This window comes from Seriola dumerili, unplaced genomic scaffold (genome assembly GCF_002260705.1).
Source record: "Seriola dumerili isolate Sdu_G_001 unplaced genomic scaffold, Sdu_1.0 BDQW01000040.1, whole genome shotgun sequence".
Taxonomy (NCBI): Eukaryota; Metazoa; Chordata; class Actinopteri; order Carangiformes; family Carangidae; genus Seriola; species Seriola dumerili.
In genome coordinates this window covers 2,714,415-2,775,362 of record NW_019174295.1, presented here as the reverse complement: position 1 = coordinate 2,775,362, position 60,948 = coordinate 2,714,415, and the positions used below count along the sequence as shown (strand labels likewise).

General features: G+C 41.5%; 5 protein-coding genes across 8 annotated transcripts; 2 read left to right on the top strand and 3 right to left on the bottom strand.

The window, feature by feature from the left end:
* The first annotated feature begins 1,125 nt into the window (after positions 1–1,125).
* Positions 1,126–3,746, top strand: rfxap (regulatory factor X associated protein). The gene is made up of 4 exons (XM_022738856.1): positions 1,126–1,189; positions 1,284–1,841; positions 2,145–2,255; positions 2,742–3,746. The coding sequence occupies exons 2-4, from the start codon at positions 1,413–1,415 to the stop codon at positions 2,844–2,846; spliced, it is 645 nt and encodes a 214-aa protein (XP_022594577.1). The 5' UTR covers positions 1,126–1,189; positions 1,284–1,412; the 3' UTR covers positions 2,847–3,746.
* Positions 3,747–3,871: 125 nt separating this feature from the next.
* smad9 (SMAD family member 9) lies at positions 3,872–10,373 on the bottom strand. The gene is made up of 8 exons (XM_022738854.1): positions 10,278–10,373; positions 7,821–8,355; positions 6,801–7,016; positions 6,278–6,538; positions 5,981–6,091; positions 5,568–5,789; positions 4,717–4,973; positions 3,872–4,406 (listed from the first exon to the last, which is right to left on the bottom strand). Exons 2-8 carry the CDS (start codon positions 8,014–8,016, stop codon positions 4,263–4,265), a joined length of 1,407 nt encoding a protein of 468 aa, XP_022594575.1. The 5' UTR covers positions 8,017–8,355; positions 10,278–10,373; the 3' UTR covers positions 3,872–4,262.
* A 3,994-nt stretch (positions 10,374–14,367) lies between these two features.
* alg5 (ALG5, dolichyl-phosphate beta-glucosyltransferase) lies at positions 14,368–19,389 on the bottom strand. The gene is made up of 10 exons (XM_022738870.1): positions 19,058–19,389; positions 18,132–18,300; positions 17,817–17,863; positions 17,483–17,551; positions 17,249–17,341; positions 17,031–17,144; positions 16,870–16,929; positions 16,627–16,778; positions 15,447–15,532; positions 14,368–15,008 (listed from the first exon to the last, which is right to left on the bottom strand). The coding sequence occupies exons 1-10, from the start codon at positions 19,118–19,120 to the stop codon at positions 14,893–14,895; spliced, it is 969 nt and encodes a 322-aa protein (XP_022594591.1). The 5' UTR covers positions 19,121–19,389; the 3' UTR covers positions 14,368–14,892.
* A 154-nt stretch (positions 19,390–19,543) lies between these two features.
* On the top strand, positions 19,544–23,408 carry exosc8 (exosome component 8). The gene is made up of 11 exons (XM_022738935.1): positions 19,544–19,611; positions 19,999–20,035; positions 20,173–20,236; positions 20,324–20,397; positions 20,502–20,547; positions 20,993–21,098; positions 21,203–21,248; positions 21,341–21,437; positions 21,693–21,813; positions 21,901–22,007; positions 22,667–23,408. Exons 1-11 carry the CDS (start codon positions 19,595–19,597, stop codon positions 22,783–22,785), a joined length of 834 nt encoding a protein of 277 aa, XP_022594656.1. The 5' UTR covers positions 19,544–19,594; the 3' UTR covers positions 22,786–23,408.
* A 144-nt stretch (positions 23,409–23,552) lies between these two features.
* supt20h (SPT20 homolog, SAGA complex component) lies at positions 23,553–35,932 on the bottom strand. 4 transcript variants are annotated; one of them, XM_022738934.1, is made up of 24 exons: positions 35,874–35,932; positions 35,288–35,383; positions 35,067–35,102; positions 34,783–34,908; positions 33,963–34,089; positions 33,738–33,841; positions 33,450–33,566; positions 33,275–33,328; positions 32,765–32,904; positions 32,422–32,578; positions 32,005–32,061; positions 31,770–31,847; positions 30,840–31,009; positions 30,721–30,753; positions 30,498–30,609; positions 30,259–30,364; positions 29,837–29,992; positions 28,954–29,266; positions 28,750–28,865; positions 27,956–28,011; positions 27,219–27,329; positions 25,986–26,076; positions 25,118–25,206; positions 23,553–23,841 (listed from the first exon to the last, which is right to left on the bottom strand). In XM_022738934.1, exons 2-24 carry the CDS (start codon positions 35,288–35,290, stop codon positions 23,695–23,697), a joined length of 2,499 nt encoding a protein of 832 aa, XP_022594655.1. In that variant the 5' UTR covers positions 35,291–35,383; positions 35,874–35,932; the 3' UTR covers positions 23,553–23,694. The 4 variants fall into 4 exon arrangements, with proteins under 4 accessions (XP_022594655.1, XP_022594652.1, XP_022594653.1 ...); XM_022738931.1 differs by lacking the exon at positions 35,874–35,932 and adding an exon at positions 35,620–35,627; XM_022738932.1 differs by lacking the exon at positions 35,874–35,932 and adding an exon at positions 35,620–35,627 and having other exon boundaries at positions 28,750–28,862.
* Positions 35,933–60,948: the final 25,016 nt, after the last annotated feature.

Below are 60,948 nucleotides of genomic sequence, written 5' to 3'. Positions count from 1 at the left end.
AGTTGGTGGAAGATTTCAAAACCTCAGTCAAAAGACTTCAGTGGCTTTGCACCCGTCTTGCTGTATGACTGGATTAATGGCCAGATGTGCAGTACACAATCCCAAAATCTCCACTGCATACAGATTTATTTAAATGTAAATTTGTCCTATCAAACACATGCACATAATCCCACAGAGGCTTGTTTTTTAAACTGTTGTTAACTGTTATCTGCTGGGGTGGCACTTGACTAGAGGGGCAGGCCTACTTGTTATATTTTCATGAATCCCACAACAGTTGTGGCCAGAGATGTGGGATCCAAAATTGTCTGTACTTGACAGGGCAGGTGCTCAGCATACAGGTGGGATGATAGAGTAGAAACGGCTTCATCAGGCTTGTTTAGTCATGGAAATTTGTTGCACTACAAAAAAAAATCTACAGATATACAGTAAGGAATAACAGCATATGGTACAGCTCAGCTTCAAGCACAAAAATTGTCAGAGGTTGGCAGGTAACATTTGATGAATCAGGTCATGGCATCAACAATAGATAATAAATACATTTTTTTCCCCTGAAAGATCATCCAGTTTAATGAGAAGAGAATATAAGAAACTCTGACTGAAGATTCAGACAGCTGTGTCTGTGCCTTCCACTATAATCTTGCCAGCCATATTCCCACAACTTGACAGTTTATTTCTATTCTTACCTGCGAGAACACCAGACCAAGTTGTAAAGTATCTCTGCCTCTAGAATAACTGCTCACTTTCAAAACTTTCAGCTTTGTCAAATGTTAAACTTTTGAAAATGCAATCAGTTATTTTAGTGTCCTCTTTTCAGCAGTGGCCACTGCCTGAATAACCATTTATTAACAACTGCACAGCTTGGTATTGATTATCTGGGTTATAATTAGAGTTATTAAAACCCTTCAATATAAGGATTAATGCATAATTTCTTCTTTCATATGTAAATGTTTTACTTAAATTAAATTACGAATACAGGACTAAAAAAAAAATACTTCTCTTTATAAAAGATTTCATTACCCTCTTCTTCCACCAATGTGTAATACCATTAATACAAACCACTCATTGTGAGGAGGATTCATTTTTTTGTTTGACCACCAGGGGTCAGTCCCACACTTGGAACCAAAGCAGCGAAGAAGAAATCCGTGCTATTTTAAATGCAGCGAGAGCAGTAACCCCTGGAAGTGTGACGGTAGGCAGTTACAAATCATCAAATTTATTATCTATATCATAGTGTATTTATGATATACTGCCTTCATAAAGCAGCCGAACACCTACTGTTACAGGAACCCGGGTGGCGACATGTCAATGAATAGCTGTATCAGCTAACGTGAGCTGACTGCAAAGGGATGGTGGTTAGCTAGCTAACTAGCTAGCTTGCTGCAGCAGCTGCACTGTTTTCGTACACCGCAGTCATGAGCGAAGATGACACTTCAGCATCAGCAAATAAAGACAAAGACTCCACTCTCCTGCTCACGAAAGACGGACAGCGCTACTACGTGAGTAAGAGCGGAGTGGTCGACAGCAGAAATGTGATAACGCCGCACGAACCAGAAAACAACGTCTCCTCCTACGACATGGACGACCTGGACGAGGAGAGCGACGTCTTGGACACCTCTGATCCCAGAGACAGCGCCGCCAGCCCGGAAGAGCTCAACGACGAGGAGACCTCGGAGGGTGACAACGCTCCTAAACAGTGCACTTATGAAGGCTGCACGGAGACCACGACGCAGGTGGCCAAGCAGAGGAAACCGTGGATGTGCAAAAAACACCGCAACAAGATGTACAAAGACAAGTACAAGAAGAAGAAAAGTGATCAGGCCATGTCCAGTGGGAAACTTGATGTAAGGTTCAGCTTCATAGATAGTTTAATAGCTAGAAGCTTTAATTTGAACTTATCATGATGTGACGGGGACATCCCATATAGACCCTTGAGCACACTTTTAAGTCAACCCATAACAGATGACTGGAGGAGTAAGGAATTTAAGAGGTGTGACCTCAGTTTACAATTCAGTTTACACTCCCAGGGCTGACCTCACTGGCTCATGTGATTCCCTGGCTCTGTTTTTCCAGACTTTATCATGAAGCACAACAAACAAAACTCCCTCAGTGAGTTAATTACTTGTTTTTTTTTTCGTGGTAATCAGGAAAACTCAGAGGAGCGGCCTGTGTCTGTGAACAAACAACGTCTTGGTGCCATGGGGGACCGGCCAGCTAGACCATCCCTGATAGAGCAGGTCCTCAACCAGAAGAGACTGGTAGGTTACAGTTGGTCTGATTGGTCGATGATTTTCACAATGGTGACAAATTAAAGGAAAAACTGGCATGAAGCATTTACATTTCTTATTTTTCCTCCTATCCTTAATTCAGGTTTTTCCTTTAATATGTCACACGTATGTATGATTGTCCTTATTCTCACTGCTGCCTCTGACTTTTTCTCTTGTATGGGAACTTTTAATTGGTTGCCTTACTCAAGACTGCATGGTAGAGTTTGGCTGATCACTTTGTCCAAATGACTTGCACACATCAGCTAAGTACCTAAGTGAACAGGTTTGACAGCCACCGTGTTTCATTGTGTGTCCTTCCACCCACACTGGGAGTGGAATCTATGTGAATAGAAAATTTGGCTCAAGGCTTTCTCTTCCCTACAAAGGGAGGAAAAAGACAAGAAAGCTTTGGATCTACAGACATATTTGTTGTTGCGTTTTGCACTGAAATGTGTGTGTTTATGTGTGTCCTTTCAGTCACTGCTCAGGAGTCCAGAGGTGATCAGCTTCCTTCAGCAGCAGCAGCAGCTCCTGGCCACACAGAGCCGCAGCCAATCACAGCAACAGTTCCAGGGTTGCTGACACCGGCTGCTCAATGTTTTACCTTACTATTTGTAATGTATAACGAGCACTGCCACTTGATGCATAAATGTAGTAACCATACACTGTTAACATGAACTTCTGCAGACAGGCTGAAGGTGTGGTGAGACAGGTGGACTGAACTAGGCCCAGGCTGACCGTGTGAAAAAACATGTCTGGTGCTGTTTATGAAGTATAATTTCTTAAATACAAGACATTTCTTTTCATATTAACTTATTGTTAATTTACATTGTAGTTACACCATCAAATCCCACTCGTTCTGTTAGTTATTAGTTATAGGAAGGCACTGTATTATAATTGTCCAGTTGGAGTTGCTCAGATGTTGCAAAAATAATCATGAGCTCAGTTTCATCCTCCTGTCTTTTCCATTGCTTTAAAAAAAAAAACAACAACCCAAGACTAGTTAATTTCTTTGTTTTAGTGTCATTTGTTTGATACTTTTCAGACAGTTTCCTCTTCATTAATTATTCTTCATTGTGTTTTTAATGTTTTCTTTTGAACATAAAGTGTTGTTACATGTGACAATCAGTTTGTGTAAGGCATGTCTGTAGCCTCTTTACAGTCAAGTGGGGGTTTTCAGGATGTGTGTGTTTAACAAAATTTTTATATAATGCTTGTGGTGCTATTGCACAGACAGTGAATTGTAAGTGTATACAAAAAGGAATACAAAACGAAGTGGGATGGGACGTATATTGGTCATGTTGGCTCTGTTGTCTTTGTGGCAAGGAGATGCTGTGTATCTACTGTATGTTGTTCCTGTGTTTTTAAGATGAAGTGTGTATCCCCCCCTGCTGTGAGGATGAGACTAAAATTATGTTAACATTGAGAAATCTCTCGCTACGTGATGCTTTGTTTTTTAACATGAGAAAAATACCTGTGTAACTTCAAATCTTATATATTAAAAAAAAAAAAAGATTCTTAAAGAAAAGAACACTTTACTGGAATGAGGAAAAAGCAACCGGTACATGAAGTCAAACATTAGTCAACACTTGGAAATACGATACACACTACCATAATAACATTTATAACACATAATAACACAAGTCCGAGTACCTACAAATGTATCCCATCGTTTTCCTTGGCTTGGAGTGCAGTGAACGTCCCAATGGAAAGAGAGAGAGAAGATAAATACTTTTTCATACTGAAATTAATGAACACTTGATCATTTAACTACATGAGTTGTAAATTACCCAATGAAATTCAGTTACACCTGTCTTTCAGTTTTGCTGTGTAGTGTGACAAAGCTGCAACAGATAGTTTTGTAATTTTGTGTGAGATGTCAAGAAAGGGACCGTAGGACAGAAAACCTGGACGTGGACGAGCATACAGAATCTACGACTACCTGTGTGAAGAACCGAGGGCACACACTAAAAAAAAAAGTGTGTGTGTGTGTTCATGTTATGAGACCGAAGAAATAGGGTTGTGCGGGGAGCCCATCTGTGTAAGGACCTTGTCCAGCCACTGCAGGGGCCCGTGCAGATGTACCTCGATCCAGCAGGGGGTGCTGGTCACATCTTGACGGTGGTATTCGGCGCCCCAGCCCTGAGGAGTGGACACAACCATAAATCTCACTATGCAAGACGGCAGTTCAGTTAACTGTTAAAATTAATGGGTGCCAAGTGGACAAGTGCAATCCCTGCTTGTGTACAGTGGGCTTTGACAAGCTCAACATCACTAAAAGATCAAAATAACGGCATATAATGTTACAATGAGGGTGGATATCTAGCCCCTTCTTATTAAACCACACAGGTTTCAAGCAGAAATGTGGGTAAAAGGATGATCACTAACTACATTTCTGTCTCTACATGTTGTGTATCCCCCAAGTGTTTCATTTTACAAGGAAGCTCAGTACCTTGACAAAACTCATTCGGATGGTGCACATCTTCGTGAGCTCGTAGACGACCTCGAAGCCGTGGTTGACGGACTGGGCGAGGAGCTGAGCGAACAGCTGGTTGTTGAAGATCTTGAGGCTGCAGCCGCTGGGGATCTTACACACGGTGGTGGCGTGGAAGCCGTGCTGGAAATTACAGTTGCGGCTCTGGACGAAGATACTGCTGTCACTCAGACACTCTGCGTACACCTCGCCACCTACATAGTACAGGTGTAGACCTGAGGGGAAAATCAAATAGTCTTAAATGATAAAGTACAAGACCAAGGGAACCCTTGTCTTTTTGCCGTGACGCAAATGTAACACTTACACAACAACAAAATTTGTACAGCAAAAACATGATCGAAAATACACATATTCAGTCACTTCATTGTATATTCTGCCAGAGAAAAACCACAAGGGCATTTATGCTTGTAACTGACTGAGTTGTGTCAGTCGTGTCTGAACTGGGGATGAACTATCCTCAACTCTTTGTATCACCCCTATCATTCAAAACCACACATCCTCTCGTTGCACAGTTTACTGTAACCCGCAGACTCTTGATGTCTGTCCAACAAAGAAAGGCTTTCTTAACCCCTTTACCATGAAAAAAAAACAATATTTGGCCTGAATGATTCAGCACAAGGAGACGAGCCGAGTGATGTTTTCGTTTCAAAAAAGACAAATGGGCAACTATAAAAGGTTTTTGCAACAAGCTTCCATCCAGTTCTTGCTCTGATCTAATGTATGCTGGGTAATGTCTACAAAAAAAAAACCCATTAAGAAATCACAAGTGTCTTCTGATGTGAATTACCTGCATGAGTCGTCCAGCCTACCTTTGCCTATGTGCCTGCGCGTGTGTTCGATGGTGGAGTTGCGGTTGACGTTGGATAGCAGGCCGAGGCAGAAGCGGTTCTTGTTGTTGGAAGGGTCTGTGAAGCCGTCCACCAGCACGCTGCGGGATGACGCGTGGAAAGTCTCCCCCACCCGGTTGTTGAGCTCGTAGTACGCTATGGAACACCAGTACTCTGGTTCCTCGTAGCACACGGGCCGTAAATCTAAACAGGAAGACGAGGGACAGTTGACTCTTGATCTTATGGTGCATCAAGAAGCATCCTGCCCATTGATTTGCAACATTATCTGCAGTGCCTCATACAACCAGATATCCCATCATTGCTTATTGCTTCATATGCAGAAATACTAATATTGCATGCATCTCTACTTTCTGTGTATCTGCGGTTGCTGTTACCTGTGTGTGGAGCAGAAAATGTAAGTTTAGTGGTTCCTGTGGAGTTGCTGGGCTTCACATCCTCCTGAGGGCTCGTCTCCATCATGCTGTACGGAGGTGGGGGAGTCTCTGCTGGAAAAGCATGTCACGAATCACAGTGGGAGGATAAATGGAGAAACCAACTGATGCACACTCATCAGAAACTGAGGTCAGAATCTGCTACAGCCATGGTGAAACTGCAGCCTGCTCACATGACAGATGTTTGAATATTTCAGACTGTAGCACTTTAAGTGTCGGCTTGCTCCTTTTAATACCTACCTGTGATGTGATACGGACTGCCGGGCTCTGCAGAGCTGTTGGGGGAGTTGGGGTAACTCTGTGAGGTGGGAGACTGGGCGTGGGTGGAGGAAGGGGAGGAGGAGGAGAAGGAGGAGCAGGGCAGCGGAGGGAAGGAGTCCGGGTAAGTGGCGTTCTGGGGCATCAGAGGCTCGTTGTGCAGAGAGGCGTTCCTGAACTTTGCCAGTAAACTGTGTTGAGGGTTGAACTCGCTGTGGCGTGGGACCAGGACTGGTGGCAGCACTGAGCGGAGCCGAGGGAAAAGGAAGGAGGAAGGTGGGGAGGGAGGGAGCGAACAAAGACAAAGAGAGACAGAGCAAGAGCCAGATGCTGTTATAAAAGATTATATTACTGCAGATCCTTTTGGCTTGGGAACACTGTATTGGATCAGATGTCCTGCCTCTATTTGGGAACCCATAAAAGCCTTACAGTTACAATACTAAAACTCAACAATGACCTTATTTATAAAGCTAATTTATTAGATATTCTCTGCTAATGTGTGTACCTGGAGTCTCCACGCGCCTGTAATGGTAGGGGTTGACGCAGATGTCCTTCTGCTTTGAGCCGAAGGGGAACTCGCAGCACTCCAGGGCTTTCAGCTCGTGGTGGGACTGCAGGTCAGGCCAGCGCCACACCCTGCAGTAGATGACGTGGGGCAGACCCTTCCTGTGGGACACCTGCAGCCTCCCGTCCAGCGAGCGAGGGATCGTCACACACTTGCCTGAGGGGTTAACATGAAATCAAAAGAGCTCGACGAAACGGGCAAATCCTGTTGTTTGTTGTTTGTAAGCCTTGATCATGATGAGACACGTTTGTTACCATGGTGATTAGACAGAAATCTGCACTCGGCACTTTTTTCTAGTGTATGAAAAGTATTTCTAATTCGGTTAGTTAAAGGTGCACTTTTAAGAATCAACAGAAAGTTGGACTTACAAGCAAGTGACTTTCGTATTTTCTACTGTGTGTATGTTCAGCTAAGTAAGTGACTCTAGATAAGAGCTTTTGTCATGTTTTCAACATAATTGATAATGAGACTCGTATAATTTCACATTTCTGGCTTTTAATCGTTTTTCCAGACCGGTTCAAAACAGTCAGGGCAGGTTTCTGGGTCTTGCGCAAGAACACATTGACAAAAAGCATCTGTTGCAATCAAACCTGTGAGCTCACACAGCCCTTTACAGACCAGACCAGTGGCTCCCAACCTTTTTACCTTCTGACCCATAACATATAGAATTACTTTTGCCCCCTCCTCACGTGTTTCATAATATGTCAATTAGCTGTGGGTTATCCAAAGAGTGATTTTTCCTTCTCCAATCGTTTCATTTGAATCATTTTTATTGGTCCAGAAGGTAAAGCATCAAGTTTTTCGCAGGAAAAAAGTAAATATTAGTGTAAAGTTATAACATTTCCTATCCTGTAAATCATCTCAAGGCCCCTCAGGTTTATGGTGTCACCCCCTGACCCCCCGACCCTGCTCAGGTTCCGACCTCCAGACTGGAAACCACTGTACTCGACTGATACTTACTGGGCTGGCCAGGGCAGCTGAGGGCCCTCTCTAACTCCTCCATTGCCCCTTTCTTCTTCTTTAATTTCTTCACTAGAGAGTCCACAGCCTTTTCTGCCCACTTCTCCTCCTCATCCCCTTGTTTCCAGCCGAGCAGGCGCTTCACTGCCGGGCTGGTGAAGGAGAAAAGGGATGTAATGGAGGCTGAGGAGTTCATGATGAGATAAATAAATTGGAGGGGCGAGATGAGCTGATGTTTAGGGTTCCACTTGAGAGCAGGAGTGAGGAGCCAGGACAGAGGAGAAACAGAGGTATGGATAAAAGAGGTAGCGTGATGAGTCTGTGTAAACAGAGGCTGTTTTTTTTTTTTTGTATTCTGCTGTTACTTCCGAGCAGTGCTTGCTGGAGGAGGAGTTGGACTCCCGCCAGTGCAGCACAAACCCTAAATCTCCTCTCTGGGTTGGCACAGAAGGGATCCGGCAGCTCTGCGCTGGAAGCCTCCTGTAGGAAACGTTACTCCTCACACAGCCAGAAATCCGGGTCAAGTTTCAATCACCTGGAAAGAGAAGTGAGAGAAAGCATTAACTGCTAATTTAGCTCCAAAAGATGCACGGTTGGTGAAAGAGTTCAGAGGTTAGGTAGAAAAGAGACCTTGGGGTTTAATTGTAGGGGAGTTAAGCCAAAGTAATTAAGGTGATAAGCTTGGTCTGGAGTGATGACAATAACCAGAGTGAAATCTGAGACTGAGCACCACATTACCAAAGTCTACTCATATTCAATGATCTGGACATTGGAGAAGGATTTCTATGATAAGGAGGCTACACAGAGAGCATGATCTCCCACATGCTGAACAACAACAAGGTTATTATTCTTCTCTGCGGAGAAAATAAAACACGTACCAAAAACTGTATGAGAAAGAGCAGGGCAAGATGGCCGGGCTCTTTTCTAGATTCACCAACAATGAGGAATGTCCTTTCTGGCCTCTGTTTCTATGATCATGCCACTGACGCCCAGGAGCCATACTGTCTGGCCAGAACACATCACAGGACAGGAGGGGGAGAGGGAGAGAGACAGACAGAGAGAGAGAGGGAGAGGGAGGGAGACAGAGAGGGAGAGCTCCCTGTTTGTGTATTTCTCCCCATTGAAAAACTATTGAAAATTACAGAAATGCCAACAACAATGTAGAGAAGTGTAGATTCACTCTATTCCACTATATTCAGGTAGCATTCAGGTAGAGTCTTTTTTTAGTGCACATCACTCCAGCTGCAGCATCTTACTAATAAATCAACTTTTCTCAAATATTCATACAGTAACATCAGCACGTCAGAGATCCAGTAGTAAGTTTATGATGGTGATTTACTTGGTTTGTCTTCTGTGGCTGAACGTCCTGCAATGTGGAGTATCATATTTGACCCATGTGGCAGAAAAACACGTTTTTGTAGTACTACTGTTGTAAAGCATTCTTGCATGTCAGATACCTTCACTCGTTCTGCTCTGCTCTGCATGCACGTCTGATCCAGATAAAGAAAAAAATAAACATCTTGGCAGGCAAAGACTTTACAAAGGTGAAGTGGAAGCTCTTTTAACCACAGAGAACAAACTTCTGAAAAAGACACAACAGGACCAGATCGGTTTAGTGTTAAATCTGGGACTTTGTGGCTTTTCAATCAGATCGGATCTCAAAATACACACAGGTAATAAGCAGTGAGAACCAGCCTAACTACACCATGCCCTGCGCTTGTTGATAGAAATGTGACCAAAGCTGGTTTCCCGCAGACAGACAGTCAGACAGACAGCTGGGGTTTACAATGACAGCAAAAAAGCGCACGGGCTCAATGCGGCATCAGTCCGCCGCTGCTGCTTTATGGCGCCTGGCGTCTCTCAGTCTGCAGGCTCAGATAGGCTAATTACCTAATGCTTTATCACCAGGACCCCCCCCCCCCCCCCCCCCCTCCCAAAAAAAGTAAACACGCCGGCTTCCTTTACTACTACTACACCGAACCACTTAGCCGCTGCAGAACCCGGGTTCTGCCCTAATTAACCTCTTAACACACACCTTGACGGTACAATATGTGAGCTGAATGATTTGGCATCCTGGTTCATTCCTGTCATAGTTTGATAACATCACTAGAGACAAAACTTGAACCAGTCAATCAAGCACATTGTAGTCTATCAAAGAGAACCATACTTAGCCTGTGTGTTTTATTACTCCTGAATTTGTGCTCACATTGAATATAGGCTATTGATTTTTGATCTATACAGCTATAAAACCGTAATTAGAAAATCTCAATATCTGATAGAATATTTAATCTCTAAAAAGTTGCCCAAAAAGTGGCAGTGGGCACATTTAAAGGATTTTTAACAGCAACGCACACAAAAAATCAACACTTATTATATATTCAACAGGGCAACAAACCCACAACAACATATCAAAAAATTCACAATTTCTGGAAATATACAAAATGACTATTTTCTCACCTCTGTTGTGATAACAAGTGCGCCGCAGACAGCCCTGTGCGTGTGAAGGCTTCCCTGTCTGTCGTAGGTCAGACTGTAACATACTGTGGCAGCGAAGGTGTGTGTCTGTTTGTGTGTGTATGTGCGGATTGTGTCTACGAGCATGTGTGTTGATGTTGAAATGTCAAGCGAGCGTCATTATCAATTGCATCCAGCTGCAGGTTTCAAAATAAACGCATAGTTAACAAATAGTAAAAAGTAATGCAAGGCGGCAGCGGAAGAGAACATAAGTAACAGAAGCTCAGTTCATTTGTCATTAAAATTTAGTGTGGTACAAAATAAAATCGATAACTAGTGTGTGGAGTCCTAAGAATAATTGATAACCTATCAATTATCCTAATAACATTTTATATTTTAATATTAATTGTATGATTATTACTAATTACTTACCTTTCATATAAATTGTGTAATATATTCATTGCAAAAAAGGTAATAACCATCAACATTCCCCATAGTAATTGTGTTTTATATTCACATTTTGATTTATATTAATTTTAAATGGAATCAAAGTTATTTAAATAAAGGTTTCTGGTTTCTGTCTTGTAGCAAAAATGTATTTATTCATTATTTAAATCGATGTTTGATGATTGTCGATAAGTCAATTTATGAACAATAATTTGCATTTAAAAATCATTGCCCGTGGTGTGTTTATTTATTGAGCACCACTTAAGGATATATATATATAAATAAATTAACTATGGCAATTTTTGGCAATTTATGGCAATCGTCGCAAGCATTGCTCATAGCTCAACTAGGCTTACAAATGACTGAACATCCGCCTTTACTGTGAAAGTACAGTCACAGTAACTTCCGGTATTGCCCTAGTCCTCTGCGGAGTTATTGACGCAGGTTTGTAGAGCCCGGAGCCTCCACTCCTCCAACAGCCCCAGCCGAGCGCCACACAGCCACGGCGGCGTCAGCTTGGCTGGAACCGCAGCGCCTGCATGCGAGATCCCTCCGCCTCCCCCCCCCCCGTCTGGATTTCCGAGGCATCTCAGGGATTTCAGATTTAGGCCCCGCAGCTACATGCACGCGCACACAAGTGCGTGTGTGTGCGTGCCACCTGAGCTATGCCCAGTCTCGCAACTACGGGCAGGCCCACAACAGCTGGCTCTAACTAACGAAGGGCAGAGAGAAAAACATTTCACCTGTTCCCTTTCTCTGGATATTCTAATTAATGGATTGACTTCCCTAAAAATATTGTAGGCCTCGTCTAATAATTACTAGCTATAAACACACTGTTTCACTGTGTTTGTGTTGTCATTCATTAGGTTAAATGTATGTTTTAGGTACTTTGTCAGTAGCTATTCCCTCCTACTGTTCTTGTATAAATGTTTTTTGTTTTTTTTTCATATATATCTTTTTATAGGGTATAATAATAGGGATTAAGCAGGCGCATGTCAGTGCAGTGATGATGGAAGTGACATTAGTTCTCTCTTATTTACAGGAAGTTGCAACCTTGCCCGTGGTGTGTATTCTAGATTATAGGTGCTGGAAGCCTGATTGGTTTATAATGAATAATGGTTTACATAGTAGCCTATGTTAAGTTACAGAATAATTTCAACTGAGATCTAGTAAAATGATATTAAATAGTTAACTATTTATTCTATGTTAGGTATACGCGCGCACACGCACCCATCCTACACCTGTAGCCTAAACAATGTGAAAGTAGAAAGTCGCCCTGAGGAGGGAGTATGTCTATAGATATTCCGCCGTGTCTTTCACTCACGCTAAGAACATTTTTTCCTCTTAAAAATCGAAGTTGCTTCATTATCTACTGCTGAAAGCCACACAGAGGTCTTTCTCATTGCGGATGGATACGATCCTTTATTGGGAGTGCCGTGACTGGTCCAGTTAATGACGCAAGCCCGGCTGGCGACAGTGAGTCTACAAGTTTGACATTTTCACAGTTTACAGCAACTGCTGCGGAACGTAACAATACTCCCAACACGAAGTGAAACCACTCTGGGGATCATCTGTAAAACCTCATGATTTTTTTTTGTCCAACGACCAGGTGGATCATCAAAATGCACCACCGAAATAAACTGCCCCGGTGTGCCTCAAATAGGTGGTGGTCTATGAGAGCGAGGGATTTCCAAAATCTAGTCCCAGGTCCTCAGGGAAGCCGCGAGAAGGGTCCAAGGGCAAAACGATGAACACTATAAATGGTTCAAGTGTTTCTTCCTTCTCTTTGGAAATAAGTATAGGAAGAAATCAGCCTAATAATGACTGATTTATTCATTTGGCTTCAGCTGTCCTCCACCTCACCTGATGAAAGTCTGCCCACAGTCATATCTATCAATTCAAATTTAAGAAATTTGCCTATTTGTTTTGGCATCACATAGTTAAAGTTCAAGCTGATTTCCTGCAGAAAATCAGCAGGAATCAGACTTGGATCAATAAAATCCCTTCCTCATGTAAATCTTTAATGTGTCACCTTTTCACTCTCCTGCCAGATTATGACTCACAGCCGGTGTGTGTCTTGTCTAGCTGCTCAGGGCAGACAGGCAGGCAGGCAGACAGATAGACAGGGCACAAACAGGATGCTCTCCCCGGGGCTCCGGGAGGCCCCAGAGACATCCTCATCAACATGAACCGTAGACCTCAGGCTTGCATAAGAAAACGGCTCTATTGAGAAGTTCATTTACTGGGACCGCAAAAACGCTTGCTGGACATTTTCCAAGATGATGTCCACATGAGGGTTGGGAGACAGGAAAAAGGATGAGTTTGGCGACACATAATGTAATCCAGGTTTTCTGCACTTTGTTTCATGTCAAGGAAAAGCCCAACTCATGATAATGCAGCCCCATACTCATAAAACTTTATATTGCTGATACCGGCTAATTTCATTATAGGATTTTAGCTGTTAAATCTAATTTTATACAAAATTAAATAAACTGTAAGTAGAGTCAGATTCTGCAGATTTCTACTAATGATATTTAAGAGATATTTTCCTGACCCCAGTACTCTCTGAAGAACGCCTGATAGAAACCCTATAGCCCTCAATTTGAGAAACAGTGACCTGGGATGAAAGCCGTCATTCATTGTCGCACTGTGCACCCTCTGTGTTAAGATCCAATTAAGATAGTGCATCTGTTAAATTTTGCAGTGAAAAATTGCATTAGCAGGGTGAAGCTTTGTGTCAGAGGCAGGAAAGACACAAAGAGACGGGAAGCTGACTGATAGAAGATCAGGACACAACCTAACAAAGTTTCAAATGTTATCGAAATGTTAAACATGGCGTAAAAATTCTTGGGATTTTGTTTGACCCTGATACAAATTTTGAGCTTCATGAGAAATAAATGGTTCAGTAATGCTTTTTATATAAATATTTAACAACTCCTTTTGTTTAAAGTTTTGGAAAACATCATCAGATCTTAACAGAAGATCTTCTCTAGCTCAGCTCTGACTGGTCCATAAACACTGCAGCAAGGCTTTTAACAAAAACAAAATTTAGATCACACAGTTTACCAGTTTAAACTTGTCTAATATCATGATTGGTGTCAATATTAATGTACAAGGTATTAAATGGTCATGAATTGTGTCCTCTGACCTCAGATCTTTAGCGTTGAGATTTCTTTTGCTGTTTTTCCTTCTTCGACTCTCAAACATCCTCCCACAAACTCTCAGAGAAGCCAAAGAAGTGCATTTTTTGTAACCATCTTAAAAATCAATGGTTTACAATTAACAGTAGTGCTGCATCTATGATGATAATTTTGTTGCTGAAATCAATTCGTTTTTTGGTCTATAAAACATCAAAAAACTGAAAAATGCAGATTAAAAATATAAAGATCAAGGTGACACCAAATATCTTGTTTTGTATGACCAACAGTCCAAACCAAAATATATTACTTTTACAACAATGAAAGAATTCTAATACTTCAAATCAAATATTTGGCATTTTTACTATTTAAAAAAACAAAAAAAAACAAAAAACAAAAAATCACTTGAATGATTAATCGATTATCAAAATAGTTCACATTTCTGTTTATCAACTATATAAACTAATTGTTGCAGCACTACTTACGTCAATAATGATTTTCATAGCATAAACCATCAACTTTTTTTTATTTGGACTCAAGTCATCCATCCCATCAACCCGTGGCAATATTTCCTCAAAAATTCAGTCCCTCCCCCTGTGAAAATCTCATACAACATCATCCAGTCTACCCGTCAGCATCATGACACACAGATCTACACATCCTTCACATTTCCTACAAGTCTTTCTGACTTACAGCTGATTGGCCACAAAAATAAACATTAAGTAACTGAATACATGGACCAGTCATACAGACATTCTGTAAACCGCGGCAACAGAAATGTGCGTGTAACAGTGGCGATCACAAGCCAATATCCGATTTGAAAAAAAGAAAAAGAAAAAAAAAAAGGCAGGACCATGAGGAACCCACAACTGTGTCATTACTCCACCTCCAGTGATGTTCGGAAAGGAAAACAATGTGGCATACTGTACTCGGTTCTTTGCGACTGATGGACACAGTTGTTAATCCCACCTCAACCAAAGGTTTGATGGCCCTATCAGAGGCTGTCTCTAGGATACCAGGGCCTGTCTGCTTGGCTAGTCAGTCTTATGTGGCGACTCCAGTTTCCAGGCTCCGGTGATGTAGCGCAGGCGAATGAAAATCAGGTCTCGTCCCATCTGCAGCCAGCTCCAAAACGGGACCAGCTTGGACCCTGGCAGGGCAAACGCACAGGAACTTAATTCTCGAGTGATGCTTTTATGGGACAAATAATGGAAATATACCAGTATTCTGACTTTTACTGCTGACAGGCCATACAGTAACACCACCAGAAAAGACTTAATCACAGCAGTACTAAGAAGGCTTAGGAATGCAACAGTCTGTAAATGTGTCACAGTCAAAAACATGGAAAACAAAACAAACAAGGAAAAAAAACAACAAAATCTTTGGAGAGATCAAAACCCACCAGATCAACAGGTCTGAACACCTACAATATATAATTACTTTCAAAAAGTTAAATAAGGAATAACTACAAGTAATACAAATATATTAAATCAGCCAATCACAGAGTTGAAAACACAACAGAGATATTTATAGAAGATAGGTGGCACAGTGGGAGGACACATGTCCACATATTCCATGAAAAACCTACCTTCTATTTCAGTCCAGTTGACCGCCACCTCTGCTATGGGGATTTTAAAACACTGGGCAATATACAGGAGCTCCACATCAAAAGCCCTTTGAGAAAAAAGATACAAGTGAACAGATGTTCAGAAGTAAGATCAAAATTCAGGTTTAATTGCAGATTTTAAGAAACCCAAGCGGCCTAAACACTAGTGTTGCATGTGGAGCTTCAGAACCTTTTTGCTACTGACATGTGTGTCCACATTACTGATAACTGCAATGAACTGAAAACTAGCACTGAATGTCAGGTAAGATTTGTAGTATTCATGTTCAATTCTGATCAGATAGTTCCTGACTTCAATCAAAATGATGCTAAATGTTGAGGCGAGGCAAAAACTGCAAGATTGAATTTTATTTAGACAAAGTTATTGTGCAAGTGCTCCTGATTAGAAAACATTAAACATTTCAGAAGAACGCTTCTTTTGTACAGTTAAAAAAAAAAAAAACGGCTTAAAGATATTTTGAATCTGGGATATTATGCTAGAATTGTAAGAGTTGCAATGACCTTTATCAGAAAATATAAAAGTCCACCAACACAGGTGTCTTCACTCATGCTGCCTCATTACACCTCCTCTCAAAACTGTGTGTGTCAACTTGACTGACATCTTCCTTCACTCTTCTATTAGCTGTTGCTGGGCAGGAGAACTTACCCCATTATTATTCTAATTGGTCCATTGAGTTTGGTGACATTATGGCTTTCCAAGCATAGCTCCGCCTAGCTTCAACCTGACTGGAGGTCTAATTGACCGGATTCATTGGAAACACCTGTGTGAGGTTGCTGGTCACACCAGTGTGTCTGCTGATAAGACTAACGAGGCATTTCGTCAACAGATGAGGACTTCTGATAAGCATGTTTCTGCATTTAACATTAAACAGACCAATGCTTATTTCGTTTCTAAAATAAGTGACGGGTTGATTGTAACAGATTGAGTGCAACAGGTTGACTCTTTTCACACAACAATGGCACAAAACCACAACAATGTGTCTGTGTGTTGGTGCCACCATGACAGAGAAAAACATCTGGTCAGTTTCTCGTTATAAGGAGAAATTGAGGAAAATGAATGTTTGTCATGGCGGCAGACAATACAGCTGTCACTACATCATCCTACTAACTCATGATGTGTCCATGGTGGAGTGCGATTCCTTACCATCGCTCTACGTGGAGAGAGGAGAAGGTCTTGAGAGCAGCCTCACGTGTGAAAAGCTTGAAGCCGCACTGTGTGTCCTTGATCCCTCTCACGCAAAGGAACCACACCAGGAAGTGAAAGCCATACATTAGGAATGTACGAAAGACGGATCTCTGCGGCACAGACACAACAGCGGTTACTTAATGGTTAAACAGACATAGCCTACAATACTCTGGACTCCAAGCGGACAAGGAAGACAGATACCTGAGCTACTGACTCTTGCTCCAGGTGAGCTCTGGAACCACAGGAAATTCCCATGTTCTCCTAAATGTACGGACAGGGGTTTAAAGGATGGGCACACACTAACCGCCTTCAATTAACACATGTATGTAAGACAGAGCAACAAAAATTGAACACAGCCGCACCGGCTTAGGGTTGAGGTCTTTAAGTCCAGCCTCCACTTTGTCAAGGTCGGAAAACTTTGTGGCTCCGTCAGCATCGGCCATCAGAATGACTTTACCTCTGGAGCTCAGAGTTCCCTTTAAATGAGACAGAAAAAAACACATGTAAAATCAATACAAATTTAATTCCTTACTATTGCTTTTGTGGTGCATTGAGACACAATGTAGTTTGACAGTCTCACCATCCGCACCGCCCCTCCTTTCCCTCGGTTCTTGACCAGCGTCAGGACCCGCACTTTATCTGCACCATACTTCCTAGTGTACCGCGAAGCAACCTGGCAGGACAATCGCAACAGTGTTCACTCACAAACCAAATCTCTACTGGTATCACTTTCAAATGCTTAGCTAAGCAAGTGAGCTGAACAAAAATAAAATTCTTAGTAACATATCCCCCAAAAAAAGGTTTAAATTATTACCTCTGTGGTTTTGTCTTTGCTGCCATCATCTACCACAATGACCTCATAGGTAAAAGATGGGTTTTGTTTCTGCAGTAAGGAAATAACATGAGGGAATTATTTCACAACAGGCACTTTTTCCAGTTGAATGCTGCCACCTACTGGCCACTTTGAGAATAACTGATGTTTTCTTTGTTTCACCTTTCAGAAGATGATAAAACTGCTTCTCTCAGATCAGTGAAGATAATAAAATAAAAAATATTTCTTAGACTCTTTTAATTATTCCCATTTTAATCAAACTATAATTATCATTAAGATTTAATTTAACACTGCCCATATGAGGCTGAGCACTTACCTGTCTGTTTTCTAAGTAATCCATAGCTTCATCCAACATCACAGGCACTGTAATGACACAGTCACACACATATTAGTGTCCATAACCTATTGCAGGTGCAAGGTGAACTATGTCATTTAAACTGAACCAACATGCATGGTTACTGAATGTTTACTACCCAGTGGATGGTGCACAATTCATCATTCACCACAAAGTAAACTTTAAAGTGCAATTATTAGCATTAAACTGCTGGTGATGATTAGGTCCTTAAAACACAGACTAATGATGTATCCTATATCCTATGCATTCCATATGAATCCTGTAAATGTCACTCACTTCGGAGCTCCTCGTTGTAGGCTGGGATCACCACAGAGAGCTCCCTGGAGTGGGGATCGTGCAGGCTGGGGAACAGCTCCTTCTCTCCTGAGGCAGTGAGGAAGTATTTCTCCTTCTCGTGGCGGATCAGGTTCACCATGCCAGCAGTGACGTGTGCTACAACGAGCACCTGAAAAAGCCAAAATAGCACTCTTGTTACACTGGCCTTCAGGTATGTTTAGAGTTTTTCACCACAGCTGAGTGAATGTATTAAATACTTTAGAACATGTACTAATTGTTTCATGAGTGATGATTCTGTCAGAACCTCCACTAAAGTCTATAAAGTAGCAGAAGCACAACAAACTTTGTTGTTACCATGACTTTCAGTGTTTTATTCCTTAATCATGTTTCAATTTTATGCCTCACAGCTTCTTTTCGTTACCTGTTACTTACAGTTTGTTGGATTACATCCTTTTCTTGAATGTCAGATTTCTTCTTTTGTTTTTTGGAAGTGTGTTAAGTATATGTTGTTATAATACAGGCTCAAATCTAATAAAATGTTTGTAATTTTATCATTATGTAAGTCATGCTAGGTTTTATTACTTTTTAGAATTCTGTGTTCCACCTTAAAGTGGACTACTCCTGCTGCTGCTTTGGAGATAACTAAGGATTAACAACTAGATTTTAGTGTTTACAAACAGACGCAGAGAGAAAAGGGAGTGTCATAAAATTGAGGGGAAGTACAAGATAAAGCCTGAGCATAACACACTGCAAAAGGACTTCTTACATGAAAAAGTACAGAGAGACAGAAATCCACACTGCCGACCAGTGGGTGCAAAATGCTTTTGGACAGCTTCTGCCTCACATTACAGACATCAAACACCTGATAAACAAGCTACAACAGCTGTCTGCCAACACAATATGAACTCATTATTATAACTACTTACCACAATCAAAGCTAGAGCTGCTAATGCGACCAAGGCTTGAACTATTTCACAGAGGAAATCCATTTTCCATTAGTTATTCTGCAGCCACTAACAGACCAACACTCAGAGTGCCTAGCTATAAAGCTAGCTTGCCTTCTCCTCGCTTTGCTCCGTGTCTCGCCGCCCGTGCTCTAACTTCCCGGGGTACACAAGAAAATACAAGCTTAGACGACTGTTTAGAAGGTGGAAGCACTAAATAACAATCCTCGTATTTCCATTACTCTGCGGGCGGTTCAGTTTGACTCCACTTCCAATCACAACTGAACACAAGGGTGACAAGGAAGTGACAACTTTTTCTCGACACATCATCAGTTTGAGGCAAGAGAGCACCGAGCGGTCCTGCGGTGACACATTCACTGACACCTAGAGGACAGGGGTGGGAATGACCGCAGGAACAGTGGTGGTGGAGGGAGAGAACAAAATCGCATTTGTACTTGTACTTCCTCCTACCGGCTACCGTAGTGTGGACACCAAACCCACGTGGTTAATCAAAACATCATGGCGGCTGGTTTCAAGTAAGTTTGAACAGATTGCAGTTATTACATCTAAAATAATACTTTTAATGTGTTGTAATCTCAGTTATAAAACTAATTTATTATTAGAAGTGATCGTTGACTGCTGTCAGAAAAATAAAAATCTGCATGTGAATCCTGTTCCGCCGATGTGCTGTAGTGAATATATTTATAACGATATAATTTATCTGACTGGTGAATAGTTAGTTAATACACGATAAATAACCAGTAACCAGCCAGTCCTGGTGTCATTGATCTGATAAAAGGATTTGGCCGTCATCTAAGCGAGCTCTGAATTACAGGCGAATGAGCGGATCTGTCATTAAAGATGAATGTTAGTGATGTTTTCACTCTGTAAACCAACAACCGCTTTCTCCTTGTTCACTCCAGGACTGCTGAGCCTCTGGAGTACCACAGGAGTTTCCTGGTTAGTGAGAGTAAAAACACACATTCAGTCCATAGCTGACGTTCAGCTTGTCCCTCTGAGTGAATGGTTACACATTTCTATTTATTATTAATGGCAGTGTCAGCAGTCACATAACATCCAAACCTTCTCCTTTTTAGAAAGAGAACTGCCGGCCTGATGGACGGGAGCTGTCAGAATTCAGAACCACAACTCTAAACATAGGTGAGACACAGCGCTGAGTCTTATCCACACAAATCATCATATATATATTTTTTCCAAGTCTACATGGGATATTTTCTTTCTGTTCAGGGTCCATATCCACAGCAGACGGCTCAGCCCTGGTGAAGGTTGGAAACACCACCATCATCTGTGGGATCAAAGCGGTAAATAATCGTGAACACATAAACATAAAATAAAAATCTTATTTAAATGGTTTTGGACCAGATAAATATATGTTTACTCCTTTCTTGTGTTTCTTTGTGTGCAGGAGTTGGCAAACCCTACAGTTGAAGCACCTGGTAAAGGTTACATCGGTAAGTGCTGAATCAAGGCAGTGTACACCAGGTGGATATGGATTTTTTTCCTCCTCCTTTTGTTCCTAATATTATGTTATATAACTTTACATAATTAAAATATCATAAATTTAGTCAATTCAATTATGACATACTTGTGACATAATTGCGTGTTTCACTGTCAAATTGCCAGTTGTTTTCTTTATGAGATTTTTATAGTTGGCAATTTATAAGGTGTTTTGTCAGCTCTACAAGTCTTGTTTTATGACTGTATTAAAAAAATCACATAATTGACATTTCCTGGAATTCTCAGCTTATGTGCCACACAGCTTGAGTAGATGAGACTATTAATATTATTATAACATCTGTTATATGTCAGTTAACTATGTCTTAGGCGGTTTATATTGCTCAAAACTAGAACATGGTACAAATATACTGACTCCATTTCTCTCCCTGTCCTTGTTAGTGCCCAACGTGGACCTGCCGCCTCTGTGTTCGTCTCGGTTTCGACCGGGCCCGCCTGGAGAACAGGCCCAGGCTGCCAGCCAGTTTATCGCTGATGTAATTGAAAGGTGCGGCAGATTTTAATACAAATTTCTTACGTTTTTATCAGGTGTGTTAATTCTCTTCATGCCTGCCAATACTCTCACTAAGTTTTGTCATATGGGTTTTGCAGCTCTGAAGTGATACAAACAGAGGACTTGTGCATTGACAGAGGAAAGGTAAATGCAGTTTGACGCACATGCACTGGAGCCTGTTATACTGTTGTCAATGTCGAGATCATTGGTTCTGATTGTGCTGATTCTGGTTGCAGCTCTGCTGGGTGCTCTACTGCGACATGATGTGTCTGGACTACGATGGGAACGTGTTGGATGCTTGTATTGTTGCCCTGTTGGCTGCTCTGAAGAACAGTATGTGCTGTGCTGCTGCTGTAGCTGAAATGAAAAAAACAATTTGTTTTTGACTGTATATGTAGTCATTGTTGCACAGTCAGTGATCTGTGCCTGACATTAAGTGTCAATGCTGTATCTTGCAGCACATACTCAGGCTCATCCTCCCACTTTAAGTGAACTAATTCTTTTCGGCCTTGGCCACATAGGATCTGTCTGTTTTATAAGCTGCTTTTCATGAGTATGATAACGTCACATCTTCCCTGTTCTCCACAGCACAACTCCCGGAGATCACCATCAACAAAGAAACATGTTCACCAGAGCTGAATTTAGAAAAGAGACATGGGCTGCATATTCACAAACATCCAGTCGCTACCTCTTTTTGTATCTTCGATGAGTAAGTGGATGATTTTCGGTTTATCTAGCCAGAATAAAAACTACCTTCAGTGTTCACAAGTGTGATCCTCGCCTGCTGTCTGTGCAGCTCCATACTGATCGTAGACCCCACGTCCGAGGAGGAGAGTCTGGCGACCGCTGAGCTCACTGTGGTGACGGATGAGGAAGATCGACTCTGCTCTCTGCACAAACCAGGTCAGCGTAAAGTCTGTAGAGACCTGCCTCTCCCTGTGTTGCATATCCAATTTGTTATTGATTACAAAAAGGAAAACTCATTAGGAACGCCCCACTGTCAAATATGCAGGGCTGGAAAAGCTGATCTAAGAACACAAAGGTTACATTTAAACTATAAAATAATTTTATCCTGGGATATACTGTGCAATTTAGTAATGTTTTCAGTCAAAAGTTAAAAAATAAACGACTAAATCAGAGGATTTACTCTCCATTTTCAATAATCAGTATGAATTTAAAAATATAAAATGTATTGAAAACCTTTTTTTTATTTTTTATAAAGAATTGTATGAAGCAAATGCCACATTAAAATCCCACACTAAAGAATTCAGTCATTATCTGTTTCTGTGTTTATGCTGGTATCATATTTTGCACAAACCTAGCTTGGAATTTTGTGCAGTGAGTAAAGTCAGTCAGACAATCTACCTATACTGCTCCGATGTTAAGCCCTCTCTCTTGAAGAATGAGGACTGCCTCCCAGTTGCAACTGCAAACCCGCCAAACAAGTGTATAAACGGAGCTCCTGCAGTTTGCAGGCATTAAAACAAATCATACCGACTGTTCTCTGAGGTTGAATGGAAAGAAAAAAACATTGTTGCTAACAATCTTCCCCTCTGGCTCAGGTGGGTCGTCCCTGACGGGAGAGAAGCTGCAGGAGTGTATAAACCGAGCAACAGTGCGACAGAGAGAGATCCACAAACTCATCGACAAAGTCATATACAGTGTGAAGACAGCACAATAAGGAGCCGCAGACAATGCTTTTTATCTAAAAGCTGTATTTTCCACTGTCAATATATATTCTTTTTTTTTTTAATAACAATAAAACTGCTGACAAAGACTGCTTAAAAAATTATTTCTCAGTGTCCAGAAACGTCTCACACACACACACGCTCAGATGATGTCTTGTAAGAATACGCCCATGGCTCCTGAACTAATTAAAAGGAAATGCCTTTTCAAAATGTGCTGTACAAAAGCAGGTACACCGTCTTGCATGTTGATCTTGAGTCCTCGGTTGAGCCCTGTGCCGGGATTGCTAACAGAAGAAAGACTTCCAACAGACTGAGAGGTAGAGAGCTGCCCCCAGGCACTAAGCCAAGATCAGATTTGCATTTTCACATGTAATGGTTATATGGAGGATTTGGTGTCAATAAGCTCAGCTGGGATCTGTGCTTAAAGGGCAGTTTCTACCGGGGGTCAACCAAGCAGAGGCACGAGGATCAGGAAGGCTCATGAGGAATCCTCTGAGAATGTGCATTCATGATCCTCTCAGTCCACGGGGGTCTCCATAGAAAAAAAAACAACCAAATCTTCCTGAAGGGGCGATCTGTTATCGTGGAAGCCCAATACCTACAAGAACCATCTTTTTCTGTTTCATCTCAAAAAAATATCACTAAGGTTCTTAAAGCGTAGGGCTCCCTGTTCTAAAAACCCCATCCTCTATGGTGGACACAGTTTTGGTTCTCCAAAACCTCTGACAACCATTACATACAAATTTGTCAGCTAGAAAAAGACAAACAGAAACGGCAAAAAAAAAAAAAGTCTTTTTTTTTGTCTGCAGTCTCCACAGTGAGGCAGACAAAGAGCACAGTATGGATCATTCACGTCCTTGTGTAGCTGGGGGTGGGGTGGGGTTTAGTGTGATTTTAGTCTGTCATGACTTTGGGAGGGGCTGTGGCGTGCTCCTCTTCCTCTTACTTCTTGGTTGGCTGGCGGTATGTTGCCGTGGTGCTCCCCCCTGAGGAGCTGCTGCTCCCATAGCCATTTGCTGCTGCTGCATTTGGTGCTGCAAGAATTGCAACTGTCCAGTGCGGAGAGAAAGATGATATAGAAACAATATGAGAGGCAATTTCAGGATGTTAGCTTACTACAAGCATCACAATGCACGTTTCTGTCAGTAGGTCTAACGTATGTGTAAGCACCTGCAGCGCGGTTAAAAGAAACATTCACTGGCATCACTGTTGAGCAGACTCCCTCACTGAAACTGGAATCTTAGATAGTGTCATAGACATCTATATTAAGTGGCATTGATTAGTGAAGCTGAATTGAAGCCTGGTACAACATTCAAGAGGAGTGTGAAGAGAAACACAGAAGAGTGGTTAATGGGTTGCAGAGGGGTGGGAGGAGGAGGAAGAGGAGGAGGAGGAAGAGGAGGAGATACAGATTTGGGGGCAGGGCAGGGTGTGTTGGGGAGTGAGGCAGGATACAGTCAAGCAGCACCAGTGGCGTTCTGGAGACACAAATTATTGGCTGTGATCCTGGCAACGACAGACATGCAGCTTAGCAACCGTGCTTTCTGCTCAGAGTAAGTCAGCAACTTCAACTGGGCAAAAAAAAAAAAAAAAAAAAGGTCCGTAACACCTTAACACTTCATGCTTAAACATCTCTAATCTGTCGTGATACAGTCAGCAACATTTCAACAGATCCTGTTTCTAAAGTGCTTTGTAAGAACATGCCTCCCACTTCCACACGCTGTTAGTTGCTGCCATGGGAAGTGCCACAAGCTCTGGTGTGCGGGTCGCTTTAAGTACGGGCACTGCTGTCGTCTTAGTCAAACAACATATTAACCAAACATACAACACAAGATGGAGTGAATGGTGTGGATCTACAACAAAGAAAATAAATTATTCCACAAGGCAAGTGATGAAAATCAGACCTGGTGTGATACAGTTTTCATTACAACTGTTCATTAGAAGTAAATAAATAAAAAGACATAATTAAGAATATATTGAATATATTCTGAATAATTATTTACATTTTAATTTACTGTATATAAAAAGCAAATTTAAGAAAATGTTTAAGTGTTTTTAAAATCCATTCAAATTTGACCCAGGTCTGATGAAAATATCAAATTCGTAGGTAAAGAAAAATAAAGAAATCACTGTCTTTTTTTTTTAGACTTGAATACACAGCACAAAGTAAATTTACCTGATTCCCTGACAGTTTATAATGGAGCACAACATACACCTGCCTGCTAAATGAAGGCATGGAGAGTGCTGGTGAATCTAGACTCAGTGTTTGGCTCCTACAAAAAAAAAATGTATATGTGTATACAGATGTTAAAGTTGCTGTATTACTTGGATCTGTGGCTGGTGCTGCTGCTGAAGCCTTGGAGAAGGCAGTGGGGGCCCAGACCCGTCCAGCCCACAGCCCAACTGGGACAGCACTAAGGGGGGGGAGGAGGGAGAGAGGAAGCCCCAGGGGGAAGGGATGTGACGGCAAGAGGGAGAGAAGCAAAGCGATGGAGTAAAGTATGAAGAGAGAAAATGCACGTACAAAAGGGAAACAGCGATGAGGATGGGGAGGAGGATGCAGGGTAGGGGGGCATGGTGTCAGTGATCCATATAGGAAAGAGGTGAAATGGAAGAAAAAGAAGACAAAAAGAGGGAACATCGCAGGGGGGGCCAGTAGCACAGGGAAATTACCATGTCCACATAGATTTTTAAGTGTGGATTATGGGCAAATAGCATATAGGGGTTGAGCCAGACAAGTGGGAGTGAGCAGGGCAGGTGGAGGAGGAGGACGGGACAGTGCAAGAGGGAAAGACATAAGGGTGGGGGCAAAAAAAAAAATAAAAACAACAGAGAAAAAAGAAAAAAGAAAATGTAGCAGAGAAGAAGGGGAAGTTGAGTCTCTCCTGTCAGTTGTTATATGCTCCACTGAGAGGAACAATGGCTGACTTCAGTAAAATGATCATGTTTAGTTACAGACTATGAGTCCTAATGTACAGTAATTACAATGATGAATACATTAGTAAAACCTTATCTTATTAGTACTAGTTAGTGGTATGGTGTCAATCTAGTTTGAAACAGATGGAGGGACTGAACGAACAGAAGTGTTTCAGAGAAATCTGTGTGGGTTTAGTGTATATTTGTGTGTATGTGTGTGTGCGGGTGTGTGTGTATGTGTGTCTGCATGCGTGATTGGGGGGTGGGGGGTTCATACCTGCTGCCTGTGGAGACATGAACCCTCCGACTCCCAGGTTGATGACCGCGGTTTGCTGGTTTCCTAAACTCTGATCTGACCCCTGATCACCCTGCAGAGAAAGTCAAAGGTAGCACAAAACAGTGAGGCCATCACACGCAGTTACAAAGCCAGACACTGTTGAAACACTGTTCAAAGGAACATCAAATCAAAACTAAGTTTTAAAAAGTGGTTTAAAAGAACCAGTTCATAAGATTTAGGATCTGTAATCACCTGAAACTAAGACTGACTGTGTTTTCCTTAGCTTAGAATGAGCCCTTCATATCTACATAGGGAGCAGGTCCTCTTCCACGGAGCCTGCTATGTTGCCCTGCCATACTGGTGGTTCGACTCCCGGCTCCTCCAGTCTGCATGTCAAAGTGCCCTTGGGCAAGATACTGAACCCTAAATTACCCCTGATGCATCACTGATTTATGAAAAAAAAGTGCTGTATGAATGTGTGAATGTGGCTTGTAGTGTAAAGTGCTTCGAGTGGTCGTTAAGACTAGAAAAGCGCTATATAGGTGCAGTTCATTTACCATGTTTCTACAGTAGCTGAGAATGGACAAACCACACACTAGCTCTAGAGAGGGAGCGGTTCTCCTACACGGTTGTGAAGAGAGGGGTGAGGCGTGGGGGATTCAGTTGGTTGCAACTTGCATCCTCACCGCTAGATGCCACTAAGACCCACACACTGGTCCTTTGAAAGATGATATTAATTTTACTAGTTCTCATATGTGAGCCCAGCACAGTGAGGGTCTGGCCATTAGATGGTTATGAGGTGTTTTGGCAGCGGTTACAGCTTCTCCTACAGCGCCTGCTGGAACACTTCAGTATCAGCTTGGCACTGTTGGATTCTGGGCTTTTCTCCCATTATTCCATGCAGATTTGTTCAAACTTGCTCTTGTATGACTCAGAGCTTCTTGTCAGCTGTCATGAACCAGTTTCATAGATTTTCCATTATCAAGTCTGGGCTTCAGCTGGGTCACTCGAGCATTTTCAAATTCTTTGCCATATATGTCAGCACACTTTGGTCGGACCAGAGATCTTTGCCCCAACCTTTTTAGGTGTAGCTTCCTTTCGGAGTTCTGGCTTCTTTTCAGCAACTCTGACATACAACCCAGAGTGGTCATTGGCTCTTTTATCACTTCCCTAACATGCATTCTGTTGGCTGTATGTGCTTGTGTGCGTTTTACATGCAGACGTGTGTCTCACCGTCTCGCCCTGCTGTTGAGGACTGGAGGTGGCCGACTGACTCTGCTGTGGGGAGAACTGAGACAGCTGTTGCTGCTGCAGAGAGTTAAAGATGAGAGGACCAGTGGGGAGCTGGGAATGTAAAACACAAAAAGACACAACCACACACACACACACACACATACACACGCACACAGACACCAACGGACAAAAAGTAGGGGAGTGACAGACAGGGAGGTCAGGGGAAAGGATTGAAGGGTTGGAGATGGAGAGGCAGAGGGGAAGGAATGATGCACATGTAAGCAAAAAGGGACAAGAGCAGGGGAAAGTGGGAGAATTAACAAAGCAATCAAACAACACAGGGTAACTAGACCATCACTGCTATCACGATATCAACAATATAAAGGGTTATAGAGGGGATAATGCAAGCAATGATCCTGAAACAAACTCTGCCTGTGTTCATTATCCCTACACTTCTTCTGCACTATCCCTTGACCTCCCCCAGCGAAGGCTAATTTGCTTTCCATCTCAAAAGGTAGAGGGTGGCACTAATCAATCCAGGGGCACCACATACAAAAGACACTCGAGCAACTTGATGAAAAGTGTTCACTACATGACATGATGTGCAGTGTGGCTGCAGGGAAAAGGGACGTGTGAGGAAATTAAGCCGTGCAGGTGATTCACAAACAGCTCTCCACTATTCCAGGTGCCAAACAAATAGCCAGTGCATGCAACTAACAGTGGTGCAAGAGCCATACCTGCAGTAGGTTCAGTGGTCTCAACCCAGTACTGCTGTTCAGGCCAAAATGACTCCCTGCAGCAACAAATCAAGAGTTACACTCACCCAACAGAATAACACAAACAGAGGAATTTTCTTTGCTATATGAACACACTGTTGCGGTGCATTGTACAGCTCGTGTTTCCATTCACAACAACTTTCTGTTCATTTTCTATAAGCATCTTTTTACACCTAGGACTCAGTTGCACACCAGTCAAAGATGGTGAATTTGAATTGGCCCTTTTACCTTTATATAATCAGACCTTTTCAGTTTTTCCTGGTTCGGAAACTTTTGTTACTGTAGGCCTGTGAAGCCTTGTGACGCATTGCATGTAACACGGAGCTAAAAGAGGAAAAACAACCCTTTTAAGTATAGAGTCACTTGTTGATTCCTGGAGCAGCCAGTGTGTGTCCAACCCTCTCAAAATGTCCTTGAGCAATACAGTTAATCCTCTTATCTTCCTGGTCAAATGCAAATTGCTGATTGTGCAGTAGGAACCTGTTTGGTAAAATGGCGTCCCACTGTTCTGCCCTCTAATGTGAGGTCAGAGGTCAGTGGTCCCTGCAGCTGGAATTCCCTGTTATGCTCAAGGTCATGTCAGAAGGCTGGATGCAAAAGAACACGAGAGGTTCATTTAAAAGGTTAGTCTCCATGCTCAGAGCACCACACTGCTACCCTGTAGCATGTTTATCTGCAGGTCACATGGAGACTGACTGCTCATAAATCATTTTGGTAGCACAAGAGGGGACACGGCACTGAAATTTCACTCTTACCAGTCTGTGCCGCGGACTGCATGGTGGGCATCAGCCCTCCAGGTGGCAGGATTCCACTCAGATTAAGGCCTGGACCCAGCATGGGGTTGGAGCCACTCATCAAGGTCTGAGGACTGCTACAAAAACAGCACAGGATCGTCATGAAGTGTGACAGTGAACAGCAAGTGGCAGTATGGCACCAGAGACTTTTATTTTATGTCTTACCAGACTGAGCTGACCACATTGATGAAATTCAGCCCTGCAGCGTTGGCCATGACCTGCGATGACGTGGTTCCTGTGGTGATGGACGTACCCATGGTGGGCAGGGGAATGGTCATGACGGGCAGCGGCTGGCTTAGAGCCAGTTGCTGCTGGGGGAAAGGCGTGAGGAGGGCGGGCTGCGACTGGCTCTGAACCATGGGAGGATCTGAAGGGGTAGGGGTCACCGAGAGAGGAGCAGCGAGTGAGTCGGTGGGGTGCGGGGTGGAGCACGGCGTGTTGGTGGGTGTGGGGGTGGATGGCTTGGGGGTTCCAGATCCTTAAGGAGAGATAAATGGGTTAAAACAAAAACAAAACAATTATGAAGACAGGGAGGTTTGCTACTTTTCAGCAGGTGATATCTGGAAAGTTTTATAAGCAAGAGTTTAGTAAAAAAAAAAAAAAACTCTAGACTCATTCTCTCACTTCAGTGATTAATCTTTTTTTTTTTTGCACTGCAAATTTAGGACAGTTGCTACTTTGCTAAATGGAAATGGTTCTTTTCCTTAATAACAGCTAAAAAGTTAAGTTTAACTTCTGAGGCTCTAATCTTGTCAAAAGTTCATCCATTTTTCTGACAATGTGTGTGCCAGCTGGCTTTAGTTAAAATACATAACACAACAGAAACAAGGGCTGGTGATGATGCAATTTTCTGTGAGCTTGTCAAGTTCCAGATCCGTCCCTGTAGTTTCATGCTCCCATATTTCTTAAGACCTGGACCCTTGTCAAGGACATGTTTCATTGTTTCTTCATCCAGATCTGACATTCCAATACAACTTGCTCTCACAACTGTGGCTGTGCCTGATGAAAGCAAGCAGCCCAACGGTTAGTCACAGTCGGCTGTACTCACTCTGTGTGGAGCCCATAGGGGAGAGGGAGGCGGGCGACAGCAGGCCCACCTGGCCCAGCTCCATGGAGTGCTTCCTGTTCAGAGACTGGCTTTTGGCTGGAGGGGGCGTAGGACACTTGAGTAGACCACTGGTGGTTTGTGAACTATATGGATTACCTGATGGAAAAAAGAAGAGTTGACATATTTACTGCACTATTTTTCATAAGCAGAGAGCATAAAATAGATCTGGTTAAACCCTTGTAACTTCATATTTAAGAGCTTAATAGTCTTGTGGTGACAGGCAGACACCAGATAGCAACAGGAGGAGATTCTTCTCACGAATGAGGCAATTTATCCCTGTATCTGTTCTCTACCACACTGCTCCCAGGAGGCATGTTCGGTCACAACATGTTTGCAGAGCAACTTAGCAGTAGCATTTGTACCTGAGGAGCTGCTGCCTGATCCTGAAGGCAGTTTGATGGGAGGGGGTCTGTGCTTAACCCCTTTCCCCAAAACAGACGTCTGGACCAGTGGAGAAATACCATCACCCTGCAGATGACATTCAAACCAGCTCGTCAGCCACAGCGTATCACAAAAAGTAACACAACAGTAACTTTCTGTTTGAGTTACAAACCCCGAGCAACCTTGAACATTTCCTACATCCGAGTGAGGAAGTATTTACCTCATCTTTGCTGGGGGAGGGAGGCCCCTGTCCCACGTTGACTGAGTTATGGGTCATCTTGACGACACACTTCATATCCCTCTCATACACTCCTTTGTACTGAGTAAGAAACCTATGAAACAGACATTATGCTAAATTTTATACCATGCTCTCTGACAGTATATCTCTGGAAACTGTATCTGACAGGATTAGCTTCTCAACAAAAGAAAACATGGTGACTCACCGGTCTGCGTCTGTCTTCGAGCCTATGAGGAAGCTGCGAATGAGACAAAAGAGATGAAGATGAGCGGCATTTCAAATTCACTCGTGTATACTGAATTTGTCTCGCAGACTTGTGCTTACGGGGGATGTATGAGCTTTAAGTCTGTGCTGTCCTCCTCTGCTTTGGGTTCTTTAGCACAGTAGATCTTCCCATACACCAGTGGATCGCCCATCGACTGGAAGATAGACACCTTGGTCCTCTGCGCTTGGCCCCCCACCTCACACTCAAGAGTGTAGTCGTCTACAACTTCCTGTGTAAACGAATGCAATTTAATGAAAAAAAGGTTTGTATGACGCGCAAGATAAAGTTCTGTGGTGTCATGTTTTTCTCAAGGGTGAGAAAAGGCAGTAGAGGAAGAGACGAGAGCGGCATGGGTAAATTCCAACCGCATAAACAAAAGTGGACTATTTTTTAATATGCTGTCACAAACATTAATGTTCACATTAGCAAATTAGCCTCGCCACATGACCTTGACTGTGCCTCGCACCACCTGTTTCAGGGCCGAGAACTGAGAATATATTACCCTTCGCTTCACTGACTTTCATAAGAGATGAGGTATTTTGAAATGATGTGAAAAAGAGTCCAGCACCATTTATGGACAGAAGCAATGCCCCCGACACGCTCTGACTGCAGTCCGGTGTGGTCTACTTTTCCATAATAGCAGAAGCATGTGTGAAATTCAGAAATGTTCCACATTTACTGCACTTCTGTGGTCGAGTTGAACGGTATTCATGGCTGATCATCGAAAAGGAATCCGTTTAAGGCCGTACAGCCTTTTAGAAGATATCGTTTCTGTGTTCATACATTTGTGTGAACACATGCTGTGGTAATTTTGCAGAGTGTAGCGGGTCAGCAAAGTCAATTTAGGGAGTAGAGTCAATTCTTCTGTGTTTCCTATGGAGCATTACAGGTTTGCACGCAAACACCCCCTGCTTATTTTCTGACAGCAAGCAGCCTCATCATTGATCTCTACCCTCAGAGAATATTAATGCTGCCGTTGTCACACTTACCTCAGCAGGCCAGATCACAGTGGTGGGCTGAGAGTCCTCCAATTGCAGGGATTTCTCCACCACGGCGTACTTTTCCACCTGGAGCAAAACACAAAAACAAATCCATCAGGTTCGGTATGCCCCACATTATAACTGTCAGACTGTGAGCTGAGTGGGTTTTAAGTGGTGTTGGTTCAAATGCTTAAGTGACAGTGTTAAAAAAAAAAGAAAAAAAAAGGAACGCTGAGCTACTCACATCAATTTCCTTCGGTACAGTTAGTTGGCAGTTGCTCTGCTTCCACATGTCAACACACTGCGAGTGATGACAGCCAAGAGGCCAGGACGAGATCAGAGAAGAACAAAAAGAGGCATGAGCAAAAAAGAGTGAGAGTGCGCTACGACAACATACATTGATCTATGCTGTAGTAGTGCTGAAACACCAGCTTGTGTTCACCAGTGACTCCCTTGGGGAAATTAGAATACATTTAAACATGGCTGAAGAAACATTTCCTTCCGAGTTTTATTTAAATATACGGGTGGGTTGACAATATCTTTTATCATGCAGGATAAGGTCTACCAAAATGGGAAAAAAAACCTCAGCCAACCTCATCATATCCGAGTATGTACCCAGTGTAGATATGTTTGTCATATTGCGGGTAGTTTGTCTACTTACGTTTCCGATCTTGGAGATCTTCAGGTCTATGACGGGAGCAGGTTTCCTCTCCTTCCTCCTCTGTAGGTAGTCGTAGAGTCGAAGCTGCGGTGGCATGGGCAGATGGGACAGTTCCTGCTGCCTGTTCAGTGCAGCTCGAGAGTGCCTCTTGAAACACCTGCAGTGCAAACAAGCAAGAAGTATGCGTCTTCAAATGCTTTTCAAGGCTTTTGCTTCATTCATTGACATTTTCTTTTTTGCAATCACAGTGCTTTCAATTTTCATGTCTTCCATTTAAAAAAGAAAAAAAAAACATTCAGAAATGTGCATTCTTTTGTTGTGAGTGTGTGAGTGTGTTCTGTACCGTTTCATGGAGCGAGTGTTCATTTTCTGTTTGTTGTAGAGCAGGCGGTTGGCTGTGCAGGTGACAGAGATGGAAGGGTCCAGGCACAGAGGTTCAGCTGTGGCCAAAATCAACTGACTCTCCAGCTGTAATTTATCATCCTAAAAAAAAGAAAAAGAAAAGAAAAACAGACTATAAAAACAGCTACAAAAAAACACCTGCGCAATGTGCTGATGCTAAAATGACTCAAGACACACAAGGGAGGACTGCTACTATTATGATCTAGAATATTTGCATTAACTAAGGCATTGTAGAAGCATTTTACTTGAATAAAACATATTTCTAACTTAAACATTAAATATAATTTGAATTTGCAGGAAAAGATACAGTGCTATGTAAAATACAGGTGTTCGGGTTGTGTTAAATGAGGATGTGGGTGAATTAATGGGACAGAAAAGGGACAAATCAAGATAGTGAAGTGCCAGATTTAGTCTTGCGTGTCTCACTAAGATGGTAAACACGGCACTTTACCTGTGTCCATTTGTGATGGTCACTCGTCATGGCGTGGACATCACAGATCAGAGTCTACAAGGCAAATTTTATGTTAAAACGTCAACTGTAAGTCAATACTTTTTCATTCATTCGATGTCAAAATCTTACGATTGCTCAAACAGTATTTCGTTTTTCACGTGTTCTACTGGTTTACCTGCATGGTTGGACGCAGCAGGACGTGTCTGCTCTGATAGGTGGGCATCTTGGTATTTCCAGACTGCCTGTAGTCTCTCACTTCTACTATTACGCAGCCACAGTGGAAGATGTTCACCTGAGACACAAGGCATATTGTGGATGTCAACTAACTGATGGACACCAAGTGGGAGATTATTATACAATAATCAATAAGAAACTACTGTAAGATAGGAAGAACTGAAACCCTGCATAGCTAGCTTAACCTAAATCTAGAGTCATCTGTATATGTGCACATACGCATACAAACCTGTGATTTCTCCAACAGATCCACCAGAATAGGAGGCAACTCCTCTGCATCTAGGTACTCCAGCAGCTCTCCCTCTTCATATGGCAGACGGATTGTTTCAGAATCTAGAGAGGAACATGATATGAATGTTGCAGATGAGATGATTGTGGTAAACAGAGCTGAAAGAAAAGGAGAAAAAAAAACAACTGGATGGACTTGGGTAATTGCTTAACTGGCTTCTCTCACCAGATCCATTTTTGCCCCTGAGCATTAGAGAATAGCCTTCATTCCCAGGGTACAGGTTGACCACCAGACATGATACAGACTCCTGAGACACCAGCTTCTCCAGTAGATTCACATTTCTCCTCAAATTCTTTGAAACACAAATAAGAGACCAATCTGCCATATTAGTAACAAAACTCTCAGTTATATCCATGCCAACTCTATGAGAGAGAAATGTTACTGCTTTCCACCCACTTCTACTTTGAGTTAATGCTCTTAAATAGTGGTTTAATAGGCTTTTCACAAGAAAATTTAACAGACAAGCGCTGCCACTTCTTAAAATCTGGCATATTACAGGTATTTACTAATTATTTTATTATTATCAAGAAGCAGAGGTGATTTCTTATAAGACTTTAGTGCATGTGGATTTTACAATCTTACTGTTTATGTATAGAATTTACATATGATTTGGACAAAATGTAGGTTGATTAAATCTCAAGTTTACCACATCTGACTGCATTACTTCTCGATCACGTAGTTGCCTATTGCAGTTAATAAATGGTAAACAAAACAGGAGTTAACTCAGTTCTGAACCAACGGGTAAGGAAAAGACAGACTGTAGAAAATACAGTGTTCAAAATTGTTCAATCACTTATATGTAAGTCCTCCTTTTTCTTGCATTAACACTCTTTCATGTAACTAAAACATGTGCATGGATGTTTAGAAACCCTTATCGACACAATTATATGTTTTTTTCCATTTATCATCTACAGAAAAAACAAGGTTTTCATGCATACCCATAATGACCTAGTCATAACTGAGAGTCAAGTTGCATAATACAAACCTTTAACTCTGGCTCTTTCTCACATTCCTCTATGTACAGCTCATAGAGCTTCTGATACAAACTCTTCCTCCCGCCAGATGAAATTCTTCTTTTGGCTGGTCGTTGTCGAGCACTTTCAACAATGTACTGAATGACAGATAATACGCTGCATTAATGAATGATGGGACAGAATCGTGTATGACTAACATGGACAGTGCATTTAGATGGTGCACAGAGATAGCTGTGAGCACATGCAATTCATTTCTCTGTAAACAAGCATATAAACCTGAAATAGTGGCTTTTACCTCGGCTCGATCCAATGCATATTCCAAAACTTGTTGCTGAGGGGAATAAGTGAAAAAATAAAACTCAGCTCAGTCACAATGGGAATTCCCAAATAGATAAGTGAACAACTGTGTAAGACCTGGTGAAGGGTTGTGGTGGACTATTTTATCTGGTAGAAAACATCAATGTGTGTGTCCACTGGATATGCAGAGACAGATGGCCTAAAAGAGATGAAACTTACCATTGTGGTCCACCGCCAGCTGCAAGGCGAGTGACGGTAGACGATGCTGTCCTTTCTGCCCCACACTGTCACCTTCCTATAGTGACCATTCACACCCTGCACAGCAACACAGCAGACGTGTTTCACGCAGCACGGCCAAACAAACGCAGATGACAGATACACAAACAGAGATACAGAAACACTCAAGAGTGGCGGGCGGGTTGTTAAGTCAGTGCTGATGCCAAAAAGCCTGTCTGGCACTCAATCAGATGCCACATAAAAACAGCTAAGAAGACTGACGAGCGAAATTGTTTCATCCTTTGCTTATATGTGTGCAAAGTAAATACACTCACAATGTGTCTCTGCGTCGCTAAAGCTGGGTAGCTAGGGTTAGTGAACTCTGATAACTGAGAGTGCAGTCAAGAGAGTGGCTGAATAGCAACAAGCTCGTTGATGCCTGACCGTTGAGGCTAACAAGGCTAACCTTAGCATGCTAGCCCGTTCCTAGTGGGCAAGCTGTGAGTTACCCGCTACGCTAGCGATGTTACGCCGTCCGAGACACAAACCAACAAAGCGACGTCAATCTCAACGAATAGGATGGACTTGCCTTGTAGATTGCATAGCGGTCGACTGTAGCTCCGATGCGAGAAAACGAAATGAAATTGAAATATCAGTGTCTTCATTGAAAAAAAGTCGGAGCTGCAGCCATTTTCTTCCAGTGTGACAACAACAGCTAAACTTCCGGTTTGAGCGGCGGTGGGCGGAGCCACAGTAGGTGCTTACTTTACCACCCAACAGATGCTAGATCTATAGATCCACATCTGCCTGATAAATGCAGATAACTTATCTGACTTTATCTTCATGAGACACAGTTGTATGCAAAAGTTTTGGTGTCTGATCTGCAGAATGAGTGGGTGAAACATCCTAAATCAACGTGTTAGCAAGCTGTGATATCTGCTAAAATTAATTTTTTTCCCCTATTTTTAAAGATCATAAATTAAAAAAACAACAGTGCATTGACATTTTACTGGCTAAATTTAATGGCTGCCGGGGTCGTATTGTATTTACTTATTTCCATCTCAAAACATATTCCCATAAATGCCCAAACTTTTCCCCGCAACTGTATGTTGGCATCTTTGTCAAGGAGAATGCACATTTATACAATATTCTCAGATATTTTATTCTAAATTTGTTTCTAACTGCTTAATTGAATCAGTTGTCCCTTTATTAAAAAAACATTTTCATAATCATTCACTCAATCATCATCATCATTCAATCATTCACTGATGATAGTAATTAACTCAGTTCAGTTCAGTTTGCTAAATAAAAAACAAACAAATAAGTTAACAATAGCCTATAAAACACATGATAGTAATTAATAATAGAGAATCAGTTGCACTTATGGGCACTTATGGCCTTCCTGGTTTTGTTACCCAATCTTGAGGCCCTTTCTTTAAGTGGGTCTGTGTTTGTATGTTATCATTAAACTTTTAACGCTTAACCTAAACATACAACAAAGGCAAGCGAGCAGTGACTGATAGCTGTTGTCACAATGTGTTATTTTGTGTTTAGTGTGTAGGCTAAGGATAGTTTTGTTATTTAAAAAAAAATGTGTCCTTTTCAGTTTGTGACACAAAGTCAAAAGGAAATCATTTAAGGATCTCTTCAAGTTTGGCACATTTGAAAGCAGATGAAAACAACTGATTAAAGCTATTTACAAATGACTTCAGCCCATAGGCTAATGTATACATCTTGGTAGACTGAAATCCCACAAATGTACAGTAGGGGGAAGAGCAGGATAGCAGATTCATTAGGCCGAATGCCACAGTTTTGCAGTAACAGCAGCAACATAAAGAAAAAGTAGATTTGAAGGAATTTAAAGTCTCCACTTGCAAACGTAGAGGTGAGAACTGATTGTGCCTGTAATTTATGCAACAGAAATTTAAAGCAGTTGATGAAGACATAATCTGTGAATGTTTCCATACAGGCATGTAGTAAATGTCTGGACAGCAGAGAATGAATCAGGTTTACAGGTTTAGATGACATAAGAGTAAGGATACACTTTTAACAGCCTTTTATATGTCAAATTTATCCTATATGTTACTCAAAAACTGCACCAAACATAAAAAAATCTTTTAGTGCCTTTTGAAACTTGTCACTGAAAACATTTACAATGCTACTGAAACATGTGGATTTCACAGAAGAGTTACATAAATGTGTTGTAACTGTTTAAGCATCTGTGAGCGGGTTTTTGTCTTTTCTTCTGGCTGTCTGTCTTGAAAAAGAATTCTTTCAACATCAACATCTCTGTAGTATAAGTACTTCCTTTATGTGGACAGAAAGGTTCTGGGTGGGGCTCAGTTAGGATCAGTCCTCACCTGCTGCACATGCACACACACACACACACACGCACACGCACACGCACACGCACACACACACACACACACACGCACACACACACACACACACACACACACACACACACACACAGAGGTACCCTTTCTTTCAAGAGCTAAACTTCCACATGACAGGGCATGCTTGGGGTCAGTCACATTTCAAAATGTAAGCTATTTCTTTTAAAGCCTTTTCTTCGGTACACAAGGGACAGGGTTGCATGTGTTGCTGATGCTGCCAGCAATTTAGTTTCTGACATATTGGTTAAATTTGATTTTGCCTCAATAATAAATGTTTCTCCATTGACTCAAATCCCAGAGTTAGCTTTACTAAATGACTAATTGACCAGAAATGCTGGTTTTAATCAGTTTTGATTAGTGGCACCACTTGTTGGAACCTAATTCGTTTGCAAAAATAAAAATAAAAATAAAAATAAAAATCCATCCTTAACCCATTCTCAAACTGATTGGTGACTGGCTATTTCTCTGTATAAAATGATACAATAAAATCAAAACGAGTGATGAAAAAATTTTGTTTCACTTTGGCATCAACATCTCTGCTGTGCAGCTTTCACTCTGACTGGTTTCCTTCCAGGACATTACAAAAGACTCAGGCTGTGGTGTTGAACCGACACATATCCTAATTCATCTTTTATTTCCTCAGCAGTGATAGCCGTGCCTGGCTGGAGCTTAGAAGGAATAAGCACATAACCATAATCATATTGGGAAAAAGAGACATGAAAGTATATGTAAGACCAAAATGCATGGCAGTATTCCTGAGAAATATAGCGTCTGCATTCAGTAATATCTGGATTTGGACCATGTGATAGTCTTGTAGCTTCAAAGCTTGAACAATAAGATGAGTCACATAAATCTGTTAGTACATATTAGAAGTATGATAATGATGATGGCAATGGCGATCATGACTCAGAGTGTTCTGTGAAGCTCTGTCTCATGTGAAGAGAAATACTGAACAGGCTCTCAGATGATTCAACAAGCCGGTGCAGTGCATCTTACTTTTGTTTTCACTCAGTGTCATTCCTTAACTGCAATTTGCATCCTCATCGACAAGAGAAAAAAGATGCTAGCTGAAGACCTGTCTGATACACACTTTGACTTCTTAGTGGTGTTGAAGATGCCCCCTTGAAAATGCCAAATGAGCACATCTGAGAGAGCTGCTCTCACATCAAGGCAGTGTGTTGGAGCTATTCTCGTACCGATGCTCCTCTCCTGGCAAATCAAAAACGACAGCTGAATACGCTACAAACCCTTAATTCAATCCCTGCGTTGCAGCCATGTGGAGAAGGGTGCGGGATTTAAGGATTTTGAATAATCTTGTCTGCAAATTAGGACCTGCTATCAATTATCCACTTCATCCGAGGTGCGTTCTGGCGAGCTACACAGTTGGCAAGTGGCCTGTGCTGATGGCTTACTGTGGAGCGGGACACCTATGTAAACAGCATTTTGATTGAAACGGATAAACGGCTCTTGGTTTTCAAAAGTGCATCCAGAGTCAAAACCTCAGGGGAACAGTATGGGCATAGAGAGTTCACGTTTGTGCAGTGCTAATTTTAGGAGGTTTTCTATATCATCTTCTTGTATTTTCAACATGTTGGAATTGCCTTGTCTGCAGCAGTCTCGTCTCTGATCTGCTGTGGATGCAGTAAGTGAGGCTGACACTAAGGACGCCTAATGCGAATTTTTACAAAGGTCATGCAGAGGTCATTTTAATATTCTCTTGCCTTGAAATCAGTGTACTTATAAGGTGACAGTGAAGTATGACGTTTGTTAGCTGGCTTTTATTCACTCCTCTGCCTCTAATGTGTTATTACAATACTCACTTGGGAACCCACTCTCACTATTTATCCATTTAATAGCTGCTCCTACAGACATTTTACTGGACTAGTAGGTTAGAGAGATTGAGAAGTGGTCCTGTACACGTCTCTACTTGCCAACATTTGCTTCTGATGAGTCATAGCACCTGTGAATAAAAACTTTATAAAGGAAAAAAAAACAAAATTCTCAATATCATAGATTATTAATGAGAAGCAAACATGGAGTGAAAAGAAAAAAAATCAGATGAGTCCAAATTCCTGACATGCGGCAGACTTTTTAGCTAAGCTGCTGGAGCGTTTCAAATCCATAAAAGCTGAGGTGTGATAGATCACTCACCATAAAAAAATCCTTTCACAATAAGAACCATGTTGTTTTGTTTACAGAATACGGAGGGACCTCCAGATGCAGTCATTGTGTTGCTGTGCCACGGGCTCTGGTCACGTTTTTTTTTCCAGTCCAGGATGAGCTATGAGTGAAGCAAACAAGCACACACTGTGGAGAGTGAGAGAGAGAGAGGGGAGATGAGCTAAATGAGACATTAGGATGTGCCAGTGAAACAGGGACTGACAAAACATGTAGGTTACGTCCAGCGGGAGAGGGAGAGGCAAATCCTTCACATAGTGTTGACAGGCAGTTGGCACAATCGTGAATACACTGCAACTACAAACTCTCTTTCCCTCCGCTCTTGAGTCTGTCTCTTCTTCATGCCTCTCTCACCTTGACGGACGTGGGACCTGGAAACTGTGGGAGAGGAGTCTTTTCCATCTCAGTCTGTCTTTTCTCTTGAGGGAAGGGACGAGGACTGCAGCTGTGTGGGAGTTTAACATCGAGCGAGAGGATCCAAAACTTTCAAAAAGCAGATTGTCAGATGAAGTCATTCTCTGGAGGATGTCACATCTCAAAGTGTACGGTACACAAGTATAGGAGCTAAAATTCTATGGCGTGTTACACAAATACCTCTATCTTGCATCTGTTGTCTGTTTTATACATTTACTCTTATCATAAAAAAAAAATGTTCAAGTTACAGTGATGGAAAAGTAAAAATTAAACAATTTAAATGTAAAACTTATATATAATGCAAATGAATATTTAATAACTAATTTCTATTTAATTTTCATTTCAACAATATGAACACATGGAGCTCACAGAATGGATATAAAACAAACGAGATAATTCCCACAGTTCAATGACACTGTAAAATATCCTCATTAAATTATCAGCTTGCTCACATCACATTACATCTCAACTGTCAAATCCTCTTATCATCATCCAGATGAAGACTTCACTGAGGAAGAATGACTGGTCAAAAAGTGCAGGCCTATGTAGAACAAAAAAAAAAAAGAAGCATGAGATGAATATCGTTACTTTATGAATGTGGGAAATATCAACGACTTTGTGGCACTGACGGGCCACCACGCTCTGGTCCAGCTGTGGCCCTGAGGGGATTATACTGTAGCTGCATATCTGGACTCAGCACACCATGAGCTTGTGACTCAGCTATTGTTCCAAAGAATGAGCTATTCTGTCGTGTCGTATAGGATTACAGAACCGAAGAAAAATCACGCGTGACTTCACATGGGAGACCTGCAGCGAGTTGGCCGGTAGCCGCAGTGAGACGAATGGCTTTTTTTTCTTTATGTATCTGGTCTTTATACACTGATCAGCCACGACATTAAAACCAGTTAGCTGCTCTAAAGTTGTGGCTGATGGGTGTGTGGTGAGAAAAACAAAAAAAGCAACACTTTACATCTCGCTTCATTGTCTAACTTCATTTTACATTCTGTGTTTACTGAGTAAGCACATGAGTGAATATGTTTCAAGCTGTGTGTTCAAGCAGAGTTGTTTGAGGACTCGGAGAAAGTAGTGTGTTAGGAAGTTATAATTATGCACCATATGGTGAAACAGAAGGGAGAGAGGAGTAGGTTTTCTAAAGGCTGTCTTCAATTATACAACTGATGTTTGGTTCAAAGGCCCCAGCGTTCCTGTGACGTTCTCTAAAAACATGCAAGAATTAATTCAGTTCCTCATGTTTTTTCTTCAGCAGCAGCCGTCTCTCTCTGTGTGAGGTCTGAGCTGACCTCATCCATCACAGACAGGAGGCAGAGCTGAGAGAGAGAATTTTCTCTGGTAATTTGCTTAAGTTCAGTCTAACACCTCCCCCGAAGGCTCATGGGAATCCCCAAAATTCTGGGTAAAAAAAAAAAAAAAAAAAAAAAAAATGTATTTTTGGAGAAGGAACCATGTCACTGACAGGTTTTATCGGCACTGAGGTCACAGCTGGATCTGTCTTGTGACCCCGTATGTACTCAATCTTCCATGTTTTTGACCAGAGTTGGGACAATGAAAAGCCCCTGGAGACGTGTAAGCAGTTCATGTGAAGTAAATATCACCTGTTTCCAAAAACACTTCTCCCTTCTTCGCTCCCGACAGACAAAAGTCATAACTCCTGCGGCCACTGGAGGGCCTAAAAACAGTGTTGTTTTGAGGCATACGCTGAGACGACTGATGCTGTTGTTTTTCTTCAGAGGCCATCGTCCCTATCAATTATGACAAGATTGTACTCATTAATTATTGAGATCTGGGAACTCAGTGACAAAACCATGGCACAATCAAGTGTTCAACTTTGATGGATTATAATGGACATTTTAAACGACCTAACTTTGCTTGAAACCCCCCCCCCCAAATAATCTGGCTAAAACCTGCCCCATCGGACTTCATTGTAGCACTGACGCCATGTTCTCAGATCTTCTGCCATAGTGTGATGTTATCAGAACCGACAGAAGCAATGGACACATCTACAAAAGTGAGACCCAATTTGTCGAAACTGGAATTATCCATTACCGCAATTACTGTACGTTACTGTTGTGTTTGTGTGTATTTGTGGCAAGAAGAGGGTTTGGGTCGTATACTGGGTGCTGGAGGATAAGCAATATAGTTAAGGACTTCCCATTTTGAATTTTTGGGGATGATAAGAACGACCATATGGAGTCACTCTGAGCAACACTCAAAATTCTTAAGCGAAAGAAAGTGGAATTTAAGACCTGAAGCTCTGGCAGCTGCCCCTCTTACTTGTAATAGCTTGGTAGCAGACTGCGTGTCTACATTTCAATAATGTGACCTTTGGCACTCCCCACGGTTAATAGCAGCATCATATACCAGACTCCGGTGTTTCCTTTGCCAGACTTCTAGAGAAGCGGCACAAGAGCTGCTGGATGAGTGAGGCCGAACGTCAATGTTGGACGCCGTCCCAAAACAGCAGGAAAGAACCGAGGGAATATGTGGGGAAGGGGATGGGGGTGTTTGTGTGTGAGGGAGCTGTGAGAAGAACAGAGTGAGCAATGGATAATTCTATCCAAACCAACCAACACTGTTTGATTTTAGTGGATTAGCATGGTGCGGTTACAGTTATTAGTCTTGGATGTATTTTCCCTGTGAAGCCATAATAAACAACAGCCTTGACTGATTCACTGTGTAATGAGGTCTTCACTCGCTGAAGAAGCAGGCGTTTGTTTCTCCTTGTTTATTTCACCTTCTGTGTTTTTCTTCTTTAATCAAACTGTCTTACTGTACCACTGATCATTCTGATGGTTTTAATGTCTTACAGAATTTATGGACTCCCTCATCTCTGATTGGAGAGAAACTTCAGTAAGAAAAGAACCCGTAAAAAATTACAATCACTAGTCAAACATGTGATATCATATAAAGAAAAAGAGAGGAGGAACAGGACACCCGGGGCTGAGAAGTTCTAACCTGGCACCACTGATTACACTTTGAACTTCTTCCTGTTGTGCCAATTATCAAATCAACAAGTTGTAATTGCTCTGTTAAATCAGCAGCTTCTCTCACTTCATCTGAAAATAAACTCAGTGGAAATGAAACCTGCAGAGAGTGATAATGCCCAAAGAAAAAAAAGGAGGGAGCAGGGAACGATCAGATACATTTTTCCTCCGCTCTCGTTGCTGCCGCCAACACAGAACTGAGGTGTTAATAATCTTTTTTTTTCAGGAGTGGACACCCGTGAGTATTCTGCCAGCCAAATGTTACCAGTGCTAGCTCTTTTTTTTTCTTCATTTCACAAGCAGCACAGCTCAGTTTTAATTGACAACATGTTGTGCACAGACTCATGGATGTGTGGATGCACGCACAGGCAGCAGCTACAAGTCACTTACTCTGTAACTGCATGACTCACTCTTTCTCTCTTTTTTTTAGCTGCATATGAAAACGTAAATGGACGAAAATGTGCAGATGACACACACACATACACTTTCACACACACACACACACACACACACACACACACACACACACACACACACTTGTGTACGCACACATGCATGGAGCTCCTGTTTTTTTTTTTCTCTCTCTGATAAGCAGCTGGATGTTGGAGCAGCCCAGCCGCAGCCCAGCAGCCTACTGGAAACCCATCACTGAGCCAAAGTTCACATGCACGCATAAACATCCGGGCATGGTGGGAACACGTGCATATGCTCATGCACACAAACAAGAAAGCAATGAAAGCCATAAGAGAAGCTGAGGACAAAAAAAAAAAAAAAGTAGATGGGTGTTACGACAGACAGACATGTTACTGACAGACCACTTTGTCTGCTGACATGTTGAAAAATGTCACACACAAATCCACAGACTGCACATCGGGGGAAACAGACGGCGAAGGGTGAAGCTAGCAGCCCAGATAACGGACTATAAATGAGCTTCTGCATGTTTATTGTTTCAGCCAGCGAACAATGTAAACCCACATCAAAGTGGAGCAAAATGAAGTGTAGAAAAAGACATAATACCCTCAGCACCTCTCACGTATTTAACCAATTTTGTTGGAGTTTAGTGTGTCACATGGTAGGGGAGCAGCATTTATCTCACTGGTAAATCACTTCCTGAGACATGGTTGTGTAAATGTTTTTTACCTGTCACAAAGAGTACTAATCGGGATTACACCTTCCAAAGCCTGTGTTATATTGGAGTTGATGAGAAAATCTAAAAAAAAAAAACAACGATCCCTCTCATTACAAAGTACTAAACACACACTTACACGAAAAACAAGCAAAAGCAGATGTAGACCCGAACAGTGAAGGCTGCTCTGAAGCGTTTCTAGCTTCTCGTGACCGGTAATGTTTTATAGAAACAGAACAAGAACCTGATGTTTGTTTTTAATAACTTCCATTTAGAGAACCACCTCTATTTGCTCCAGTGTCATGGACACAAAAATAACACCACTGGTGAGAAATTAAATTAAATGGAAGCGTTGAGTATGGAAGAGAAGAGCAAAATCCATGGCTCCATCACCTTTTCTAGGGAAGGCTTTGATGTTTTGTGGTTCCCAGAAACTCATCAGCATAGTATCACTTTCATTGGAATAGATTGTCAGTTATTTGTGCTGGGAGGAAATGAGGAGGGGCCAGGGGTGGAGGGGGACACTTAATTTTATTGGGAAATTACACACACACACACACACGCTCACAATAGGGATGCCTACATGTATACCTTGTCCAAGATTTTTACATGATGCAATGACAGCGTTTGTCCTGTAATTTTCTGTAATATAATTCTGTAATATTCTGCAGATATTGTGCAACATTAGCTGTTAATAACACATAAAGTGAACTAGCCAGCTAATACAAAGCACAGGGTTGCCCAAAAATGAAAAGCTAGCTATTCCGACCCGGCCCCAAAACACTAACGGCCCTACGGGGAAATCTCCCGACTCTCCCGATAAGCACTCCGATACTGGGAGTGGCAGAGGTCAATGTGATCAGAGGAGACAAGTGCAAAGTTTCTCTGGGTATAAATTTGGTATTAAAGGAGAAATAATTCCACTTTGTCAAACCACTTTCACTAATTCAAATGTAAAGCACACAATCAAAGACAGAGAAGCGTGCTGAGGCACACAGCAGCTGTGAGCTGTGATAACATTCCCCTTTTAATGATTGATGAAAGAAGTGATTTATGAAAGAAATGACACCCATCAAAAAAAGAAAGATGCCATAAAAGCTGGAAATACAAGTCTAGGCAAATTAGGTGTTTGTTCACCTCAGAGGAAGAGAATGGATTGAGTAGTCAGAACTGGCACCGGTGATATTTCTGACTGACCTTTCGAATCCTGCTGCAGTATGGGTTTTTAAGGTTTCAGGCACCGATCATTTGAATTGTGATGCATACCAGCTAAACAGGCGTGCAAGCCTTTGTCCTTCAAAACACACATCTGTGAAAGCCAGACTCAGCAAGTTATCAGTGAGTCACTCTGAAGTGTGAGCTGGCTTTCATTAAAAAGTGCTGTTTGTTCTTTGTTTCCCCCAGGTCACTCTTTGTCAGAGCACGTCCCCCGCTCTTGCTGATTCTTTATAGATTCTTACATCATATATAATTTATGCTTTTATGTGTCACTGCAGAAGCTTTTAAGGTGATAGTTTTAATTAGAAATTTCTCCAAAAGCGCTTGTATCTCTCTGTGGGTAAACCTTAGACTGTGTCCACACGTCGTAGAATTTCACACACATTAAGCTGGAAACAGGGCCAAGATGTGTATGATAGTGTAGGCCATGTGTGTGTGTGTGTGTGTGTGTGTGTGTGAACGAGAGGAGGAGGAGGAGAGAACGCCAGGAATCATTTCAGACAGGAATGGCCTGATGGGACAACACAGCATGAGGTCTTGGCCAAGGGAAACACACAGCGAGCCAGTGAGTGAACACATGTCCTCTATTTTCCAATGCAGTGACAAGTTTACTCCATTACCACTCTGCCCACTTTCCTACTACGATTGTCTGAGAGGATTAACTGGACATTCGGGGCACATGCTTGTACAACAACTGCCTTGACTCCAGCAAATGGAAAGTGCTGTCATTGTGGGACGATTAGCTTCACAGAGAGGCTTGAAATAAAACTCAGATCATCATGTAAAATGTGAGCAGGGATCATCAGAGCTGTTGATGAATGAGGTATTGAGTGTTATATTCCATTTTGACACTATGAATTATGTAAAAAAAAAAAAAAAAGTTTATTGATTATAAAAAGTGGTTTGGCTGAACAGCCGCCTAGCAGACATAACATATCCCCTGTGAAGAACACACAGGCTTTACATTTCTGCACAACAAAACCATGGCACGGATCGTTGAGTTGTGTTTTCTTAACGTCTTTCACAATTGAAACTGCTGGCAAAAATGTAGCGAGGTTGGCTACAACACACAGACTAAAGGGCTCCATAAAGTTAGAAAGACTGACATAGGTCCAACTTCAGGCTTATTTTAGCTTATTTTTAAACATTTGGCGGGATAGAAATATTTAGATTATTTTGATTTAGTCGCCTGCAGGCTGAATTCATAGCAGATGAAGTTGCATGAAATTTGACATAATTGCGGCTACTGGTTCTAAAATGAACACTGGCTTTGAGGAATCTCAAAAAATTCTATGTGAACTCATTTCTGAGAAAAAATAAGTAATTCTAGATCAATTTCCACTTTGCCAAAGTTCAGGCACAACCACAAGTCTTTATTTCCTCCTATTTTTACACTGACAAATTCCTTTTTGTTTCTATTTACAACTTCCATACTTGGATGAACTGAATGGTCTTTGATCCTGTGTGACCTGCCTCTTTTCACACCCCATCCTGCAGAAAAAAAAAAGCCAACTTACAGTAAGTGACTCAACTAACATGCTTTTTTAATATCTTGTTTCAGCATGTTGAATACCAAACTGTAACTCACTTTTGTCTCCCATCTTTTTCTGGCCCACAAAATCACACATGGTGCAGGAAAAATATAACCAGACAGACAAAACATCTGCTGAAGTCAGTGTGGTGTATTAAGTTATTCTATTATTCTATAAAGTTACTTTCTGCAACACATTCCTCCTGCTGCTTTTTCTTTTATTTGCTTTTTTATTTGAATTCTTTTTTTGGTGCTTAAATAGAATTAGCATTTTAATAAATAAATGTATGAGGAATAATATCAAGGTGCTGATTATGACCGATATGAAAACCCAAATCCTATAACAACCTCATTCTTCAGGTTACAGCTTTAACTGGATTTATTTATGGAAACTTCAGTACAATAACAAAAGAACATTTAGCTTCATTAGCAAGCAATTTAAATACTGTTTCAATGAGTTTAATTTCAATTTTGCCATCACTCAACAACAGATATTGTTGCAGGGAAGCTTTTGTTAGCTGGGTCAAGGGTTTGAAGGTCATATAAGGTGAGCTCCACCGTAATAACGCTGATAGGGACCTTCTGTGTCTGTCAAACACCCAGGCAGCTGGACCTTTTAGTGTTTCCACCGTCTGTCTGCCTGAGACATGTAGGTCAGATCTTGTTGTGAGACGGATCTACAGCTGCCTGCGGGTGCTGGAAGCCTGTCCGTTCCTCCCACCTAAACTTCATAACTCTCTGCTCTGTGAAACCCCCCCCCCCCCCCCCGTCATAACAATGTTGCTTTCATTTCTTGTCCAGGAATACTGCCGACCCGCTGATTTACAGCTCTGTGACGGGGATCAGATGGAGGATGCAAAGGAGGATTGGACAGCACTGTACTGAATTACAGCCACTGTCGTATACAGAGTGTTGTTATGGTATCTGGTGACCAAGTGTGACAGGTTTATTTAGAAGGAAAACACCTTTAAACTATTAGAAACAGGCCAAATGTTATATGGGTCTGTATTTGAGACTTGAACTTCTTTTTAAAATAAACAGAAACATTTTACATTTAATCCTTACATATGGCATTGGCTTTGGTGGTCCAATGTAAATGTTAACCTATCAATTCAGGACAAAATCACAAAATCTTGACCATGAACATAAATCAGTGATACTCTTGGTTTTATTCTTTGATATTATCTTTTCCATTTTTATGTTACTAGCATCCCCCCGTCAGCCTTGGCTGTGATGTGCTCTTGACTGGGTTGATGGAGGTGGAAGCCAAATTGCCGGTGAGGAATTCAAATGTGTTTGGCATTAGTGTTTGGTTACCCTGTAACTCGTTTCATCAGAATAATGAATACTCCCTGAGAGAAATGTGTTAAAATGATGAAAGACACCAATGTTTGCACGAATGCATCCTCACGACCTGCCCACACAGGCAATATTCAGTCTTAAACACACTCATAAAACACGCTGCCAAAGTTATTGATTGTCTGCTACCCTGGATGGAAAGAGTTCTCTGTTACTTGGAAATTGAGTGATTTTACTGGAGTAAACAGTGTATTATCTTTAATCACTTGTGGGAAAGAAACTCAGAAAGAGAGAGAATGGAAAGAGTTTACACAGAGCTCTCCTAGATTGTGACTGAATTTCAAGTGTAAATGAGCTGGTTATAGCTTAACCTTTGACCACAGTGGAAGGGTGATATATAATTTGAATGACCTCAAGATGTCACTCTTGTTGAGCATACATTTTTTTCAAGCATTGCTATCTTCCTGAGATGATGAGGATAAAGACAATGCTGACTGACAAAGTGTCAGCTCAAAAATTCCTTCTGCTGTAAGTTTTCTCTGCCGCTGAAGGGTTCTAGCCAGGAGCAGGTGGTGGTGACTGTCGCTCGACAAGAGCTTCGGCCATTGTTGTGTTTTCAAGACAAGAGGTCGTAGGACACCTTCTACGTCTTCAGGGCAGATTGGAGGCTACAGAGAGTCACTATCAGGAAGATACGAGACATGGCTTGCTGGTTAGCGTGCTAACTTCAGTAGAAGCATAGACGTATTAGAGTCGAGAGTTAATTGGCATTGCTTTCCACTGCTGGAAACAGCTCTTGGAGAGTAAAGGAATGAAGTTTGATGCTGAACTTGTAGCCTTTCTTCTAGACTTGTAAATAAACAGCTGCTAATGCTAACATTGGCTATGTAGCCCCTTTAAGAATAAGGTCTCATTTTGTGATGTTGAGGTCACATTAGCTGATCAGTCAAACCTTGATTCGTTCACTTAAGCTGCATTTTCCAGCAGCCTCCAGCCTCTGAGATTGTGTCATTTTGCACAAAAACAGCAGTTCTGTTGGACAATCTTGATCTTGCTGATGGAATAAATTAATAAATTAAAAGTGGAGACAACATGCACGGATCCAATTTCTTCTCTCCCAATACCTATTGCTGAAAGCTCAAGTCTCGACGTATCTACTGAGAATACTTTCCCCAACTTTAAATGTTTGAACTTCACTGACATTGGAATGATTTTTGAATAATTGGTGTGGCACTATGTACACTGAGAGGTACTGATAGTGGTAACACTGAATTACTTAACTGACAAATGAGGATTGAGAGTATCAGCTCCTTAATGAAGGACAGACAGATAAAGAGAAAATCAAAAGCAGTGAGCATGTGAATGGACTGAGGCAATGTGATCAACATGAGAGAGGAATGACTTATGGGTCCCTCCCTTCTGTTTCATTTCAAAAAGCCTGTGAGTAATAGTATCAAGGGGACTCAGCAGCCAGAGAAGCTCAGTTGGCCCACTCTGTCCTGGCCTGGTTCTCTGGGGATGACATATTTATGTTGCTGCCTTGTCTTGCATAACGGTGTACACTGGGATCCAGTGGGACAAGTGCCACTGAGAGGAAGAATGGGACAGGCTGAGATGCAAAAGCCCGATCAACCAAGGAGCAGCGAGAAGAAAAAAATATACAAAACGTTTTCTTGCTGAAATTGAAAAGCAGGACGCTTTGGCACTGTGTGTTGCATAAGCTTGGTTTTTGTGGTGCTCCACTAATCTTCCGTAAGGAGAAAGTTGTCTTTTGGTTGCTCCCCTCACAGAGACCAGGGTCAAATACAGAACAACGCTAGAAAGGAGTTTTATCTTAAACAGTATGGATGATTTCTGTCACAATGTATAGGTTTCACAAAACCACTCTTGGTCTGGATAAGTTCTTGTAAAATGTGGTATCGTTAATTCTTGCTGAGCCCACGGCAGCACTGATTGATAGGCTGTGAATTTCAATTGGGAGCAAAATTCAAAGTTGAGATACGAGGTATTCTTGTGTGAGCCACAAAAAAAGTAATGATAATTTGGCACGGAAACCATTATTATATCAAGCACAGACTGTAATGATATATCATGTTTAATTTTCTCCAGAGCTCTGGTGTTTGAACGGGAATTGCAATTTCACAAGAATGAGCAGGGATGAGCTAAAGTCAGGGCTTTTCAGGACGCTATACTCAGCATCTCACCCTGTGTTTGACACTTAATTGTTTCTCATCTGGTTTATGTTGGTTTACAATTTGAACACTGCATGGTTTAGCCAGAGACACCCTGTGTGGTGCTGGGTGTTGCTCTTCTGGGCTGTAAAAATGAATTATAAGGAGTGATTATGAGACTGCTGATCGTGCCAGTGAGTGCCGTTCAAGTTGCAATAGGATCAACATGTTGACGTTCTGACCCATGTGTACTCACTCGTTGTGGGTTGGACCATACCCCATCTTCAAATTCGGCTTTCATTTTCATCTCAACTACTCACCTGTAAAATTTCGTGACTTAATCTCTAATCACATTTATGACGCTATCATGGTGAATCTGTCCACAGACGTTTAAACACCTGCCAGAGTACTGCCTCTGTGGTAGTTCCCAGTACAGTAGATGTCTCCAGGACCACACCACACATGTGTGTCACGGCTGGTAATAATAAAAAAAAAACAAAAAAAAAAACACAGCTTTAATTTGAGAAACACACGCATACATGTGTGCTCAAACAAACACGCACATTTGGATGGGGAAAGTCTCTGGTGTCTCAGACATAATAGAAATCCTCAGGTTCCCATCCCTGTCTTTCACTTCTTGCACTCTGTCATTTGAACTCAATGACACTCCATTAGCGTTCCAGCTCATCCTCTTTCTTACTGCTGCCAAAAAGAAATCCTCTCTGGGTTGTGTTTGAGAAGAGACTGGCTCGGACATGAATTTTAACCTGCAGGTGTCTGAGTCTGTTCCGGTTTACGACGACGAGACTATCACTCTGTGTTAAAGTCACTCTCAGGCAGATAAGGTTGGACAGTGTGAGGACCTCGGCTAACTTTGCACTGGGTGCTTGTGCAGCTATTACACATTAGTTTCATAACACGTTTCATAACAGCGATCTCATTTTGATGAAGGAAAGAAAAGAAACATTCATGAGCGCAAAAGGAGAATAGAAAATAATTCAGCTCCAAGCAATAAACAACCAAGCAAAAACAAAATAAAGATTTCAAGAAAGTAATAAAAGTAAGTTGGTCAATTAAGGGAAAACAGAAGAGTTACTGTGTTGTGTATGTGTGTATGTGTGTGTGTGTGTGTGTGTGTGTGTGTGTGTGTGTGTGTGTGTGTGGTTGGTGTGTGTGTGTGTGTGTGTGTGTGTGTGTGTGTGCCACATCTGTTTACTTTGTGTGTGGCGCAGCTCTCACTGCATCAAACAGTGAAAAACATGCTGTAGTAACGAGAAAGCTCTGTTTGCACAGTAAATAAACCTTGAACCCCTCACATACACTTTACCTCTGCAGTCACATAACCTCACCGCGCAAAAATGTCATGACAGTAGCCACACTGCGAGCAACAAAAACCTGGTGTGACATGGATGGAGTATGATTTCTGGCGTGTGCATGTTTGCGTGTAAAGCTCATAAATGGTCTGTCATTTTCTGTGTTTGTTCAGAGCCGGTATGATGTCAAACCTCTAAAGAGTATTTTTTACTGGTTTGCATCAAGTTACCTTCCTTTGACTGAAGGTCCCTATAAGCCTGTCCATAGTCTGGTACAAACCCTTGTAAAACAACAAATGTTTTTACACTTTGCTTTTTTTTATATTAAACAAAAAATACATTATAGGCAGCTTGTAAGTGGGAGAGCCAGGTTTGCTGTTTCCTCTGTTTATAGTCTTAATGCTAAGCTAAGTGGTTGCTGGTTGTAGCCAAAGTCCTTCTTGGCAAGTCTCCCCCCTTGGCAGCCATATTGGCAACATCCTCTGGGAGTTCTTTCGGGCCAACAAGATCAGGCCCTTATCTAAATGAATGGGGAGAGAGCCATAACTTCACTTTCAGTGGGACATAACCACGGTAAAGAATCACAATTTACCCCAAAATAAGGTCTCACAACATCAACCGTAAACCTCAACTGTGCGCTTGTTTCAGTGCAACAATATGATTGGCTTGATATCTCAGGATTTCTCAGGTCAAAGAAATGTATTTTCCAAATTGCTATATAAACTATTGCTTTAAAGGACAAATATACTAAATGAACTTTTGTTTTGAAATAGGATATCACGTTTCAACATGGGTTAATAATAAAAAAAAATTTAGTTGCAAAAGGGTCATTTCACCCAATTTCATATTTTCCAGTTTATCTCCAGTAGTGTTTATCCAGGCCTGTGATTTGTAAAATGACAACTGAAAAACTCAAAAGCAAATCTCTTTCCACAACAATGAGGTCATGACCTTCGTCTCAACCAGGTCGTTGTTTCTGGACGGAGACACTGCTGAATATTTCAAGTGTATCTTTTTCAACAGCCTCATTAACTTCCACTGCACTGAGTTGGCTGCAGAACTCTCATACTCTTAGCAGATGAATCGAAATTGTCTACATGGAAACCAGCAGGAGTGGGAACATTTCTTTGTGATTTCAGTGAAATGACCCTTTTAAACAACATTTAATACCATCACTTAGTTTTAACGTGTTTGGAATGATATTGTATTTTAACTGAATCACTTTGAGTCTCTGGAGTTGTCATTTATGACTCATTAAAAAGTAATTTGTCAGCACCGTTAAATCAGAGCCGGCGGTTTGGTGAATATCATACCTCACTTAGATTAATGTACACTGAGAAACATTACCTTTCATTAAATCACTCAAACCATTTAAAGCTCAAGATGAACTCTACACAGTTTGTGAGTCATTTAAAACCTGTTTGTCACTTTCCACATTTTTATGTGGCTATTCTTTGACATTTGTATAACTGCGCTTTTTAACCGAAGACTTAAATCACTAATCTGAAAGCTGAGAGTATAACATCAGACCTGGCCACATGCTTTGGATGTAGACTTATGGTTCCCCCTACGTCTTCATTAGTCAGAGTGATTGAGCGGGTCCAACGGTTGAGGTCTGTTCTGAGCCAGTCTGTTTTGGCCTTGTGTGCCCCCTTGCCTTATATAACCATCCACAACCGTGTCCAATGCTAGCCTAACTTCCAATGAACGGACGACAGATACTTTGCCATAGACAACAAGAAAACGGCACGAGGGGGCCTCCAGGAGGGCCATAGAGCTTTTCTGGGATTTTAATGGGGGGCCACCACAATAGCTTGACTTCTATCAAATTAGATGCCTGGATGCCTCTCAGATTGAGAGATTATTCAGTAGAGAGTACTGGTCTCCTCACTGGCCACAAATGAATACCACAAGTTTTGAGAAATGTGTTTAGTTAACCGATACTTCACTTGGATGTCTAAGCTTGACTGTGCAGAATGATGTAGTGGATGTGTCGAGTCTCACATCCATCCCCTGAAGGAGGAAAGTTTCACCTTAAATCTCAGTTTAATGTATGTATGTACGATTACGCAGGAATTTTTTGACGTCACAACTATTTTGGAAGCCAGTCGTGGTTCAATATGCACCGTACTCACATACACTGAGAGTGGAGTTTTCAGTGTGATGTGAGACATTTGAAACAATATACACACACTTTGTCAGTTGCTTCTTTCCATATGCTGATGAACCTTTTGCTGCTTATATATTATGTTTCATTATCTGCGAATTTTTATATACAGCATTGATGCAAATGAAGTACTGGAGCCGTCACACTGTACCTACACAGCTGTTTTTATCAGGCACACACAAAAAAGTATCAACTATCACATTATCTTTCCATCTGGCTTTTTGCAGTCTGAGGTCGCTGTTGTTATGTTGGGACAAGTCACTCCCATGCACAAGCTTGAAGCCTGTCTAATGGAAGCTGTGACTCAGCCCCAAACATCACATGTTGTGTTTCCAATCTGTTGTGGAGACGTCACTGTCTGTCAGTCCGTCAACACGGACTCCACAACTCCTTATTACAGACCTCAAAACGCACATCGTTATCATTAACACTTTTCATGTGTTAAGTGAACTCAAGTATAATATGTTTAGACAGGAATGCTTGATGATTAATGCCTTCATTTCTTCATGAAGCAGTATTCATTATTATGAATCAGTTATATTCTGATGACATGTGAGGAATTAAACAGCTTTACTTTGATAAATATTTTATTCAGGTTAAGACACAGTGTTGTCTCTCTTTGTTTATCACATTGTTTGGTATTTAAGTTGTTTTAAACATCTTTAAATGTGTGTGTTTGTGTGTGTGTTGTGTATAGTTCCTCCACAAATGTATTTCCAATGGAAATTTAAAGATCTTCGAATTTAATGAAAATCAATTCATAAAAAAAGAAAGAGAGAAAATCATGTATTTCCAAAATGTCAGCTTTTCATGAGGTTTTCAGCCCAACAGTGCATTTTTCAGATAATCCATTAAGTTTTAAAATGGCTTATTTATCTTAAGAGGTAGGAAAATAGTCTAAATCCACAAGGCAACACTTAATCCCTCAGTTTATTAGATAAAATCTAAATTACGTTTCTACTGCGCTGCAGTGAAAACACAGAGAAAACAAACAAACAAGGAAAAAACAAAACCAAAATATTTCAGCAGCAAACATGCATGTTTTTGTTTGCATGAACATGCAGCTTTCACCTAATGCTCTGACTTCTGCAACAATAATAAGATTTATGAGCCAAAATCAGCTCATAAAAGGTTTAAAAAGTAACTGATCTACAAGCTGCATGTGGGAGTTTGTCAACACATACAGTACAATATGTGACTCATGTGTTACATAATTACCAGTGGAGTAAAGCCAGTGACAGAGCAGGGCTGTGTCAGGGCTCAGGGTGGTGCTGTACTTCACGTTGCTGGACGGATCCAAGCATTAAAACAGTTCAATTCACATTTTCTGGTCAATAGGAAAGTATGAATGATTTGAATTTTTTTTTTTTTTTTTTTTTTTTTTTTTTTAAAAAGCACAGTGGTCACCCGCTAGGTGCTCCATGTCAGCATCACAGAACATCCACCCCTCCACAGGAAAAATAAGTGTGCACACTCTGTCAGTGCCTCTCTAAATACAAGTCCTGGAATTACGAAGACGTCTGTCATCACAGGAGAGGTGGCGGTGTGCAGTGTATTGGCCAGTCGCCAGCTGGCACCTCACCACAGTTCAACTGACAGTTACAAGATGCAGTGATGAAAAAGGTGAAGGTGGTGCGTTAAGGAGCATTGATCACTATGAACATTATGCTGTTGTATCTGAAAGAATAAGAATAAGGAAAAGAATACCATCAAATCTGGATTAGGCCAAAGTACAAAGAGAATTAACTGTATTGCAGTTGAATGTTTGCTTAGTTAAGACACTTCTGACTGTGGAAAAGTGGCGTCACTGGCAAAATTTACTCCTGTAATATCCTTTCATATCCGGGAGTGCTAAAGCCAGGCACTCCCTGATGTTACATGCAATCAGTTGTTACACTTTATTGGTAATTATTAGTGCAAGGCTTTTAACCAGATTGCCTGTTAATTACAAAACATGAGATAAGGGTGGAAAGGGCACTGAGACACATGGTTCTTTTGATATTCGTATTAAGACGCTGAGTTTTGCAGAGTGTCAGGTCTGGATGTTCAGTGTGTGTGTGTGTGTGTGTGTGTGTGTGTGTGTGTCAGATATTTAAAACCCAGCTGGAGAAAACTCAAGAGCTGTCAATCCATCACTTGCATTGCAAACCCAACACTGATGAGAGGGATTAATAGTGAATTCCTTACATTTAAACCTCTCAACAACACTGACAAGTACACGGGATGCTGGAAAAACTGAGAAAGAGGATAAGTCACAAAACACAGAACAAGGGGAGGGTTGTGCATTATCATATGTGTGTGTGTGTGTGTGTGTGTGTGTGTGTGTGTGTGTGTGTGTGTGTGTGTATGTGTGTGCATCTGTGCAATGACATCACTGGTGATGCCTGTTCGAATGGAGTGTCGATGTCTGATTATTCTGTCTGCAGACAGTATAATATTCCAGAAACAGCAGATCAGGGGGATTTCATGCATTTCTTCAGTCTGTTGGCTGCAAGTTCAGACTGATTGACCACATAAACTGACCTTGGTAATTTGATAGATGACCAGCAACCTCAATAAGTTCATGCGCTGATCACTGACGGAGGCCAGTGCATTAGAGCAATGGGTCTGTCTACTGTCTCACTCACATTGTGAAGAGAATAAGTGAACATATTAATGGTGTTACAGACAAATGATAAATGGTGACCACTTAGTGAAAGGAAACAGCCAGAGGTTAACACAGCCTCTGAGATACTGTCAGAGCTTTGAGAGTGTGTGTGTGTGTGTGTGTGTGGTGCTTCGTTTAGGATGAAAAATTTCCACTTAGCGACTGGTGATTTGTTTTAAACAAAGAGACATTTATTGACAACAAAAATAGAGCAGCCAGGATAGGAAAAAAAATCTGCTCCCTTATTAGTAATGTTGACGCAAGTTGTTTCAAGTTGAGTAAGAGTGGTTGACCTTACTGTGGATAAGATAAGGTGGCACTTCCTTACAGCACTTCCCCTCTGGAAACAGAGATTCAACACACTCCTTTGTCTTTGTCCTTTGGCTTGGTGCGTGCTGAACCTTCAATTCCACAATTACTGTACCGCACACTCCTAGCTCTACATTACATTATGTGTGTGCATGCATAACAGAAATGATACACACAGCAGTTCTTCCAATTTCCTTTTTTTTTTTTACAAGGGGCGCTACCCTGACTCGTCTTGCTGTATTTACAACTGTTATGTTGATGACACCCAGATATATAAGAGCTTCCAACTCATTAAAGATAATATCAAATCCAGGTTTGGTATCAAAGTTGTGTAATTCCAGATTTACTCCAAGTGCACAAATACAGGGGAAATTATGTAAAAGAAGAATTACAAAAAAAAAACTGCTGTGGTGTCTGGTTTCTTGTGAGTGTGTCTATAGTATGTGTGCAGTGTGGGAGTTGAAGTGTCTGGAAAACAATTTGAGAGCAAATACACTGATATCTCTCTTTGCACATTCCATGTGACGTACTGGGTCTGTTGGGGCGTTATTACGCTCTGAGGAGGGAGACAGATATTTGGCTCCAGCTCAGGGCTGGAAAGTTAAAAGGTGTTCGATATTACGGACAACACTTGGGGTGGGAAGAACAGGTCTTAAGTCTAGAGCCTGGGGATGTAATTACAGCTTAAACCAATCCTGAGTAGGATTTTTAAGGTGGGCGAATACAAAGGACAGGTAGTGTAGTTTATATTTCTCAGACAGGCTCTGTGTTTAACTACTCAGAAATTCATATGGCCGGCATTACAAAAAGTCTTTGGGGGGAGAGGTTCTACATTTCTCAAAAATTACAATCACAAAGTGCCTTGGTACCTCATATATAATCAGGACAAGTCATTATTTTAGAGTCAGAGGTTGCAAGTATTTACAAAAATTACAATGTAATAGTCTCAGCACACTTGAAAAAAACCTTTAACTTGTCCAGATGAGGCACTGTCTAATTTCTTTTACAGTTGAAACAGGAGAAACAACAGAATACACATGGAGTGAATTGCTGCTTGTAATAAGGTTCAGTTCCTCCAAGTTCTTGCTAAACAATAAGAGGACACTCAATTCAATGAGACTTTTCTATTGAATGAATGTATTGCAAATACATTCATTTTATGGCCCTGCTATTTTTTTCAACTTTGATGTATTTATTTATTTATTTATTTCAGTTTAGTTTTCGTGCAGCCTAACAGCCAAACACAATGTTGATACAGTGTCTGATGATTTTGCAGAAGTTACATTATGTTTGGTGACAATAACATCATTTATATCATCTTTACAAAATCATCTTATTCCTTCAGTAGCCTTGCAATTACAAAACCAGACATTATTGGAGTAAATCATTGGCTTATTTTCTTTTTTATTCCCACAATGACACATATGTTTTTTTCTGCCTGGTTTGAGGTAACACTGGTGGTTTATGATGTGTATGTGTGTGTGTGTGTGTGCGTGCGTGCGTACGTGCGTGTGGTAATGGCATCATAAGTTGATTTCTCCACTGCTTACATCACGCTGTGGCCTTAACCTTTTCACTGTTTATGGATATTTACAAAAGACTCTCCAGTTAAACGTTAAGCCTTTGGAGATCTTTGAAGTAGGCTGTGTGTGACTAAACTATTCTGTGTTCTGCATGAGGCCCTCGTGCCCAAACACAGGCTTGGTTCATGTAAAACACTTCTGCCTATAACTTTGGATGTTGTAAATGGACCTGACCCTCTGACACCTAAACACACAGAACATACATGACGTTTAGCCTACATTGCCGGTCTTGTTTGGTCTATGTCCTAAATGGTTGTTTGTGTAGCTATAAATCTTCATGTTTGTGTTTAGCTTGGTCTTTTACAGTAATTAAATCCAACCGGTCTTTCTTCAGGCTGTAAGCACAGGAAATGGATATCAGGTATCCCTCTTTGATACGAGCACATGCCCTCTCACACACTCTGGGACGATCTCTGAACACACCCAGACAGCAGCAGCACATTAACAAGCCCGTAAATAGTATATTGTCTTAATAGAGATGTGAGGAATCAGTAGAGGTACAGTATAACAATGCACACAGGTTACTGTTGTGTGCAATGCATAATGCAAAGTTCACGGTATGATCAGGTCTGACAGCTGGAGCGCTGCAGAGTTTCAAATTTGACCTTTAGTGTTTTCTACGAGGATACAGCTAAGTGATTAAAGCGTTTCAACAAAGTGGAATTTTACCAGGAAGAGTAAAAGTGATTCCCTTGTGGAATGACGCACGGCAGACATGCCCTTTCCTCTTCCCGTGTGTGTGCTTTGTTAGCCAGTAAGTGTTGGCCACAGAGTTCAATGTTGTCTGTGAAGATTACAGTACTCTGAGTGGGCTTGTGAGGGCTGTTTGTCCCATCAGCGTTCCAGTTTTTCTTACCTTACAATAAGCTTGTTGTTTTTCTCAAAGTGAACGTTTGACTCCTCCACACCCAGAAACATTCGTTTTTCATATGAATGAATGGTGAACAGACTGATCTTAAACAAAGGTGTTAATGTAACACTACAGATTTACCAAGACCCGTAAATAGAAGTCAGATAATGTCATAATATTTTGTACCAGTATCTTGTCATCAACATATAATTTCATTTGTAAAGTATTCTGTCTGCTTACATACTGTTAATATGAGTGTAACATGAGGGTTTGATGTGTGGTGGTATGGATACTTTTTGATAAAAGAAACAGCTGGATGGAAACAGATTAACTTTCAAGTGGCAGTTTTACTTCAGTCCACACTTCGTCCACTTATCAACACTTCCTGTTTCTAAGTCACATGTCACTAAACTAACCAATCAGAGATGAGGAAGGCTTAGAGGAAAACTAGAGAGATTGATAAAATAGGTTACCGTAACTCTTTTTAAAGATGCACATGTAAATATTTAAACTTGTGAATAAGTAAATAATAATTGTATAAACATAAATATGTAAATAGTTAACTGTAAACATAAGTATGTAAATAATGAATTGTATAAACACTGTAAGTATATTTTAAGTAAATTAACTCAAACATACAATATGAATTAACATTTAAACCTTACATGAGGTCTGTAAATTTTAAGCCCCTTATCCAGGTATAGGTCACACTGGCAGCAGGCTAAACAAAGTGGTTGGTACATCCCTCTCTTTAACCAGTTCTTCCAGTTCTTCTTGAAGTATCCTGTGGCAGACGGGATATGCAATCTCTCCAGCATGTTCTGGGCCTGCCCTGCAAATTACCAGGTGACCGGTAACCTCATATGATCACTATTCTGTTGCTCAACAGTCTCAGAGATCAGGACTTATGAGGATATCAGTAATCAATCATCTCACTCATCAAACCAATTTGCGTGAACGTGCATGCAAATGTGTGTACGCCTGTAGTATACACGTGTGCGTTTGCGTGCCCTCTCCAGAGAGCTGTCAGTGCTACACTCTGACGTTCTCCATGTCCAGAGTGGAAGACAAACTGAGCGCTACGGGTGGAAAAATAACCACTGTGTTCACACGTGCGTGCGACTTTGCATTTGTGTGCACACGTGCAGGGGTCGGTAAAGGGGCCCGCGCTGAATCACGTTTAGTCATGAAGATGGCGAAATTGAATGAAATCATAAGCCTCAACTCAAAGGAGTTTTTGATCTCTCCCAGATGATTGAACTGACTCCATGATGCAGAAAGAAAAGCAGAGGTCAAGATTATTAAAAAACTTTGGACCATGTTGAGGACGGAATGGATGTTTTGCATTGTACTAGCATGTAGTGATTTTGTTTTTTATTTTTTTGTGGTTGCCTGCAACTGAAATACATTTCACACCCATTAGACAAATATGTGTAAGTCTGAGATAGTCAGTGTGAGAG

Coding starts and splice junctions, on each gene's coding strand:
- rfxap (XM_022738856.1), top strand. CDS start 1,413: ATGAGCGAAGATGACACTTCAGCATCAGCAAATAAAGACAAAGACTCC. Junction 1,842..2,144: donor TGTCCAGTGGGAAACTTGAT/GTAAGGTTCAGC, acceptor CGTGGTAATCAG/GAAAACTCAGAGGAGCGGCC. Junction 2,256..2,741: donor TCCTCAACCAGAAGAGACTG/GTAGGTTACAGT, acceptor GTGTCCTTTCAG/TCACTGCTCAGGAGTCCAGA.
- smad9 (XM_022738854.1), bottom strand. CDS start 8,016: ATGAACTCCTCAGCCTCCATTACATCCCTTTTCTCCTTCACCAGCCCG. Junction 6,539..6,800: donor CAGGCGCGTGGAGACTCCAG/GTACACACATTA, acceptor GGCTCCGCTCAG/TGCTGCCACCAGTCCTGGTC. Junction 6,092..6,277: donor CAGTCCGTATCACATCACAG/GTAGGTATTAAA, acceptor ATGCTTTTCCAG/CAGAGACTCCCCCACCTCCG.
- alg5 (XM_022738870.1), bottom strand. CDS start 19,120: ATGGATTTCCTCTGTGAAATAGTTCAAGCCTTGGTCGCATTAGCAGCT. Junction 17,342..17,482: donor GCAAAGACAAAACCACAGAG/GTAATAATTTAA, acceptor TTGTCCTGCCAG/GTTGCTTCGCGGTACACTAG. Junction 17,145..17,248: donor AAGGAGGGGCGGTGCGGATG/GTGAGACTGTCA, acceptor TCTCATTTAAAG/GGAACTCTGAGCTCCAGAGG.
- exosc8 (XM_022738935.1), top strand. Junction 20,036..20,172: donor AGTACCACAGGAGTTTCCTG/GTTAGTGAGAGT, acceptor TCTCCTTTTTAG/AAAGAGAACTGCCGGCCTGA. Junction 20,237..20,323: donor AACCACAACTCTAAACATAG/GTGAGACACAGC, acceptor CTTTCTGTTCAG/GGTCCATATCCACAGCAGAC.
- supt20h (XM_022738934.1), bottom strand. Junction 31,010..31,769: donor CTGTGATCTGGCCTGCTGAG/GTAAGTGTGACA, acceptor TCGTTTACACAG/GAAGTTGTAGACGACTACAC. Junction 28,012..28,749: donor GCAGTCCGCGGCACAGACTG/GTAAGAGTGAAA, acceptor TTGTTGCTGCAG/GGAGTCATTTTGGCCTGAAC.